This window comes from Drosophila albomicans, chromosome X, assembly GCF_009650485.2.
Source record: "Drosophila albomicans strain 15112-1751.03 chromosome X, ASM965048v2, whole genome shotgun sequence".
Classification (NCBI taxonomy): domain Eukaryota; kingdom Metazoa; phylum Arthropoda; class Insecta; order Diptera; family Drosophilidae; genus Drosophila; species Drosophila albomicans.
Window position 1 is genome coordinate 3682229 of NC_047627.2, and position 53441 is coordinate 3735669.

The 53441-nt window shown below is 35.0% G+C and overlaps 8 protein-coding genes across 9 annotated transcripts; 4 read left to right on the forward strand and 4 right to left on the reverse strand.

The window, feature by feature from the left end:
* The first annotated feature begins 3700 nt into the window (after window positions 1-3700).
* LOC117577809 (nucleic acid dioxygenase ALKBH1) lies at window positions 3701-5283 on the forward strand. Its single transcript, XM_034262740.2, has 3 exons — window positions 3701-3887; window positions 4011-4576; window positions 4642-5283. Exons 1-3 carry the CDS (start codon window positions 3771-3773, stop codon window positions 5012-5014), a joined length of 1056 nt encoding a protein of 351 aa, XP_034118631.1. The 5' UTR covers window positions 3701-3770; the 3' UTR covers window positions 5015-5283.
* A 1007-nt stretch (window positions 5284-6290) lies between these two features.
* LOC117572852 (myb protein) lies at window positions 6291-9948 on the forward strand. Its single transcript, XM_034255921.2, has 2 exons — window positions 6291-8482; window positions 8651-9948. The coding sequence occupies exons 1-2, from the start codon at window positions 7024-7026 to the stop codon at window positions 9286-9288; spliced, it is 2097 nt and encodes a 698-aa protein (XP_034111812.1). The 5' UTR covers window positions 6291-7023; the 3' UTR covers window positions 9289-9948.
* A 298-nt stretch (window positions 9949-10246) lies between these two features.
* Window positions 10247-16690, reverse strand: LOC117573317 (ran-binding protein 16). The gene is made up of 17 exons (XM_034256428.2): window positions 16495-16690; window positions 15334-15729; window positions 15033-15262; window positions 14437-14536; window positions 14157-14372; window positions 13856-14002; window positions 13106-13785; window positions 12679-12971; window positions 12466-12619; window positions 11989-12394; window positions 11779-11917; window positions 11627-11704; window positions 11510-11571; window positions 10979-11118; window positions 10792-10911; window positions 10508-10578; window positions 10247-10405 (listed from the first exon to the last, which is right to left on the reverse strand). The coding sequence occupies exons 1-17, from the start codon at window positions 16495-16497 to the stop codon at window positions 10356-10358; spliced, it is 3285 nt and encodes a 1094-aa protein (XP_034112319.1). The 5' UTR covers window positions 16498-16690; the 3' UTR covers window positions 10247-10355.
* Window positions 16691-18091: 1401 nt separating this feature from the next.
* Window positions 18092-20624, forward strand: LOC117575904 (probable arginine--tRNA ligase, cytoplasmic). Its single transcript, XM_034260353.2, has 5 exons — window positions 18092-18208; window positions 18277-18420; window positions 18498-18841; window positions 18902-19231; window positions 19418-20624. Exons 1-5 carry the CDS (start codon window positions 18164-18166, stop codon window positions 20565-20567), a joined length of 2013 nt encoding a protein of 670 aa, XP_034116244.1. The 5' UTR covers window positions 18092-18163; the 3' UTR covers window positions 20568-20624.
* A 951-nt stretch (window positions 20625-21575) lies between these two features.
* LOC117573887 (autophagy-related protein 101) lies at window positions 21576-25364 on the forward strand. Its single transcript, XM_034257377.2, has 3 exons — window positions 21576-21707; window positions 21788-22135; window positions 23690-25364. The coding sequence occupies exon 3, from the start codon at window positions 24010-24012 to the stop codon at window positions 24664-24666; it is 657 nt and encodes a 218-aa protein (XP_034113268.1). The 5' UTR covers window positions 21576-21707; window positions 21788-22135; window positions 23690-24009; the 3' UTR covers window positions 24667-25364.
* Window positions 25365-25718: 354 nt separating this feature from the next.
* Window positions 25719-26911, reverse strand: LOC117573889 (uncharacterized). The gene is made up of 2 exons (XM_034257391.2): window positions 26823-26911; window positions 25719-26705 (listed from the first exon to the last, which is right to left on the reverse strand). The coding sequence occupies exon 2, from the start codon at window positions 26702-26704 to the stop codon at window positions 26102-26104; it is 603 nt and encodes a 200-aa protein (XP_034113282.1). The 5' UTR covers window position 26705; window positions 26823-26911; the 3' UTR covers window positions 25719-26101.
* Window positions 26912-28114: 1203 nt separating this feature from the next.
* On the reverse strand, window positions 28115-31843 carry LOC117577566 (G1/S-specific cyclin-D2). Of its 2 annotated transcripts, none has more exons than XM_034262403.2 (6): window positions 31665-31843; window positions 30553-31308; window positions 29888-30109; window positions 29376-29550; window positions 29127-29272; window positions 28115-29063 (listed from the first exon to the last, which is right to left on the reverse strand). In XM_034262403.2, exons 2-6 carry the CDS (start codon window positions 31219-31221, stop codon window positions 28836-28838), a joined length of 1440 nt encoding a protein of 479 aa, XP_034118294.1. In that variant the 5' UTR covers window positions 31222-31308; window positions 31665-31843; the 3' UTR covers window positions 28115-28835. The 2 variants fall into 2 exon arrangements, with proteins under 2 accessions (XP_034118294.1, XP_034118295.1); XM_034262404.2 differs by having other exon boundaries at window positions 28117-29063; window positions 30553-31067.
* Window positions 31844-33332: 1489 nt separating this feature from the next.
* On the reverse strand, window positions 33333-40852 carry LOC117574590 (trithorax group protein osa). Its single transcript, XM_034258476.2, has 4 exons — window positions 40608-40852; window positions 36269-36777; window positions 35520-36171; window positions 33333-35299 (listed from the first exon to the last, which is right to left on the reverse strand). The coding sequence occupies exons 1-4, from the start codon at window positions 40608-40610 to the stop codon at window positions 33677-33679; spliced, it is 2787 nt and encodes a 928-aa protein (XP_034114367.1). The 5' UTR covers window positions 40611-40852; the 3' UTR covers window positions 33333-33676.
* Between the last annotated feature and the right edge of the window lie 12589 nt (window positions 40853-53441).

Below are 53441 nucleotides of genomic sequence, written 5' to 3' on the forward strand. Positions count from 1 at the left end.
TTTATCACTATTAACTTATCAACGATATTCCGGCACTGTTACTGATTTGTTAAAACTTAATGATATATTATTATTATACTTACATAGTTTCATTGTTGATGATTTTCTAGAATTGTTCTACGACAAGCGTAGAATCCTTATAATTAACAAAATATTGCGTTATCCATATAGGGAATTGAGAGGACCTTGAGTGATCATAAATGTGATTGGAGTTCGGAATGTTTCGGGTATACCACTGCAAATAAACACAAGTAAGTCAAATAACTATTGAATCACAATAAGGACATAAACAGACTTACATAGGAAGATCTACTGATTTTTATTAATGATATTGAAATCTATCACAAAGGTTCATGAATTGTGGAAATTTGAATAATAATTGCGGATTGGACTATTGTTTTTTAATGCCTAAGAAACACTACATAGTGTTAATTATGGAGGTCTTATATGCAAGAAGAGAATCTTTGCTTATCTGAAGCTATTTGATCATCCTTCAATTTTTTTGATTCGGTTGATTGTGATCCATTCATTAAATTCAAATGATTGAAATTTAGCTCATCAAAAGATGATTGTCTGATCTTTAGTCAAACTAATCATAAGGAAGGAGCATCAATATCTGAATATCATAATATGCATATATTATGAACCTGATCTCAGCAGATCTGTATAGAAGTTAGCGGCAGTCGATTGATAAGAGTATGAAAACAATAACTCTTTCGTTTATAAGATCCTAATAAATGCTCTTCCGATTAACATCCGATCCGAAACTGTACTTAAATATTATGTATAATATAGTTTTGAATGTGTTCACCGGAAATAAACACTACCTAGAAAGAAGCAGTTTCTTTTTTTAATCTTCGGATAAATTCTACTCCAAACTTGACTTGACTAAAATGTATAATCTCTCAATATAAATCCGATGCAACTCTTTAATAAAAATAAAAATAAAAATAAAGTGCAAACATAAAAACCAAATAATGATTCACTTTCATATCCGTGAAATCATAATAATGCATCTCACATAATAAACAAACCGAGTTAAATTACATAATTTAGAAACACAAATTGTACCGCTTGGAACAGAAGGTGATCTACAAATGGTACAAATGGTACAAAATGCTATAAGTACCGATGTGTGGAGCAGTATCGCCGACAGCTGCGTAGCTTGGAACGACCTTGTACCCTCGTCGTATCTATTCGCTTATAGATGTATGCACACACACAAACATAGGCATGGAGGTATGTATACATACGTATACGTATTAATGCACACACACACACACACACACACACACATACTAATGAGGGATAATACGTGCGTGTTTAGGGCATCTCGAAGCTGGTAAATCGTTGTCGAGTACTCTCGACAGACCGTTTTTGTATTTCTCATCCTATTCATTATTTTTCTATGTATATGTATGTACATACAAACATGCATACGTATGTATGCACAACAACTGCACAAATGTTTACGATAGTGTAAACATACATTTTTACGTATGCATCACAAAAAAAAAAAATTACAGCTGAACTTATGTAAATGCACATAGCTTGGGAATCCAGGCTCACATATTGTTTTGCACATATAATTCACATAATATGTATATAGATATGTATATTTGAAATACATACAGACATCCTTAAGAGCATAGAGAAGTCAATATACAAATGTACGTAGGCTTGAAGTATTGAATGACGACCTTGTCGTTACAAATGAACAACAATTAATTACAATAACAATATGAACTTGAAAAAGCAAAGAATGCTTTGTGCGCTTAATGTAAATAAACATGCACATACATTTGCCTGTGTGTGTGTGACCATATGCATGTAAATATATATGTGTATACACATACATTTGCATGTGTGTGTGTGTGCAGAATGAACCACATAATATAGATACATACATATAAGTATGTATGTACATATGCATATTCACAGATACGTTTAGTTAAGATAAATAACTTGAACAATGTTCGTTCATAAAAACATATGCGCATTTATGTACATACATACATACATCGACATACACTATTTGCGTATACATACATACATATGTATGTATGTCAACATATATGACAGAAAGGCGGCGCAACAAAGCTACATACATACACAACACCCATAGATATCGTGTTATTTATGAAAGACGATTGAAATTGCAAAAACGGCATAGAAGCATAAAATATGTACTTTTATTTTTGTTTGTGTGTGTGTGTGTGTGTGTGTGTGTGTGTATATTAGCACCTAACAATAATACAGCACTGTCACATGCATCACACACTCACATGGACACTCACACTTGCACGCACACAGACACATTCGCAGACATTTTTCATTACCTTGCAACCTGCTTCGATTCCATAATACTGCCCTCTGTATTGGGCTACAAACTTTTTCTATTTTTTCGTTTTTCCGATTTTCGTTTCAATTTTTTCTTTGATTTTTTTCGCACACAATATTGTTGTAAGTAACAAATAAATCACATACAAAAAACAGACAAATATTCGCTCTTATTATTATTGTTAAGCAATATGTATTACATTTATATGTATGTATGTTTTATAGACGATCCAATTGGATATACAACTAAAATATATTTTTCCTATTGGAATTCTTGGAGCGCTTCTTTTGCAGTCGAGAGAAATTGTGATATAATTTTTGTGTAATTGTACGATTTGGTTTTTGCTTCTCCTGTCGACTTTCGACGACGACGACGACGACGACGACGCACGTCAAGAGACACAAAGGACACTCGCACGATTAGAGGACATCCGACGCACTCGGCACTCTGAGCCTGTGTCCGCCCGCCTGTGGCTAACAAAAATGTGGAAAATGAATTTTTTCGGTGCTCTGTGGCGCGCGCTGCTTTTGCTGCGCAGCGCAATTACAAGGAGTGCAAGATTAAAAAGAGAGAGATATACATTCATGCCTACATACGTATGTATGTACAGACCTACATACATACACGTATACAACGTATACAGTATAAAATGAAAGTAAGAGAATAATTGAGAGGAAAAGCAAGTGTACGCCGAACATTTTTGGTACATTTCGGTACATTTTTTTGTGGTACACACAATGATACACCAGACTGTCTAATAAGAATACAGCGTTGAGTGCGACCAGCTGTTTTTATGCTCGTTAGATGAATGAATTCTCATATTGTTATTGTTGGTTGTTTGGTCGGTTGGTATTTTGCAGGGGATCTTTGCGTCACACACACAAAAGGACTTTTGGGTTCCATTAGAAATATCATATGTGCCCATTCAATATTACAAAACAATTTGAAGAATTTGATACAAGACTATTGTCCGTTTTCATAGCATCCAGAATTTAAACATATATTCAACAAAATTCATGGAAATTTATTTATAGATTATTCCTTTAAATTTATTTGTTATTTTGTTTGTTACAAAACCATAATTTGAAATTTTATTTAGCAGTTAAATTTCTTGTAAAGAAAAAACATTTAGAGATGAAAATATATTTTTTGCAGCGACATAAATAAAATATAAAATATTTTCTTTTCGAAGAAAAATAAATTTATTAAATTAAATTAAAATTATTAAATTTCCCAAAGCTGTTTTACTTGCCAGAGTGTAACCATCAATCAATATTTAAAAAATGTACATTTCAACACAGTTGGAATATACCAAAAACGCCGAAAAGTCCGATTAAGAATCGATAGCAATCACACGCTCTCACAGCTGGTAGAACTAGCTACTCAGAGATATGAGAGTTTATTGTGATTACAAAAAAAGATTTGCAAAATGTTCAAACAAGCGTTCCAGCAATATAAAAAGAAAAATCCCCCGCCCGACCTACAAGATGTGATTGACGTTGACTTGTACGAAGAAAATAAAATTACATCTCACAGTTGGCATAATGTAAGTACATAAATACAATACAGAGTATGTTCTAAACATGTGGGAAGCAAACTGATGAGTTGCATATGCACATGTATGTGTGTGTGTGTGTGTGTTCGCACACATATGTACATACATATGTAGTTGGTGAAACCTGTGCATATCTCTGAATCTGCATTCATTCAAAGTGAGGCAAGACTGCGGCAGGCTGTTGGACTGCAGCCGGAGCATTTGTGGCGATGTTACCAACTGTCAAATCATCCTGGACTACTGCTCATTCGGAATCCGTTTACATTGAGCGGTCAACGCTATTGGATAGCACGCGGTCTTCGAGACTATTCACAACCGCCATACGTCTCTAACTTGGATGCCACAAAGTTTTCACCTGCTGCTCTATCCAACTGGTGGCAAGAGCTGCAAAACTGCAGCAACAATGGTGATGTTAAGCTGGCCAGCCGCCTTAAGGTTGCAATGCGCTGGACAACGTTAGGATATCATCACAATTGGGACACCAAAGTCTACGATGAAGCAATGCACTCAACGTTTCCTTCAGATTTGGCAAGTTTATGCGAAGCATTTTGTGTGACACTTGGATACACCAACTTTGTGCCACAAGCTGCCATCGTCAATTATTATCCCATCGGCACTTGTTTATCAGGACACACGGATCATTCGGAGCTAAATCATTCGGCACCATTGTTCTCATATAGGTACATAATAATAATTATGAATTAGTATGCAAGATATTTTATTTTATTCCGTTATATATTTACAGTTTCGGACAATCTGCGATATTCCTTATAGGTGGCACGACATTAAATGAGAAACCTTCGGCGATATATCTTCGTAGCGGCGATGTACTAGTAATGTCGGAAGCATCCCGCCTTTGTTATCATGCTGTTCCACGTGTTATGACAACTGATCAGGAGCCATGGAATATTGTCGAATCAAAAGCTAATACCTCTAAAGAAAACGATGACGTTGGGAACATGGATACAAATCTTAATAATGCATTGGACTCCAAATTATTCGAAAAAGTGAAGGATGAATTATTCTGGCAACCGTTTAATGAGTTCATTCGCGAATCGCGCATTAATATGAATGTACGTCAAGTTTTGCCAATGGGTATGCATCAAATCCCGACCTGATTTTATTATGTACATATATTTAAAACTTTACGTGTGTGTTTTACATTGTAAGAACAAAGACGTTGTAATTTATTGTACATTTAAATTAACTGAATATTATCATAATATGTTGATAATTTCTATTCATGAGGATACATTTAACAACCCATACAATTTTTGTGATACAAGTAATTTCCTACAATAAATGAAAAGAATGTACCTCAAATGTGAATGACTAATAATCTGGAACTAACTTTTTTTTTAACTATGATCATCGTGAGTTTTTTATCTTTATAGGTGGAAGCTGAGTAATATTTCTACATTTCACTTTAAGACCTATAGTAAAATTTAAAATTCAACGAAATACGTGTATAATAGTTAAAAATATAAACTTGTTGAGGAAAGCAATGAGCAATATAATTTAATACGACAATAATGAAATTGGGAGGTCTGTAAGATCAACACTTTGCAACCTTCTCTGAGTCCTTAGTTCCTGAATATTTTTTCAACTGAGAAGCCTGAATTCTTTTAATTGGATAACGAATTTTCCTCAAAAATTTGCAAAATATATTTATGTCTAATGAATAATCTATTTTTGTTCTAACTGGCTGAACCAATTAAGCACAACCGAAATGGTAATAGCTAAAAGGCTCAATTTTAAGACTTATCATTATATTGGCAAAGGCCTAAAGGGTAGAATGATAGATTATCAGAGTGTGGGGTTTAAGTCTGACAAGCAAAACACCTATCGAAGCTTAGATTGCAAATAAAATATAATGTTCGCTGGTAATCGCGCTATCGACTCGGGTTCGCGTATGGTCGACAGACGTCGTGACAAATTTAAGAGAAATAATTTACAATAAAGCTGTAGTTTGGCAATGCATTTTTACTTACAGTTACGATTGTTGGCTAAATGTTATAAAACACTAATTATAAAAAAAATTAAATAAATAGAATAAAAACAAGTGCTTAACAACGAATATATCGGCATTATATTCTCCAAATTTTAACACAGAACAATACAAATAATAAATAAGTATAATAAAATATCGATATTTGTAATTTTAAATATTTATTTTAAACGTTTCGCGTTGTTATTCTTGCTATTATGCTTGTTTGATAACATTTTCCTAAGTCACATAAATATAACGAACATGAAAAATTGTCAATCGATAACTGAATAAACAATTCCCAATTTTTTGTTCCAATTCCACGTTTCGGATTGATTAGATGCTATCTTGCTCAATGATATCGTTTTGGTTCCGTTTCATGAAACTCGTGGTTCGATAACAAACTGTAATCGACGCCGTCGAGTAAATTCAATGCTTTTGTGACAGAATTAATTAAATTGTTTATTACTTGCAAGTGGACTATTAAAAGTCGTAATCGAATAAATAACTGTCAAATGTTAACAAAACTACGAGTTCGGTTCTAGTATGAAAATAACTAAAGTTACGTCGTAGCCGGATAAATTGAAATCACGGATGTGGATAAACGCAATATTTACAATAAACTACATGCTATTTAAAAAATCTACAGTTGGAGGAGACGTCAGTTAAGGCGTATCGACATTGTGATTGAAATTATACATATATGCAGATATTAATTTTGATGTGTTGGATTGTGAATATTTAGGATTGCAAGAAAACACAATTGTACACAAGTCGTTTATTTTCTATTTTTTTTTTTAAATGCTTAATGTTATCTTCGGTTGCAAGTACAACTGACCTCAGCCGATCTGAAAGTGATGCAACGCATCCATTATTGTCTGGAGATCAGCGACATCCGGTCAATGTGATACAGTGCCTCAGCTGTAAAGAACGAATACCCAGTAGCACATTCAGTGATATTTGCGAACATTATTTACACCATCCGCATCCGCCTCCGCCTCCGCATGCCAGTGCTATAAAGTGTTTGTACTGTCGCGGACACGTTCATTTTTACACTAGAAACTGCGGCGACAGCACGTTGCGCACTGAAATCTTTCATTTCTGCTCACCACGAAAGTCGTAAGCAGACACTCACACAGCATGGCAGACAGTGTGTGCAACGCCAATCTTGGCGATGAGAATTTGGAATTTCTTTCGGAGGACTCTGAAGCATCTGAATATAGCGACCATGAAAATGATGGCCACGAAGTAGCTGCTGCTACAGCCGATCATTTAAAAAATAAAGAAGCAAAATTGGAGGCAGACTTTGCTGCCGATGATGACGATACTCACGGTGATGGAGATGGGGATGGCGATGATGATGATGATGATGACGATAATGATGGACAATTGGCGAGGGGTAAAACAATTCACCTTCAGCTGCAGACACAGACATCGACATCAAAGATTGCGACGACTGGACATCCAAACTATGGTTTTGGCAAGCGTTGGTCGAAGTCCGAAGATGTTTTGCTCAAATCGTTGGTGGAGAAACACGGTGAAAGCTGGGACATTATTGGCACACACTTTAAGGATCGGCTTGAGCAACAAGTCCAGCAGCGTTGGGCCAAAGTCCTTAATCCGGAGCTCATCAAAGGCCCGTGGACCCGCGATGAGGATGAGAAAGTTATTGAATTGGTGCGACGTTTTGGGCCCAAGAAGTGGACACTAATTGCGCGATATTTGAATGGTCGCATTGGCAAACAGTGTCGGGAACGTTGGCACAATCACCTTAATCCCAATATCAAGAAGACCGCTTGGACCGAGGAGGAGGATAAGATCATTTACAATGCTCACATCAAGCTGGGAAATCAGTGGGCAAAGATTGCAAAACTTTTGCCAGGACGCACAGATAATGCGATTAAAAATCATTGGAACTCAACAATGCGTCGCAAATATGATGCTGAGCGACGATCGGTGAATACGCTAACAACGGGCGATTTGAAAAGCTCTCGCACGCATCTCATCACTTTGATCAAATCCGGTGGCATAGGCGGCATTGGTGCCAAGCCACCACAACAGCAGCAGCAACAACAACAGGCTGGCCATGGCAAGATAAACGAATTAAATGGTGATTCGAATATGGCCACAAGTGACTCTTGCAATGAGGAGAATATTGCCAAGAAGGATGTCAAGGCAAACAATGCAACAGCAGCTGCCGGGGGCGGAGCCGATGGACTTGGCAAACTAGTATCGATATCAGCTTCGGCGCAATCGCTTTTGCAATACACGGATCTAAAGCTGGGCCACAGACCAACACCCAATATCTTGAAGCGATCCCGCAAGCAAAATGCTGCTGTCGACAATGGACAGGCAACAACACAACATCCGTATGTTGAACTCAAGAGCGAATATAAAAACAAGCTGCCCGAATCGCCAGTTATAACGCCAATCAAATCATTACCCTTTTCGCCGAGTCAATTCCTTAGATCACCCTGTCTGACCACATTCGAGGATATGAACTTGCGAGCTAGCACGCCCGTGACTAAAGTCTATAATCGCGTTGGCATGGAAATTAAGAAGGAATTGGAATCGTCATCAATTGAAACACCACATAAAAGTGAGTACAGTCATAATGATAATCTATAAAACAATTAAATATCCAATTGAATTAATGCTAAAGGCAGACAGATTGTAGAATAGCTTAAGAATCATATTCTTTAAAATTCTATATATTTTATTCACTGTACACTCTTAAAAATGTATCCCTCTTGCTTTCCCTCCGCAGGTATTGTTGGGCTGCGGACGCCAACTCCGTTTAAGAATGCTCTCGCTGCCATTGGTAAACGCGAGAAGCGTGATGGACGCTCCTATATTCCCTCAAGCCCGTCGAGTCTGGTTGAGGATTTGGCCGAAATTATCAACGAGGAGCAGATGAATGATTCAGACCTTAACAACAGTAGCAAAGGTGTCGGCGAAAACACTGAACGCGACGATCGCTCAGATCTTGAGTGTTCCAATTCACTTGCATACAGAAGCGTACATTCCCCAGCGCCAAAGCGTACGAGAAAATCATTGCTTCCTAGTTGGGGCTATAACATACAATATGGAAAGAAGACGTTACCATTCGAAACCGAAACACCAAGTAAATTTTTATCATCGGAGCAATCGCCTGCACATTTTTCGCCAAGCAACATTATGAAAGATTCGCTATGCGGCGGTCAGGATCTGCTTTTCGATGAGGGCAAAAAAGAGAATCGGCCATATTATCATCGGCTTCGTGGCTCAACGAGCGATCATCTGTTAGATCCAAAATGGGCTCGTGTTGCTTGCGGAAAAACCAAAGATCAAATTTTCATGGAACAGCAGGCGCATGCATGTCTCGCCTTAATGCCGCGATCGTTAAATTTTGAGAAGCAAAAATGAGTTCTTAATCAATGTAGATCATGTAAAAAGAAACTATTAAATCGAACTTTCCCAACTACATCGAAAATTCATTTAATTGCTATTACACTTTACTTCAATTTGCGCTCTTTAACAGGGATGGGCACAAGATTGTTAATATTTTTTTTTCAAATGTAGTTAACTTTTGAATGAGAATTAATAAAAGCGGTAGAATGACAACAAATAAACGTATAAACACCACGAGAGCAAAATGCATTTTCATAAAGGTTTTATATCATATTTATGATAGTAATTAATATACATATTATTGGTAGAATATGCATTAGGTCATCCATATATTTCTAAGCGATTACTCCTAGGATTTCGTTCGAAATGGCAAATATAAGAAAGTCAATTTACTTATTTTTTATTTTTTTACTCTCTCTCTCTTTTACCCAGTGATAACTTGTATCCATTAGACCAAAGTCATTCGTAAACAACAATCTCTATAAATTTGTTAAGGCTACCATTGTTCACATTTGACCATAACTGTTTGCAATAAATTGTATAAAAGCCAAAAAACAAAAATTATTCCCAGATTTGGTATAATAATGCGAATATTGGGGAAACTAATTGAAAACTCTGAACCATTAATGTATAAATGCGCAAAACAACAAATAAAAATTGTGTGACCTGAAACAAGTTTTTAAATGTTTTTTAATTTCACCATTAAAATTTGAAAATTCAAGTAAGGAACCGGACTACAATTTGTACTCCCAAACTGGTAAATTACAAGAACAAGCTGGATTTGTTATACCATAAAATAAATATGTAAAGAATATTCCGATAGGAATGAGATTGTGGTTTTGTGGGAATGCTGGCTCAATATTTTATCGTTTTATGTTATATTAATAAAACTAATCATTTATTTTGATTGACATTATCAATTGTATAATTTTATCAAGAATTATTTCTTAATTTAAATTAGTTTGTTTTATAAATGAGTTACTTATATACAAATACAAGATAATGTTAATAAAATTGTGTTATGACAGCTTGTTGACAGGTAACACCAGTAGATGTAAGCAAACAAAATCCAAATCCAACAGTTATACCGATATTGAGTAGTTTGTTTCAGTATACACCTGGTATGAATTCTCTGCAAAAATAAATTAATAGAATTCGGTTTTTATTAACGCTGATGCATACTCATATACTATTCTATTGTGAATAGGAAATATGTATATAAAGTAAACAATACCTGTAGAGTACGTCGTCGATTTTGGTAGATTAACGACATCTCGCCGAAACGTTGATAAATTCTGCGTAAACCTAAAGAAAAATAGAAGGAAATATTCACATAAATTACTTGTAACTTTATAAACTGAAACTCTTTAAAATATTAATGATTTCCTACTTTTAAATTTGTATGCCTTTGTGTTTACCAAAAGTGTTTTTTAAAGTTTTGCAATCTCTTGATCTCACATATTCAACAATTTAATTTACTTAATTATTGTAATACAAACAATGTGGTTTTATCCTTACTTTTCCTTATTTTTACTGGACACATTACGCTCTATGCCAAGCATTAGGTCCTCAAACCACTGAGCCATTGTTTGCTGTTTCTCTACAGGCTGTGTTCGTATTATTGTTTCTTTTAATGATCTAGATAAAAAACAAAAGTTACTTTTCATTTGCATTTTTGTTGTTAATCATTTTAAAGGATAATTACCGGTAATAGTCCTCATAAAGCAGAATAAGTACCAAAAGTGGACGAGACATGGACCATTGGTTTCTACCATCTTCAGCGAGTACATTGTTTAACAAAGATGACATCATACTTTGTAACAACTCCGAGTTCAATTCAACCACCTAAAAATATTGACGTAGAAAGTTTACTTAGTGAGAATATTCATATTATCATAATGCCTAACATATAATAAGATAATTCTTGAATAATTTACATTATTTAAATGAAGGAATTTCCGACTTGAAATTTCAGAAAGCGAGAACTCACTTTCTTTACATTCAAACCAGTTTGTTCTATGTTGGGTACACTGTACTTTGTTTATAATTGTAGTGTGATTCGTCTGATTGGTTTCCAATCCAAGTGCAGACACCAAATAGAAAGAGAGGGACGACACACAACAAAGTAAAATGCTTATGAACGGAATTGTTTGAAGATTGAAAGTTGAATTTTTTAAAGTCAAAAATGTAACTTATGAGATATTTTATAAATAATTGTGAAGTGTCACATACTTACCTTAAGAAACTGTGAATTTTCACGTGTCAATCTACGTAGCTTCTTATTGGGGAATGTTGAAACTAGAAAAATAAAGATTATAATATGTTTTAAAAACAAAATATCGGAATAAATTACTTTTCAATTGCAGTTGCTTGAAGATATACGAAACGATGCTATCCAAAATGGTGCAGCAGCTGATGTAAATTGCTGAATCTAAAATTTAATAAAAATTAGAACATTAATTTCAAGCATTGAAAGGGGGGCAACAAATAAATGAAAATACCCACCTAAGGCAGCAAGTCCCTTCGTCAAACTTTCAAGAATGTAGACAAACGCACGAGGTTCAAAAGCAGCAAGATATGTGACATGATCTTGAGATAGGCAGTTCAATAAATTGTAATATGCTGACGCCAGTTTTGGATATTCCTGTTGATTGTAAATGTGTATTTTAGATATGTGTGAATATTTACTTCGTGGTTACCAGTTATTTAACTTACCAACAAATCGCTTTGGCGAATAGATAGAATTAGCTGAGCGATGATGTCAAGAACATTGTGTAATGTGTCGTCTCCATATAATTTAAATACCCCACAGTTAACATAATTACCCCCAAGTGCATTTTTTAATATTAGAAAGCATATGGATATCCCTTTCAGTTTCATCGGATATAGTTGATCGTTTGACACTTCAAGGTGCAGAATACGATTGCCGTAAATACAGATCAGTTTTGATGCCTCTCGAAACAATAAAATGCCCATTGGGCTAGACACATTGCCAGCCAAACGTTGAGTGCGACAATGCACCAATTCGGCAAACAGCTTTAACACAGGTGTTGTGATGGCAGGTTCATGCGCCCAAAGCTCAACAGCACGAAGAAGTATTGGTAAATAATCAGTGTAGTAACTGCAATTAGTGTACCATCAATAGGAAATCAAGTGGGAATGAGTATCGAGGGCGAATCGACGAATACTTACAGCCACTCAAATAGCATGGTGTATTGAATGCGAGCATTAAGAGGTAATGCCAGACCACGTAAATCTCGCGATAGACCAATAATCGCCTTCTTCACTTCATCATTGGGAAAGCATTTGGTGTCCATTAACACATTGCCAAGTGATTCAAATTGATCTGAGAGCAAACTGTATAAAATATATATGTATAATTTAAACTTAGCTCATGCGACTTACTTGTGAGTGGTGTTAAGAAATTGTAGAAACGCTCTTCGTCCTCGCCCAAATCAAACATTAATAAGCGACTGAGCGAAGTGTAAAACATTGTGCGACAACGCATTTCGTTCAATGACGAACTCGTACCAAGGAAGGGAAAATGTTCGCTTGTGTGATGTGTTAACATGAATTGGACTTCTTCTAAACGTGCCAATTTACGCACTGAATTAAAGTGCACCGAAAGGTCCGACAATAACATTAATGTTTTTGTTATTATTTGCTCAGAGCGACCCCAGAATTTAAGGTTAGTTATACTGCAAAGACAGAAATATAAAAAAGACGTGACTTACAGAAAGAAAAGTTATGGAGAAAAGGTCGATTTAAGTTTCCTTAATACCTTCGAACATTTAATGCATTAAGTTCTGTACTGATTACAGATAACACTTACATTTTACGATTGATGAAACTGAGTAACATTTGTTCATCATTCAATCCAAATACTTCGCTTAGTCGCTTATATACAGTTGCTTTCTGAGCTTGGTCACTGCTGTGCATCTTGCGAACCTGATCTAAGAAACTTAGAATTGCCAACTCTAGCTTCTCACATCCGGTCTGCGGTAGACGGGAGTCAGTTAAACTCATTAATTGCAATACACGAATCACAAGCTCGGCATCCATATTGTCATGTTCGTCGCTGGTTGTTACTGAAAGTCTGCCAACAATGGCCGAGCCAATTATATAGACCAACCACGTTAACTGCAGCTCATGTACAGTGATATCTGTGGGGTTGGCATTTGGCATTTGTATTAGATTTTCGTATTCTCGTGCTTTTTGATCAAAGTGCTGCACTAGAAAATTGCACGTCTTGTTGTACTCGCAACGTTCAATAACCGACAACTGCTCGAGTTGTTGCTGCACCATGCAAAGATCATCTAATGGATCCTCCATATTATCACGAACAATTAAAGGCACAGCATCCAGGCGAGACTCAATGTACGCCTTAACCACTTCCGGAGTGTATGTGCCAAGTAAATGCGGATCCGGCGATTTAACATATGGCACTGACGCAACCATACGCTGCCAAAGCGTAAGCAAATAGTGGACACTGTTTGGAGCAAAGAGCCACATCTGATAAAGCAAATAAATCAGTACTTATTACAAATTCGATAAAAAAAATAAAAAAGAAGTACAAACTTACATGTAACGACTGTACTGTGAATTTTGCAATCAGTTCTATGGCTTCGGGATAACAAGGAACAGCAATAAGTTCACCCAGTTGATAGTTGGACTTGAGACGGGCAAGCAGACGACAGAACTCATGATAATTATCAGGATCACTAAGTCCCTGTAAAAGATACATTTAAACTGTGATTAGATAACTAAGAAGTAAAGTGTTGTTTTATCTGGAAATGTTATTCATTCATTCTTTGAGCATCATTCATAATAAACATTTTTCTTTTGATCTATCTTTTTCAATGGCAATACAAATTGATACTTACATGTAAATTGGTGAGTATATTTTTGACACCCTCAACTAAATGGGTCAAAAATTTTGTTCGCTCCGAGTTACTAAATAGAGATCTTCGAACCGATGTCATTTGCACTAGGCATGATAGTGAGTAACTCGCTAAACCATTCGGTAATATTTGATATAAATCGAAGAACAATTTTAATGTGTTGGAATCAAGAAAAGCCGGACGCCATGCTGTCGGTATCTGTGGGTAAAAAGAATTAAATTAACCATTCATCGTTTTACCATTTATTATATTAATCACAAACCTGCACATTGTTCATATCATCAGCTGATTCATCTGTAGAGCTGCCAATAAAGTCAAAGCTCAAGCAATTCTTTGTAAGACGTAACACTTGTGATATTAAACTGAACAGATTAATAAAAAAGAAAAATCAACCGTTAGACCGTTGTTTTATATACACGAAATTAATTATTATTAAAACTTATTCTATTTAAAACATTAATTGTAATGTTCACAAAATGCAAACTTCAAGAGGCTAAGTTAAGAAAAATTTGATTCTTTCATTCTGCAAACGAAAACATTTACATACGAACTTTACGTCGCAATTTTATATTGAAATTCACTCCTTTACACTTATAGTTCGATCTTTGAGAAGTTTATAGAATCAATATAAAAAGCCAATATGCTGATTTCGTGGTTGTAACTGTATTATTAAGAAGTCGAGTAGAAATACCAAAATTCTAAATTTAGCTCGTGCAGAATAGTCCCGTGTCTCTTATGGCTTATTACTGTTGAAATATCGTGGGTCATAAGCTAGGTTATCTTTGGTGATATGCAATGCCGCATTTTTTAATATAGACAAATCGAAAAAATAGATGGATAAGTTAAATGTTAACTCACGCTTGTTGTGATTCGTCCATAAAATTCAAGTTCTTGCTATTGTCGCGCGCTGTATCCAACAGCGAGCAGGAGAGTAGGAAAGTGTCGAACAGCTGTTGATCTCGATAGGATGTGGCAATCTTTCGATTTTTGGAAAATGATAGATGTGCATCCAACTCGACAATTGAATTCATTTCGGACACCAGCTGTGAGAGAATCTGTACACCAATTGTACAATGCTCAACCGATCCCTTAACGAATCGAATAAATAAATAAATAACTATTAAATACGAAGTACACATATCGTATATGCATTGCATACCTGTAAGAACCTTTTGACATCTTCAAGCAGGTTCTGAAAGATCAATTCACCTTTGTATGAATCGAACCAACCATACTTTGTGATCTTCGCTAGCAGCGTGACCAGTGCTTGAACCACAAAGTGCTGCAAATTTGGTCTGGTTGCCAAGTAGTTAAGAGCATAGCTGCGAATATCAATGCGCTGTGTCAAAGTGATACCCTGTATTAGTTTAGTTAGGGTTGATGCAGCAAGCAGTTGGGCGTAGCTTGAATCAGCTCGATCCAACAGCAGCTGGCACTTTGGTAAGGCATCCTGGCTATTCACAAAGGATACGAGACTTTTCTCAGCATCAGCTCGAATGGTGGCGTCTGTGGCTTCATACAGTTGCTTGCACAATATTTCCAATTGTTGGATATCCTATAAAAATATATAATATGATTATTATTATGATATTTGCAGATATTCTATTCAATAAAATAAATGGATGTGCATGTTTAGGACATTCAAATTTTATAACACACAATGGGGAAGACTTAGGAGGCTGCAATTTTTAGTTATCTTGTAGCTTTACGCTTGTGTTTGCACTTAATTGTAATTTAGACAATAATTTAAGAACTGTGGCTACAGTTTTATGTTTTACTACATTGCAATGAAATCTTCCGATGCAAACATTTCTATTAGCCGGTCAGTTTGCTTCATGTACACTTTTCCTAACACATTTACTATAGTTTGAAAAACAATCACTAGAAGCCTTCTAGACCGTTCCACAGAGCGAGTCTTTACTGTATTGTCAAATACCTTTAACCTATACAAGAGCTAACCTTTAATTGCAATATAGTACGACAAAAATAAAAAAGCACTTAAGCAGCGGTACATTAGGGAAATCCGCATTTAGTTAATGATAAGTTGGCTGAAGTAAATCACAATTTCACAAGAACTACACGCAATTCTGCAAAATGAATAATGTTAGACCAATCACGAGTCGCATTGCAATTTACAATCATTTTCATTTCTATTTGCCTGCACTGACGTGTGCATTGAATTGGTTTTGTTGTATAAATATTTAATGCACTTATAACAGACCGCTTCAATATAAATGTTCCATTTATCTATATTAAAATTATTAATCAAATCTACTAAATAACAAATCGTACAAAAATACGAACATGTCGGAAGACGTACCATAATGCTGTTTTGATGACAAAGTACAAGCAATGTCTTTATTGTATTTCGTTAGACCATTAACGATTGCGCTCAAAGAGCTGTGATTTCTGTAAATTAGCACAGTTTTCCAGAAAAAGAACTATTTCAATTTTTTAGTAAAGAAAACGATGTCAAATTTCTATAACTGCAATAACAAAGCAATTTATGCAGCGAATAGAGATGTAAGATGCATCGATATATTTAGGAGTCTACAATATTGTTATCGATTTCTAAATGCTTCTTTGATTGAGATGCACGTTTAAATCATCGAATGCTTATAGCCTCTTTCCACCTGTCGGTTTTCTTTGGTTTTATTTGGTTTTTTCACGTTCAGGCCGAATGTTACGTTCGCCCCATGTAAAATCCCATAAGAAAAAAACGTCGGTTTTTCTACGTTCGCGAGCTACGTAGAAATAGCGAACGCACTTTTTGGGTAATTATGCGATATTTTGATCGATATGACAACGAAAAAGAGCTCACCACTAACAAAACAGCTGACATTAAAGTGCGCCAAGGTATGAAAATAGAAAAATAAAAATTTGATTTTGCTTTTTAAAACAAATTGTTTATATTTTAGATGAGCAAAAAAACTCGCAAGCCGTCAATATCGAGGAGTGGCATCCACGAGGCTATGTTGTTCGAGTTATGGGAGGAGAAATGTAGTGCCTTTTTTGGCCAATCCACAAAGGCGCTCCACAAGGATGCCAAACTCCTCCCCATTAATTCGAAAATTATCTTCAAAAAATGATTCGTTGTTTCCAGGAACATCGCGCTCCTAAAAACACCCATGCCGTTGCTAAAAAGTAAATGTATTTATGTAAATATTACATTGCTGCCAGCAATGGCCTATACTACTCTATACTTCGCTAATTTTCCCTCCACTTCGTTAAAATCCTCATAAAAATTCTGCAATTTAATAAAATTTTCCATTTTCAAATGCGCGTGCTGTTTTTTGAAATGTTCGCCAACTCGTGTTTACATTTGAACAGCTGATATTTCAGAGCGGCCATATTGAGAAATTTACCGTTGCCCATATTTTTCGGTTCGTGCAGATGGAAACCCCGAAACGGGACTTTAAAAAACGTAGAAAAACTGAGTGAGGTGGAAAGAGGCTATTAGATTACACTTATTATTTTTAAAATAATTTAAATATTTGGACCAAGTATGCCTAAGTAGTATTTTTATTTATTTTACTTTAAAACTATTGCAAACAATTCTTACAAATTTCATAAATAGTTTTCCCAATCCTTAAATTTGAAAATAAATCTATAAATTTAAATTAGATGATTTAATATAAACTTCATTTTAACATTATACAACTTTGAACCTTTAAAACAGTGCTTGATAATTTACACGTGTTTTTCCAATCATAGCCCAAAAGAGTTTATGTTTATGGTGATTTTTAAATTTTATCTTTGTATTTTTATGTATTTTGGAATTACTTAACCTGTTCAACCCACTTGCATATGTTTTGTAGTATTCAGTGTCAGCATTTGCTTGACACGGATATGTTATCGAGTAAAAATACAACGCTATTTCCTCCTTTAACTTGTTTATAATATCGATAGTATCGATAGAGCTATTGTACATCAACTACTTTTGTTCAGAATTGTAACGTGGTCAGATCTAAGTAAATAACAACTGCGGTATGTCTACTGGGCTAATAACAGAGTTAAACAAGCTGAATAGTTTGGTATGTTCATAATGGGAAAATTAGAATTTTTTTCACTATTTACAAACTATATTTAATCCGTTCAATAGGAACGTGTAGCGAAAGAATTGCACACGAAAGTCCAATACTCGACACGAAAAGAATTGTCGCCATATGTAGAGGGTGATGACACCGTGGTTAAGCTGTTGAATGAGAATGCGAAACTTAAGCATCGTCTTGCCATAATTAATCAAGTATGTAATTTGTCTTATATATCTATATATCTGACCAATGACTTTTATATCTGTTGCTCAATATTGTGTTACAACAGGCAATAGCCGATGAGAAGAAGAATATGTCGCCAGAAACTGATTCGGATAATACTCTCTTGATAATGGATCATTTGGAGAAGATCTTTTCGGCAGCAATTGCAGAAGCTTATCCTCTATACAGTAAAACTCCAGTTATTATTGCAGCTGTGAATAATGTGTCCGCCAAATTCGGTGATTACCAATGCAATAATGCCATGGGATTAGCGAAGAAAATGAAAGAAGCCGGCATTAGCATATCACCGCGTGATATTGCCACTGAGATCAAGAGATGTTGCCCGGCTTCACCATTAATTGATAAAATCGAAGTTGCTGGTGCTGGCTTCGTGAACGTTTTCCTCAGCAAGTAAGTTTACTACTTGTTCCTCCACATATATATATATATATATTTCTTTTTTCTTTGCAGGCAACATGCTGTAAGTGCCTTGACCACTATGTTGCGTGATGGTATCAGTCCACCGAATGTGCCCAAGAAACGCATTCTCGTTGACTTTTCATCGCCAAACATTGCCAAGCAAATGCATGTTGGTCACTTGCGATCAACGATTATTGGCGAATCGATTTGCCGCCTTCTTGAGTTTTTGCAACATGATGTGCTTCGCATTAATCACCTGGGCGATTGGGGTACACAGTTCGGTATGCTCATTGCCCATTTGGAAGATCGGTTTCCCAACTTCATTAATGAGAGTCCACCAATTGGAGATTTACAAGCATTTTACAAAGAGTCCAAAAAGCGGTAAGTATTGAGTGTTAGTACATTTAATGTAATGTTGTCTTGGTTTATGTCTTCTTAAATTATTATTAAGAAAACATAGTGAAAGTCTCGTTCGCAGTCTAATTTGAAATTGTGTAACAGTTGTAGGAAACCCTTTTTTATTTGTGTAAAGCTAAATTATTGGTGTATTGTCTTTTTCACTTACAGATTTGACGATGATGAGCACTTCAAAAAGCGGGCTTACCAGCACGTTGTCACTCTCCAAGCAGGTGATCCAAAATCAATAAAGGCCTGGCAACTCATATGTGACGTTTCGCGACAGGAGTTCCAAAAGATTTACAATCGACTAGACGTCACGATTGAGGAACGTGGCGAATCATTTTATCAATCGCGCATGTTGTCTGTTGTCGAGTTTTTGCGAAGCAAGAATCTCTTGGAGCACGACGATGGCCGTGAAATTATGTGGCCGAATGTTAATAAAACTGGCATACCGCTAACAATAGTGAAATCGGATGGAGGATTCACATATGATACATCAGATATGGCTGCAATTAGACACCGCATAGAAGAAGAATGTGTTAACTGGATCATCTATGTTGTGGATTCTGGACAAAGCACGCACTTTAATTCCATATTTGAAGCTGCTCAGCGTTGCGGCATTGCTAATCCGAACGAACATCGTATCGATCATGTGCAATTCGGCGTTGTGTTGGGTGAAGATGGCAAAAAATTCAAGACTCGCTCTGGCGATACCGTTAAATTGTCTGATTTACTCGACGAGGGAATGAAATGTTCTTTGAAACAGTTGCAGGACAGAGGTCGTGATCAAATACTAACACCACAGGAGTTGAGCGATGCTCAAGAATCAGTGGCATATGGTTGTATCAAATACGCTGATCTTTGTCACAATCGTATTAGTGATTATGTGTTTTCATTTGAGAAAATGCTGGATGATAGAGGAAATACTGCCGTATATTTACTGTACACATACTCTCGTATTTGTTCAATTGCTCGCAGCTCTGGCGAAGATTTCAGTAATCCAGCAAAGATATTGGACGCATTTAACATTGTATTGGATCATGAAAAGGAGTGGAAGCTTGCGAAAACATTGCTCAAATTCTTTGACATCATTATCAAATGTTCCAGTGGCTTGTATCTTCACTTCCTCTGCGAATTTTGTTATGAAGTCTGCACTGCTTTCACCGAATTCTATGACAGTTGCTACTGCATTGAAAAAGACAAGACAGGCAAAATTGTTAAAGTTAATCATAGCCGCATTTTACTATGCGAAGCAACCGCCGCTGTTTTGCGACAATGTTTTAAAATTTTAGGCTTGAAGCCAGTTGCTAAAATTTAATCAGAACTTCAAAAGAATGAAATTGTCAAACCAGTAATTGAAAATAATAAATATATAAATTACATATTATAAATTCAATTTTTATAATATAAAAAATAGTGTGTTCATTTATTTATATAAATATTGTGAAAAATATTTCAAAGGTCGGATTCGATTTTTCTTCAAATTTATTGTTATTTATTTATTTACGTGTTTAATTATTATACAAAATAATATAATAACTAAAATAGGGGAGTGCTAGCTACTAAGGCCATCGACACGACAGTTAACTTATATTATGTTGACGTCTAAGAATGTTATTAGTAGTTTTACATTATTGTAAGTAAGGTAAGAACAGAAGTAGGTTGCATCTGGCCAAAATAGCTTAAAAACATTAGATTCAAATTTTTGTTTCTATTTTCTACAACAATTTAATCCTTAATGGTGCTGGTTTGAATTGATTGGATTAAATTTCAATTACATAACAGCTGACTGGACCGAATTTCAACAAATTACATGTTTCTTGTAATTTTAAATTTCTAAAATAAAAACCGATATTTAAAAAACATTTAACTAATGAGATTTGAATTGGCGCTCAAATAAAACTCGATAGCAATCGATGAAAGTTACAAAAAGTTGTCAACCTTAAAAAAAAATGGTTTAAAGCCCGCGAAGGTTCCACCTGTAACTTCTACTTCATATTATTATATGATCAACCTATTATTAATAATAAAAATCACACGTTTTTATGTAAGTTCAAGTAATAAAGTATTTTAATTTCAGAAAATTGATTTCGGAAAACAAATATGCGATATAATAGTGTTTGGCTTCGGAAAAACGATCTTTTGATATTGTATAGTAGTCAATTATGTATATCTTTCATATAAATTCAATATCGAAAATTAAAAATTGTCTCCAAAACTAAAAATCAAACATATGAACATACGTGAGTTGCACAATAAAATATATCGATGCTCGCAATAATATCGATTCTGAAAAACATGTAAACATATCGATATTAATGAGCGTATGTTAATCCACCTCTACTCCGTGTGTTTGCTGCATCGCAGAATAAATATTAAATACGAAGTTTCACAAAATAAAGATTTGTATAGTATATAAAACGAAATTGCTTCAATATTCCACTACAAGATCGTAAAGGTACTTGAATACATTTGACATTTTAGTGAAACACTGATTACTAAACTGTTTTTTTTTTGTTTTTGTGTTTTGTATAAAAGCAACAACAGTGTGAGCAAAAACAAACAACTATTAATGGCAACAACGTGCATGAAAGTATGGAAATAAAGTATAAACGCCTGCGCTTCAATTTTCTTATCTATTGAGCGAGACTATACAGCGAGGAGTGACACATTGAACGAGGTACAATTCGTAAAGTCATCAAGCAAGCAACACCACAAAAAAACAATCAAAAGCATTTTGGCTGCGGCGGTTGCAGCTGCAAAAACTGTTACGCAGAGCCACCGCAGCCCACCCAACCCCCACAACAAAAACAACAACAAACACATCAGCATTTATTAGCTGGTGTAATCACATTGATATCAAATCACTCGATGCAGCAGCAGCAGGTATGTAATCATAAATCGTACAAAGTAAATTCACACAACGTGCTTATACACAAACACAAATACATGCATATGTACATACATGCTTATATATGTAAGTGTTCAGGGGCATGCATAAATACAATGCGCATCTCTTTTAGTATGGTGGTGTCGAATGTCTCCAACTATCTACTTTGTGTACAGCTAAGGACTATAGTTTTGGTAATGCGTGCTTACCACACATGCTTCCATACTGCGGTAAATGAGGGGCAGTCTAAATCGTGGCTAGTGGATTGGCGTGGAACTAGGGTACATAGAACATATAGAAAAATGCACTAAATCCTTGCATTGCCTTGACCATAATTGCGTATTTGTATGTAACAGATGTAACACGTTTTATTGCGTTTTCTGCAATAAATGACGATGAGAAAAGCGCCAACTACAATGCCAAGCGATAAGACTTTAGTTAGAGTAATCATATTCCTTTGGATAGAAGGGTATTACGTACTTGTTCCAAATGCAACTGTTGCTTGATTTTATACCAATAATAATGGGTTACAAGTCAGTTATTCGAAGCAATATTAATCGTCAGCTGCAACTTACATACATTGTATGTACATATTTTCATCTTTCACTTTAAGATCGTTAGCATAAAATTTTCCATATTTTTGGCTTTCCACGAATTTAGTTATTTGTGTGTATCTCAGGAATATGGCGGTTGGGTTAAACCATCCGATTTATGAGTATTCAGGTAGGTTCTACTAGTTTGACACAAAACGTATATGGACATGTACATGTGACGTATGTACATATACATATATATATATTCGTCATTAGCTTCAACAGTTTAGATCTTGTGCATGTGTAAGTACAGGTAGATCTCAAAGACTACATATGTATGTGCATATAAAAGATTTGAGCTAACCCAGTGCTGTCAGAATTTCCTAAGCAAAAACATTGACAATAAAAGGAAAAATATCGTATTCTCCTTAAGAACGTTGAATATATCTTCAAAGACGACATCGGTAGTAGATTTTTCGTTTCCCGATTTTTTTGTGATATGTTTATATGATACAGTATACAATTTTTGATAAATTCTATATTAGGCAATTTTAAACTTGATTATATATGAGAAGAAATGGTTATCTGCATCATTATTATTTTATTATTCAGTATAATGTGCAAACTTAGGAGAAGACTCCTAAGTTTATGATTCGGTCCTTTTTGTTCAATGTGATACTGAAGGATTTGACTGTTGCAAAACACGAGTTAGACAGAGACAGCGTTATTTTCAGACGAGTTAGAGAGTATGATATATTTTTACTTTTCCTTATGATTTTTTATTTTTGTTTAATTTCGGAAAATGGAAAACATATTGGTCTTATATTGGTTAGAATGAAAAAGTTGTGTACTGAAAAAACCCACGATTTGCATTTCTCAGTTTGATATATTTTCTGTAGATAATACCAATGATGTATACTGTGTGATACATGAGAGCCTTATCAATAATGGTTATACTGATACTTGTAAACTGATATATTCTATTTATTCTTAATTCCGTTGTTCTCTTATCTTCAGAATTGCCGCATATCGCTGATCAGTTCACGCCAGGACGCCATCAGGAAAGTCGAAGCAGAGTTATATTTATGGAACAGTAAGATTCATTTGGGTACGATCTTAAGTTAATCATATAAATTGTAATTACGTAGCTATAGAAGTAAACAGCCACAAGGTAGCTTAAAAAGGGAAATTATAATCAAATTCAAAGTATTCACTTACGCTTAAACCACTTCGACCAATTTGAGACACTATAATATATAAAATAAGCACATTATACTGAAAAATCAAATTCAATCTAAGCCGTATTTATAAAGTCAAGTAAAAAACAGCGTGTAAAAATGAATGCAAGGTCTCAGGTATTCGACCTCACAATGGAGGGTCGGCAGGTTGACGAGGCGGTTGCAAGCATTTTTCATACAGTGCTTTTCCATCGCTGCTTAGGCAAATATATGTATACGGGTGATGCTCAATACTCAATTGGCACTGTGGGATATTCGGATGTGGACTGTGACTTTATCGACTTCACCTACGTATGTTGCACATCCGATAGCTTGACGCAGCGGGTGAAGCGTGCCATTAATTTGTTTAGCGAAAAGCTACGCTCAAACGAAAGCTGCGGGTCGGGCCAAATAAGTTTGGAGTTCTTTCAAAAAAAGAAAAATCGCTGGTTATTTCCACAAGAGTCGATTCCCTGGGAGGTTTGGACTGTTCATTTGGACTTAATTAAGCATGAGAACGAAGATGAGCGTCAGCTTTGTCGCGAAAATGTTTCCGACATGCTCACTGAGAAGGTTATCTACATAACGGAACTAATGAATCGACACGACTATGTGCCAAAGACACCCAGTCAAAGTGAGCTGGATCTGATCTTTGACACTTCGTTTCCCGACGTCCAGCCATATTTGTTTAAATTTGATTATTCCACGACGGGTTCGACAGTTCCGTCAATGGGAAATGCTATGAAGAAAATTATCAAAGAAACGCTTGCAATGTGACTGACTGGGCAGAGCGACTTGGGTGTTTACTCAACTGGGCCACCATAACATCTATGTACTCTTTATAAACATTTCTGTTCTCGTAAAAAATTTAACTTGCTTCTGATATAAGGGATTTGAAGGCTGGTCGATACGCTGTACCTTTTAAAAAATGGACGTAAAAGGGCAAACTAAGAAACATATTTAGCCCAATTAAGTATATTCGTATAAATTCTTTTTTGATCGAAAGATTTGCGTCCATATAATAGAATAAGAGTGTGAACCACGATTCAGCTTAGTACAAAATCGTGTAATATGGTCGACAAACAATATATATTATACATTTACACGTGAAAAGATTAATTCGGAAATACAAATCTTGTGAAATTTATACTATTTTTTTTTGGTCAATGAAAACACTATTTTATGTTAAAAATATAAGAACAAAAACTAAAAAAAAAAAAACAAAAAAAAAAAAAATCAAGGCAAAAATTATTATATTACATTGATCTGTATCTATAATCGCGTTAATTTAACCCTGCCGGTCTGTCCGTATGCTGATCTCACCTGCATGGGATCAAAGCAATACAAAAACACATTTTAATTATAACGATCACGAATTTCTGGCCACTATGAAATAATTGAAACCCGAACAATTGTATTGATCAGTGGAGAGCGTCGTCGAAAGCGCGTTCGCCAATGTGTGTATGTTTATATAAATGAGTAGACCTGGGAACAGAATATCTTCTAGTCGGGAATTCATAGCTTAAGCCTTGGAGTCTTGCATGAGAGAAAATTGAAGGTAGGAAGGGAATGGAAGGAAGGAGGAGATAAGCATAAATATTCAAATTATTGTGATTGTTCTTGCAGTGGTATGAAGATTTGGTTAATTACAGCTGATCTAAATATGTAGTGCATCAAGTATAATACAATTATTTATTTGTATGTCTACACTGTAACTGTATATTATGTAATTAAATGTAAATTTGAATTTAAATATTGTTGTAATGCTTGAAATAAGCGAAGAAATAAATTTTAACAATTGAAAACTATGAGCATTCATTTTTTCTTTAATCAGGCTAAAAAAACATGGAGTTGGTAAGATAAAATCAAATGTTATATTAATTCTGAAGACCATGAAGCTTCATGTCGTTAGTTTCAACTTTAGAAACTGATGTCAATTAAGACACAATAGATTGTTAAGCATATTATAAATTACTTTATTGTACTATTAAAAAATAGCTGAGGTTATTCACTATAACCTGTTTAACATCAATAAGAAAAAAAAAATGTATTTAGTAATCTAAAAACTGTGTTTGTTGCGGGACGCTAAAAGCTGATATAATCCTTAAAAATAGTATAACGTTTAATGTTAATGCCTAATGGTTGGATCGTTACCCTATTATCTAACGTTTTTTAATTAAAAAGATTATTTGGTTTTATGCAAACCGTTGTCTTAAGCAGCTGATTTGTCCAGCGTCACTTTCGGCTCCATTGAAGATACGTTTGTAGGCGGAGTAGTTAACTCTTGAATCCTCTCTAAATCGGCGATGGGGTTGTTCTCGGACAACTTATTGTCATGAATCTTGTCGATGATAGATTGAATATCCATTGTGGGCGAAAGCGTAGTATATTCTGATTCTGATTCAGATTGAACTGTCACTGGGGTGTTGCTTTCGGTTTCGCTTTTGACAACGTCAATTTCAGATGTCTGTTTTTCTTGGTTAATATTAGGTAGTTCCTTATGTGTGGCCACTGTTAATGTGGTTTGTTTCTCAATGTCGGGAATTGAATGCATTTGAGGGTGTATTGCTTTTGACGGAACTTCATTTCGCGAAATTGAAACAAAGATGTCGTTCTTGTCGGTCGTCTTGCCTTTGGTTTCCACTAATTTGCCTGCGGGTTGCTCAATCGAAATAAAATTGCCAGCTTTGTCAATCAATACCGTTTGATTATCCGACGAAAAACTTCGTGCTACTTCCTCGTCGGGAACAGGCAGCGGAAGGGATGCGATGCTCGCCAAGCATCCTGTCAATATTAGAAATATCGGAAACTTCATCCTGTAAGTAATAATAATAATAACAAAAATAACAATAATAATTTTTTATTTTAATAACATTTGGTATACGGGACTTTAAGTACAATTAAATCAATAAATCAGGTAAAAAATAACTTACCTAATAATATTATTTTCAATCCAAAAAATTGGTATTCAGATGAAGGTACTTGTTCTGTTACAATCTACGTTTTGAGTGGTTGCTTCCGCATGCGATGCTTTTATACACAGGATGGAATGATTTGCGCAATTCAATCTGTTTTGCGAGAGATGTATTTATGCACAGTGATGTATTTTTTTCAGTGATTTAATAAACACTAAAAAACACTCTAATGTAGATCCATCTTTATTGCAATTAAAGTTCAACATAAATATAAATTAGTACTAAAGATTTAATTTTTTTTTTAATTTGATCATATTTAATACCACACATGATTATATGATCAACAACGTAAAAATCATGCACCATGTCTATATAATTTTTAAATTCAATCCCAAGCCCCAACTTAGTGAATAGGTAATAATGGATATATCTTCATGAGTAGAGAGAGCTCATATATTCATAGGCATAGTATACATAATACTAATTTAAATCTTAAAATTTCATAATTCCTATCAATTCAATTCATGTCAAAATGATAGTAATCATCATCAAAATTCGTTAAATCGCGATCTCTTACTATGGACATATATCGAATCCGAACTGCTATAATAATAACATGCCAAATGCAATATAATTCAATAGCAATTAAACGGATCATTTAAATATACACCATTATGAAGCAGCTTTTAATTTGGTTCTACACAGTCGCTATAATCTAATAAGCGCAAATTGTTACCACCAAAAATATTTGTGATGGGGAAAAATGCCATCTCCGATCTATTAAATACGAATGTTATACACATGCAAATGCACATTTTCGTACATCTATTTGAAAAGAAATAGCTCGAGCAGAGATAGTAACAAATTTTAAGTTAGACGCAATTCAAGTTTTTTTGAATGAGGAAAAGAGGATGTTATTTTTAAATGATCAGTCGTAGAATTTGTGTTTTCTGAACCCTCATCGAATGTTTGCGCTCGTTAACTCAAAGTTGCCCAAGCCCTGAGACTTAGAAGGCTGTAATTTTCAAATAATTATCGTACTTAAATCTTATCCAATGCACAAACAAGTTTTCACCTTTGAATAAATTCGTTTTGGAATAAAAAAAGCATATACAAAAGTGCATAATATCTCACTATGATATCAGGTATAAAAATCAGATATTGAATCATATGCAAATATTTCATATAATACATTTTGTGGCTTAATGTACTTACCAATTGTCAATACCTTTCGCTTTCATAAAAACTATTAATAAAAAAATGTTTTAACTTTAAGATATTAAAATTATATTTATATTATTGAACATTGAACATTTATTCGTATTAATAATGTTTGCGAAAATTAATCAAATTGTTTATATCTTTAAACAAAAAAGTACCAACTCTGTTTCTGTTCGTAGACATAATTAAATGTATTTATTGTGTATAATAACACGCACAACGCAGGGTGTACCCAGCGATAAAAGTATTTATATTTAATTGGTAACGTAAATGCTATATATTAAACAACTATCGAATATATTTTACTCATTTTTAATATAGTTCGTAAATTATACATACATAAGTGATTTCTTTTGTTTCACAATCAGTCTGTTTTCTTTTTTTTTCCTCCGTTTTTTTCATTATTAAATTTGTAGCTTCAATATACATAATTCATAAAATTATAGTTTCAGATATATTCATAAATCTGTACAAGTTCAAAATATATAAAAGTAAAGCGTTATGTGTAAGCCCATGGAGAAACAAAAAAAAAAAATTAAAATTATCTTGTGGAAGTGTGTTAAATAAAAAATAACTAGTGAATACAGTGTTTGTCTTATTTATTTATAGTATAGAATGGCAGCTAGCTGGCGTGCCTGTATACGATCCTGTTTAAAATATAACTTGTACACATTTACAAATGTATGAGTCATATATGTTAAATTATGTTAATATTAAGGCGGTTCAGTCAGCAAAAATTTGTTTAACAGCTTCTAGCATATGCGATGTGACTGCATATTAATTTCCAAATTATCAAATTTAACCAAATTTTCAAAACTCAATTTCGTGTAGCTCCTTTGCTCCTTGAGCCTGCATTTTGCACGTCTGCAAGACTGGCATCACGGACTTTTGATACTGATGATACTGCTGATGTGAATATTGATTATAATATCCTTTTAACGCTGGAGGATTCTCAACGGTCACAAAATATGGTTGCAAATTATGACTGTGCTCCTTAAATATGTCCTCCATTTGCATCATGCATTGTTGAAGTTGATCCTGTCGATATAGAATGTAAATTAATGAAACTAAGAATTTAAGTGCCTTCATTAATGATCTCACCTGTCCCACACTAGTTAGATCAGTAAGCAGGCTTAATAGAAAATGGATATTGTGACCAGTGCTCAGATCCCATTTGAGACCACAAATCGATGCAGCAATGCTGGATGCCGCAATTGTGCTAGCCGTATATGTAGCAAACTTGTGTTCTATAATATTTTACGCAAGAAATAATTGGAATTAATTAAGATTCTTAATTCTCAGTGATTTAAACTTCAATTTTATGACATGAAATATTAAAATGTTTCTTACCTTTGGCAGCTAATGATATGAATGTCTGAGCGTGCTGGCGTACTTGCTCAATGTTCAAGCCCGAAAAGTTTTTATTCTTGACGGGCAGACGTATGATCAAGAGCTCTAGGAAATCTAAGGGCGTCACCGATGAAAGATCCCAGCCCAGACGGCTTAACACGAATAATTCCCATTTCTATTAAAAAAAAACATAAAATTATTATAATTATTTATGGTTTTTGAATTCAATTACTTTTGAATGTTAAAAAACTGTCAACACGATCGTTTGATATTTAAAGAAAGATAATAAGACTTATTAAAACATAAATTATTATTTGTTTTAGTTATTTTTAGTTGTTATCTATAATGTATTAAATAATTCACTTGATGAAAGGTTCCAAGAAACTCTTTCTTAAATCCATTTAATTAAGTTGCTTGTAATGACCATCGAGACATGGACAAATTCCCACGAGAAAGCGGTAAAGTTATTTTATAAAGCACTTAAAATACAAGAAATTGTTTGTTAAACTTACTATTAAATCATCTTTGTTTATGCTATTATCCGTGTAGAAAACTAAGAGCTCCGCGGATAGTGCATAACAATGAGGTTCGCGTAGTTTAGAAGCGAGCAGTAAGCAGGCGGCGGCTAAAATTTGTAGATGTGTTTTTCGAACCGATTTAGAAAATAGAAAACGATCCATATAGCCTAGCGCCAATAAAACAACCTCCTCTTGACATTTCTCCTCGATGCACACCTGAAATACATACGAAAAGTAAAAAATGTTATGAAAATGTTTTTTTTTAGGAAATATTACAGTAGTAGTAGTAATGCCGAAGTGATATTTTAAAAATTTTAAATATTTTATTTTTTCTGCTGTATGTTATCTTTTAGTATGTTTAATTTTTCATTTGAAAAAAAATTTTGTTTGTTAAAAATATAAAATATAACATGAACGTGCAGAAGATCGCCAATATTCGTATCGTTACTATTTATATGTGGTTTTATTAAATCTTTAAACTAAAAAATAAAAATAAAATCACTTTATCCAACCATTTCAATTCATGATAAATCAAGCTACATATGGTACTTCTATATAGAAGTAGTAGTCAAAATAGTATGTTGTGATTGCCCTACTTTCATAATCTTAAATGCTATTTGCTATTAAAATAAAAGTTAATTCATATAAAATGTACTTACTTCCATCATCCATTCAGCAACAATTTTGCGCATAGGAGGCGTTATATCTTTTTGAATCGTTTGGAAATATGTTTTGGTAATTTGCTGTTGATGTTTCTCTTCAGTTTTGAGCGCATTTTCTAAGCAGCGATCAGTTTTGAATGTGGGATCATTAACAACCAAATGTGCATTCGCATGTTTATTATGAATGTCTGGATCGGGATCAGCGGCATTCGTATTTATTGTTGTTAATGATCGATTTATTGTTTTTGTGTTTGGAGAATTATGCGTAGGTGGCGGCGGCTGCTGATTAGTGGCTTGATAACCGATTGACTGCGTATTTTGTTGTGGACTGTTTGATGTAGCTGTTGTTGTTGTTGTTGATTCACCAGTGGAAGGAGAGGACGCGACAGAAGTGAATACATAAACGAGCTTACTCATATTGCAAGCAACAACGGGCGAATCTTTAATTAAATCACTCTTGTCGGCGGCGGCGGAAGTCTTCTTCTTAACGTTGCTCGATCGATAATCGCAGCCTAAAGAGCAATGCGGAGAGTTGCCATTAATATTAATATGTTGTTGTTTTGAAGTTCTTTCAGCAACTGCGGTGGACTTCGATTGGTTTTGAATCACAACGTTTAAGGCCTGCTCGGAATCAGTTTGTAAACTCTCCGAACATAGTAGATCCATGTCGTTTGTGCTCTATGTTCGTTTTATTTTTTTGTTTTTTTTTTACGATTCACGTTTTATCAATAACTATATTTTAAAACATACCAACTAAAAAAAAATTAAATATATTATATATACATAAGTATTATCAATATATGCATAATATACAATTTATAAAAAAAATGGACCGATGCAATGTTGAGTTTCCTTTGTTATTTTTTTTATTACTTCTTAACTCATCACAAATATTTTCATATAAAAAAACTTTGCACTTTTAGGGATAACACAAAACACACGATCTGCGGCAACTCGGAAGCATTTCTTTTGAACAAAGCAGACAATATTTTGAATCTTACACTACAAATACACGTGTTCTCATCATTTTCTTCTCGCACAAATATTTTCATATACTCTCACATTGGGTATTTCCTCAATACTTATTTATATTTGGTATACAAACATACGTATGTACAATTGCTATCTGAGCACACAAGCTTATTCAACTTAGTCGCAGTATACCGCTAGTGTCTTAATTAGGTAAAACGACTTGGTTTTATTTAACTTTTATCCGTTCCACACTTATTTTTTGTTTGTAATTAACAAATAAATTATAAAAACATTTTTCTTATGCCGACGAAAAATAGAGTTGTAACAAATTATCGATTATCAAATCATCGATTTGCATATTGTTTTAAGCTGTGGATTCCACGATCAAATATCGAATATATTCCATGCATTCTTATGCGTTAACGCCGACGCGAAAAAATTAAATGAGTTTCTACTATTCCGCGTCCGATAATTAATCGAAAGAAAATTTATTTTTCGAAGCCTAATTCCAGATTCAATTCAACAATAAATTGTTATATTAATGAGTTCAGCCACTCGTAATTCATTCAATTATTTATAGTTTGGTTGCTTTTAATTGGTCTGAAAACATATCGATACTTTAAAATTAATGTGGACCTCATATCTACTGATCTTAAAAAACAAAATAAATTCAAAAACCAAAAATTCATGTTTTTAAAGATATAAACGCAATTAAATAAATCACTTTAGTAGGAAAAAATAAATTCGGGGACTACAAAAATAAAAATTAAATATAATACAAAATTAAAAAAAAAGAATAATAATTAAAAAAATTAGCCAAGTAAATTTTATTTGTTTTTAATGAACAAAAAAAAATATATATAAGCAATAATTATATAAACATAAAAAAGTTTTGGTTTTTTTTTTCGATTAGTTTTAATTCACGTGTTAATATTGCAAATGCTTCATAGCATTCGTGTTTTCAACACGCGAATTCGTGTACCTAAATGCTTACTGCTATGAAATAATTCGAGAAAATCAGTCAGCTTTTTACAGAGAACTCTGCTATAGACGACGACTGTTAATCTTTAGTGTAATTCATAAAATATAATAATAATAATTAATTAAAATAATAAATAACATTTTCCAATAGTTATGTATGTCAGTTAATTTTATTTTATATTTTGCTTAATTTTCTTTATACAGTCAGTGCTGAAAAAAATTGGATTCTTTCCTTTTCAGCCTCCTGCTCTTACGCTAACTATTTCTACCCGTTACTCATAGCGTAAAAGGGTATTACAGCAGGAAAAGTATGTAACAGGTAAAAGGATGCTCTCCGGTCCCATGAAGTATATATATTCTTGATCAGCGTCAACATCCTAGACGATATAAACATGTCTGTCCGTCTGTCTGTCCGTATTTACACCTAAGATATCTCAGACTATAAGAAATATAATTTTTCGCCAATTTGTTATTTTTGCACGCAGACTATTTAAGAAATAAATTGTATCGCTAAAAGCACATACTGCAATTGGCTCTTAGCGGCTTTCGCTGACATCCTGGAATATTTTGTATGCCGTACTATATTAATATACCAAATATAACCTTCGGTATATTTTAGAATGTTTGAGGTGTATAAATTTCGTATATATTTTGAATAATACCGCACTGTTTTGTTTTTCACTGTAGTTATCTTACATGTTTTTGATTGGCGACCCACCAATAATCGGTCACTCCATTGACATCATTGAGGACTTGAGGGGCGGCTCTTTTAAAATGTAAAATGTTTTCTCAAAGACGTGTTGTATGTACAATAAATAAATTTGTTTATTTAATATAGTTTTAAACAATTAGCTTAAATAAGACATTTTGTTTTATTTTCGTTTTTTATCTGTATCCCCATCGATCGACTCAGTGGTTCTTTCCACAAGGATTGATTTCTAAAATCAGTTTCCGTCCCATGTCTGTGACACTTATTAATGGCTTGTTGTCCAACAAGGGAGTTCAGGAAAATTAAATGATAAATACAAAACGCAAAATATAAGAGTACTATATGGGTGTGATAAAGATAATGATGCAATAAATAAAGAATTAAAGCGAATCGATAATGTGGGACATGAACTCTATCGTTATGGATTGACACGTACTAGTAAGTAATTAATGACTCGATTTAATTCTTGGCTTCTTCCTGAACATCAGCTGCTACAATAGGTTCAATCTCCTTAACTTTGGCATGGAGTTCCTCATCATTCTCGTCGTGCAATTCATCGTGCTTGGAATCGTGATGATGCAGGTCTTTATCCTCATCAGCATCATCTAATGGCTCATCGGAACGACTTTGGGCCCTATGGTTCTGTGGACCTGCTGACGACGATTGAGGTTGTTCAATTGCCGTAAGTATGGACTGCAGTAGACCCTGGGACAAAATCTCCTCATGATTAACACCATGTTCGTCGAGGTTTGTGGGGTTAGCAATGTTAGCATTACCGTTACCGCTACCAGCTGCATTATTCAATGAAGTGCCAAATTGAATTTCAAAGTTCTGCGCCGATTTCTCAGCACCAGCATTAAGTTGGATACTTTGCGATTTCTGCGCTGAAATCACATCTAAGCCATTCAGACCAGGCAATTGATTAGGATCTGTGCCATCGGGCAAAGCGGCAACTGCGGACTTTTGAGAAGCGTAACCGGAATGATCAAAATCAATATCGTTGCCCGACGGTGGAGGACCATAACTATCAGAAGGGCCACCACTAAGGAACTCAGTGTGCTGCTCAACTAGGGGAATGCTTTGTGCAATGGCATTATAGCCAACATTCGAAGCCGTCGAAATGCTGCCAAATTGTTGTTGCTGTTGGTGCTGCTGCTGCTGTTGTTGTTGCTGAACGGCGTAGCCAGTGCTGCTGACAAGATTGGGTCCGTGGCCGCAGTTGTGCACGGTCACTGGGGGCTGAAGGTGAAGGGTGTTTTGTCGTGGATCCAAGTCAAAACGTTGTGATTGTTGGGCCAAAGGAAGTCCCTGCGAATTGATGTATTGCTGCGTGTACTGCGATGCACTGTAGCTATTTTCGGCGTGATGTTGCTGTTGTTGATGATGCTGCTGCTGTTGCACGAAGATTGGCGGCGGAGGCAAGTACTGTTGCTGAATCGCTGGTGGTTGCAGTAGTCCTTGTGCGAAATGACCATTTGGAGGTGGTGGTGGTCGGGCAGCTGGGTTGTAGGGTTGCACAGCGATAAGTTTTGGTGGTCCAAAGACTTGTCCGGGTTGCGCTTGTGGCAACTGTTGCTGTGAAATGATCTGTTGTGGTGGTGGAGGCAGCTGGTTGATTGGTGCTCCGTATAGAGCTTGTGGGGCAGGTGGTGGACCTGATGGACCACTCAAAGCAATTTCATTGGTCGCGGGTGGAATGTAGTTGGGTGACTGTTGAGGCGGCTTAACACCGAATTGATCCAAATGTTGCACTGTAGCGCCAATGGACTCTAACAGTCCAGCGGGAACTGGTGGCCTATAAGCAACTGGCTTATTGGGTGGACCAACGTTGTACTGTGGTAGTGGCAGTAGATTGTCTGAGGGAGGTCCATACTGGATGTTGACGTTTGATTGTGAGTGCGAATGCGAATGGGATTGGCTTGAAGACTGCGCATGGCTGCTGGTTTGAGCTGCGAACTGTGGTGGAGGAGCTGGCGGCGGAGGTCCATACTGAGGTCCAGGAATTGGGCCATTACCTGTGGGCTGATAGTTGGGACCACCTGCAGCAAATATTTCGGTTGGCTTCGAGTTTTCAACGGTGATCTAGATAGATAAATAAAGATCGGTAAACAATTAAGGGTTCTTGACTCTGAAATGAAGCTCAAGGTGGAGAACTATTTCAGCCTTATTCTGCTAACAAAAGTCATTAAGGTCGTAAACGTGAGACTCATCATTGGTTTGGCGAAAACAATCGATGACTATTGATGTCAACGACCCGATCGATAGCTATCCACCTCTTAACTGAATGCTGTGATCTACGTACCTGCAAAGCATCAGAGTCAATGCTATTGAGATGAGCATCGCCACCTGACGGACCTGTAATGACGTTGTTGACATCGCCTTGAAGAGCGACAGCCACCAACTGTTCGTCGGTAAGGCCGTCAACAATGCTGCTTGACCCTCCGGTAGCACCAGCACCACCCAAATTGTATTGAGTGACAATCTGCTGGCCCTGGGTGTTGACCTGGCTGTGACCCTGGTTGATGTTTGCACCACTGTAGCCCTGGCTTTCAATGTGATGCTGCTCAATGTTGGCGCCGACAGGTGCTGGAATTGGTTTCCAGCCATCGCAGGCAGTATGGAATGGCACTTGGGAGCCGCTCACACTGTGTGTGTGTCCAGAGGCATCAATTTGAATGCGCACTTGCTGCAATGGGCCTCCAGAAGACTGGGGCACACTGTGGAAGTTCGGTGATTGTGGTCCAGGCAAGCTAATGGGAAGTGGTGGAGGTCCATAGTTTGGTGGAGGTTCGTACACTGGTTTAGGTGGCAAATTCAATGGGCCAGAGGCGGGTGGTCCATAAGATGTCGCTGGCTGATGGGCTGGCTTAAACAATGGCGCCGGATGAGGTGCAGGCAATGGCTGAGGGCCGCCGAACTGTATCTTCGATGGTGGTGGTGGAGGAGGACCATACCTGTGGTGGGATCAAGATAAATGCAGATTAGTAATCGACTCCACCCTATTAAGGTTACCAGATATGTGGTTACGGTGGTTACTCTTCGCCTTTGTACCTTTGCTTTGGTGGACCATATTGGGGTGACGGAGGGGGACCGTATTGTGGCGACGGCTGTGGTGGAGGTGGGCCATACTGTGCTTGCGGTGGTCCATACACTGGGCTTGGTGGTGGAGGTGGTCCATATTGGGGTCCAGGCTTCTTCTGAATATGTGGTGGACCATAGAAGGGCACCGGTACGCCAAAGTGCGTCTTGACCTGCTCATGCAAGGAACCTGATGATGAAGAGGATGATGATGAGGAGCCACCGCCCAAGAAGTTCAGCTTTGGAGGTCCATATTTCAACGCTGGTGGACCGTATTCCCTGAAGGGTATTTGCTGGGGCACGCCGTATTCGCGATGTGGTATATGTTGTTGCTGTGGCGGTGGTGGTCCGTACTGTGGTGCCGGTCTTGGTGGTGGTCCGTATCTATCAAAACCTGCTTGACGTTTCGCTTCCTTGCCGCTTAGAACTGCGTGAGCGGCACAAAAGCAGCACGCCGTCACAATTGTCAGCCATAACAGCCTCTGTAGGAGATTAGCATTGGATGAGCAAGAGAGAGGAAGAAGTCAGATTAGAGGTGAAGAAACTTTGGAAAACAATTAAATTGTAGAGTTAAAAAGATAACAAATAAATATTTATGCCTTATGCTTTATATGTACCAATAATAATACAATAATACAATAAATATAAATAAATCTGTTTGTTCTAAATTAAATCAAAGTAGTCCCCACATTCAAAATGTTTTTGAATTTTAGAAATATGCGAAAAAGTCTTCCTTTTACTACTTCGGAGGTTTTCCTCAAATGATTAAGTGGTAATATTATGCAATACACTAGGCAAACTAATTAAAAAATATAACAAAAATATTCTGTAAAATGTTTTCGCTATGCAACAAATGGAAAAAGTAGATTTTTTTTAAAATAATTTATCGCGACCATAATTTTAAGCGAATATTTTGAGATTTATCGCGTGCGAAGTGGATCTAAAGAAATGAATGAATTAAAGTGTGAACTTGAATTAATTCCAGTGCATTTATTAAGCTAATGAATTCAAAGTGGGAATATGGAATTTTCTCAACAAAATTATATACTTAAGTCTTTCATTCAGAAACAACCGACACCATTGAAATGATCTTATTTAATCAGAGACTCAGTCAGTCAAGTATTAGAAGTGTCTAGATATCTGCCAATATCTGTCGATATCTTATGTCTACAATAATATATAAATAATGTTTCAGCTAGGATCTTTCGACTGTATAACATAACTACTGTTTGGCTAAATATAGTACATATAGTATATATATGTTATATATCAAGTTTTCAAGTGTTGCTTGGGTCGTTCGTATTTCCACACAATTGTGAATCTCAGTATCTCAGCATCCCACAGTTTATGCTGTGCAATAATAGTTGAGTCAGTGAGTCAGTCGGTCAAGTAGGGTATTTAATTGTCGGTACGTCGAGGAAACCTGTTTCGGTTTTCGGTGCCATCATCCTGTTACTGAGAGGGGCAACTGGTCAAGTGGCTGGCTGGCTTGTGAAGTAATAACTAGATGCCCTTTCACCAATTATAATCATGAAAATTGCGTAAGCGGCCGGCGCACACTGTTTAATCAACAACTCAACATAGTTCGATGATCATTGTGGTGCGTTGCGTTGTGCAGCAATAATGAGCTCGTTGTACGCACAGCGAGCAGCAAAAGCAACAACGATATTGGGGGATTTTGGACAAAATGTCATAAGCTCCCAGTGGCCTCAAGCGAAGAAGAAACGAACGAGCGAACGAATGAAAAATGCCAAAAACCAAAAAGAAATGCCGCGTCCGAGGTGAAAACTTTCACTTCCCGTTAGTCGAAAAAAAAACAACAAAACAAAACAAAAGGCAAGGTAGCAAGCAACATCAGCGATCAGCGGGCTGCCAAGTGCTGTCTCTGTCTCAGTCTCTGTCTGTCTATCTCTGTCGCGCTCTTAAGTGAAGATGAGTACTCGTAGGTGTTACAAATGCAGGCGGTGAAATTACGCGGTCCATAATGAAAATATGTTATACAAGAAATGGCAAACAATTAAAAATGTACCAAGCCATCGAAAAACAGAGAGAATGATTAACATAAAATGCGAAGGGGAAAAGAAAAGGGGGGAGGGAATGTGGTTGGTGATAGTGCAACAGATGATGTTTATGTACGTACATTTGTGAAAAGTTGAAATGACCCGCACAATGCCACCAACAACAACATTTAATATGCAGTTAAGCTTTGGCACTCCGTATTTACAGTGCACACCCGTTACAGTTGACAGGAATGTGCACGCTAACGAGTTAAATGAATTAAGGTATGCGTTATTAAAGTGTTGTGATCTCTTTGAATGATTTTTATAGTTATACTGAGTCTTTTGTAATAGTACTTTGCTTTGGGGGAAGACCACACTCACTTTTTAGCGGAACCAAATTTGATGTTTACTCTTAAGAAAGTTCACATAATCGAATGTTCACACTTAAGAGCGTGCACTGTATGTTGATTGAATAACAGAAAATGCAAAATGAATGAGTGCCTGAACAGCTAACGGCCTGAAGACTCTTCAGCTTCGGTTTCGGCTTCGACTTCAGCTTCAGCTGCGTCGCAGTCTCAGTCGCAGTCGCAGTCGCAGTCGCTGCTGGCGCACAGTTTTAGCTTTCGTTTGGTTTCTGCTCATTAGCATAGCCTACAAATATTTGTTATTGATGCTAAGCAATTGACAAAAAAACAACAACTTCTACGGCGGCGACGGTAAAAATAACAACATCGACAACAATAGCAGATCAAATAAATGAGACGCGAGCCGCAAAAACAAAAAAAAACAAAATAACAAAAAATAAGCGCCAAGCTTTCACTCTCGTTGAGAAAACGATAATTTAGTTGGCAGATGAACGAATGAGCCAAACAAACAACAACAACCTTAACTTTATGTACATATGTATGCATGCAGTACCCATACATACATACATATATGTAAATGATGACCAATAAATATGAATGGGAATGGAGACAGCGACTGAGATTGAGATTTTGAGATCACCAAAAATAACAACATTATTAATGGAATGATAATGTGATTACAACTCTTTAGGTCAGCTATCTGAAGGTTCATTCAAGTTCTTTCTCTTGCACCAACTGAGAACGACTTCAAGCTACCCTGCAACAACAACACAGTTTCACATTGCATATATTTTAACACACACACATACATACATACGTATGTCACATACATGCTTACAACGATGCACACGCTATGCACGTTGTGACGTTTATGCTCTTTCTTTCTTTCTCTTACTTTTTATCTGACAGTGGAATGTGGGTCACATCAACACCAGGGAATACCCATACTATTGGAGTGTTCAACTACTTAATATGCATGTACGTGTACGTGTGCGTGTTCGCTTAAGATTACTCTTGAAATATGGAAGACAAAGCTACAGGGCCAATGCATCGTTGTGCATCATACTTGTATAAAGGGGTTTTCAATAATTAAAAAACTGATTGCATTGTAATCCGCACAAATATTTGGGAGTGTTGTTCTCATTTAGTTAATTTTAAAACAAGTTACACCAATGAAAAGTTGATTTTTTATTTTTTAGAAAATAAACATGATTGGCATTTACTTCTGTATAATTATATTTAAAAAACTTTTTTTTAAGGGAATGTTTAGATGCTATGTAGAAGGATAGCGGATATAAAACATCATACTATTTGATATTATCAAAAAGTGTTGACTTTGAAAGCATCTGTGTCATATTTATAGAACAAAATATATAATCTTCAATGCTATAACTTGATACTGTTGTATAAAGTTATACAAATTATCGCTGTTCTTGATTTTTAATGCAATACTAACAATAATATATCCCTCTATAACGCTACTTTACACTTCCTTAGCAATTATTACAAACCAATCAAATAAAATAAATCCTTTGACCTGTTCACGACTTTTAATGATGCGTTTCGCATAAAAAGCGTGAATTCCTGTTTGGTACTTTTTGTGAAAGGGATTTCCTGTTTAATATTTAAACAGGTGTGAGAGACTTGAAGCATGAATTTCTTACAGAAGAAACTCTTTCTCAGAAATATAAATATTTTAAACTAGACCTACGTCCTTTTTCGCTATTATTATATATAATATTTAGATCCGTTCTTCAAGTTGTGTCATTGAATAAGCTAGGAATCAATGTAGAGTATTTCCTAATCGGGTTCGCGTAAAAGAATATTATACGGAAGATGGATGTTGAGTGGATGGAGGAGCGATAATCACCACACAAAATGTTCATATTTTCTTAAACAAATTCAATGTCCTCCCGTTATAGGGACATAAACAATTCACAAATTTACCATGGCTATGATAACGCAGCAACTCGATGGATTTTATTGGTAACTTGTTGTTTCGAGCCAAACTTTTGACTTGGCAAAAATAATCACTCAAAAAAAAATTAGAAAAGTAACCAAAATGATGATTCGATGGCACTGTGTTTCACGAAGGAACCGAACAATAAAAAAAATTCCAACTTTGCACCGTTATATTTCGATACTGCGAATCCGCGAATTGACAACTGCGAGATAACACAAGGTATTCGGTGGTCGGTGGTCGGTACGGTTCCGGTCCGGCGTCCGCTACTTATCACACTCGAATTGAAAATGCTGCGGCATGGATGATAACGCCAGTTCATATAGAGGTAATACTCAACGCTGTCGTCGGCGGCTGCGCAGCCGCCGATGTAAAGACGAATGCTGGAAATCGAAAGTGAATTCATTTTTGTGAAGGTAAAAAAAAAAACAAATACAAAATAAACAGACAAGTTAAGCCAAGCCAAGCCAAGTCGACTGCGCGTCTGACTCAACACAATATGCTCGCCAAAGGGACCGCCTTCATAGAATTAACTTGTCTCCGAAGAGTGAGAGACAATTTCAGAGACACACACACAGAGAGAGAGAGAGAGAGAGAGAGAGGGCAAAAGAAAGAGAGAGTCTTTCGGACGCGACCAGTTTTGCAACATTTTCACATGGCACAGCGCTTGCCACATGCTGAATGTTGAATGCTGAATGCCAATTGGCTGCAACCAAGAGACTTTTTCGAGGGTACCAAATTCATTGTTGACTCCAATTTGTATGAGTACTTGAAGACAGACACTCACAGCATCTGATGTAATCCGGCATAACCCGGAGTGCGGAGTGCGTAAAGCTTTAAAGTACTCGGGTCAACTTAGTCTGAACTAAGCTCAGCTTCGACCTGTTTAGCAGGTGAATCTGAAACTAAAACATAACAAATAATAACATAACATAATGATTCCAATTTACATGTTGTTTGTGATTCTCAGGTTACTATTAATGTTAATTAATGCGATCAATACGAAATTTATGCTATGCATAGAAAGTCTCTCAACTTATGTAACTAACAAAAATTCAATCATTATGAATGTGTTTTTTTTTTTTTTGCCTTTTAATTTGTCGTCTGCAACAGAAGGTGTGTCAAATCGCTATGAAAATTTTGATCTGTGGGCCCTATAATGGGTTTATTTTTAGCAGTTTAACTTTTAAATACTCTAACCAATAGATAGTTTATATAATATTATATAGTAGTATTGTATATATAGTAATAGTAATATAGTAATTTGATATACTACATATATCATATTATATAGCATAATAGAAGATAAGTTGGTGTTTCTTCTTCTAAAATTTAATATTCATATCATAACAACCAAGTACGCATTTATAGGGTCGAAGATACATTCTTGGGCCTAATGCAACAATTTTTGGATAACGAGGTGACAATACTTAAAAACCAATAAAAATATGCTTATTTTAAAACGATTTTAGTAGGGTCGAGGTAAAGTTTCAGAAATAAATAACTTTATAAACATGTCGGGCGAGGCCATGTCGTTGTCAAGAGTGTAAGATACAATTTCAAGTTGCGTTTACTTTGGCTTTCACACTTATGTACAACCAACAAATATTTGTGTGAGTGTGTGGCAAAATAAGAACAAATATTGATTTAAACGAGCAGCTTACTTGCAAATTATCAAATATGTTTTTTAATCTCGCAATCGTTGCAAAAAGTTTTCAATCGAGTTAATCGCTTACCCATGTAACTAGTTGCTCGACCATTCAACTTCTTCGCCCAGCTTGTCGTAAATAAAGATTATGCCAACATCCAACATCCAACATCGTTGGCAAGCAAGTTTTGCAGCAGATGACTTCATGGATGCTGTTTTAGATAACACTCTGTTGCTTTGACCAAGTGAAAAGACTTCCTGGTGCAGTGCATTCAGTAGGCCACTCGGCCATCAAGTGATCGACCGCCTCGCTCAAGGAAAGTTACTCTTCATTCATTCTCAAGATACTTTTTATATCCGGATTCCCATTGGGGAGAAGGGTATTATAATTTTGTGCCTGTAGGGAATATATATCATTTCTGATACCATAAAGAATATATATTCTTAGTCTGTTTGTCTGTCCAATTGCCCGTTTGAATGACTGCATCTTAGAGGCTATAAGAGATGTAGCTATAATTTTTGGTTGTATTGATATTTAAGTTATTTTAAGATAAGTTTAAGTTATTTAAGAAATCATTTTATAGAACAAAAACGGCTTTTGCAGTCGAAGTTATGTTGCCATGACTGACAAAATGGCATATTTTGTACTCTGGTACATTTTGAATTTATAGTATATTGATATACTAAATATAATCATTGGTAAATCTTAGTTTTTTGCGGTGTATTAATTTGGTATATTTGAAGAACAAATACTGCACTGTTTTGGTATTATTCTAAATGGGTAGCGAGTAATCAAACAGTTTCGACTTTAGCTTCCTTACTTATTATTTACTTGTGTCAACCTGCGAGAAATATGAAAAATTGGAACGGGCAAGAATCACTTCCTTCAGTTTCAAGTATTTTATTTGCATAATTGTTGCCTAATGTGCTTACACATTACTTGGCAAATGAGAGTGTCTGCTGCTAATAGTTTCTAATGGGAATATGCATAAATAATATGGGATTTTCGCTTTGCAAAAAGTAATTGTTGAAATCGAATCGTTTCCAGCTGTTTTCTAGATGCACCCTTCCCCTTAGATATGGTAGAAACAAAGTTTGTAAACTCGTAAATAACTTCGATGGCTATAAATATTTTATAGAGCCAAAGTTAATTGGTGTTGTGTGTGCAACATTGACTCGCACAATGCTATAGACTATACTGAGTGTATGAGTGTCTGTGTGTGTGTGTGTGTGTAATCGTCGTCACTTGCATGACTTCCAAAAGATCTGTATATTAAAGGTATTTGCCTTTTTTCTTGGTGAAACTTGGGCAATCCAAGGTGATATAAGTGAAAGTTTAATTCATTTCCAGCTATGTATTTGGCCCATATAAAACTTAGTCAATATTTTAGACAGACGCGTGGACAAAGCCGCATAATACCTGCTAGTAACTAACGTACATTCAAGTATGTACACAAGTACGTACATTCGTACATACATACGTATGTATGTATGTATGTATGTATATATGACGACGGCTTGGCATCTCCCTGCCAAAAAGTTGATTAATACTACTCTAAAGCATTGGCAACGTGAAGGCGAAACGCACAACAATTGAAAAAATATTTAAAGAAGAGAAATTGCATTCCAACGTTGTGAGACTGAAACGTAACGCAGTCGTTGTCGTTGTCGTTGTCGCCGTCTTCATCTTCGCTTCAAATCTGGCTGCTGCGCGTAGGCCTCACCCACATTTCGGTTTACGAGTATTTCGGTTCCAGGTTTCGGCTGTATCTGTATCCGCAATTATGCCGGTCGAACTGAAGCTACACCGAGCGAAAAGCTGCCTACTAAATGTGGAAGTCAAATGAAATTCTTGAGGTGCATTTTTCGTACTTTAAAATATAATATCTTAATTCGCAAAAAAAATATTAATATACACCTGCGAAATTACCACTGTCATATGTTCTATTGACTTGAATTGGCTTCAAAACTTTTGCGGACTTTTTTTAAGAGGAATTGCCCTTATTATCAATGTACTAAATGAGGCATCTCCGACCCTATAAAATATATATATTCTTGATCAGCGTCAACAGCCGAGACGATCTAGCCATGTCCGTCTGTCCGTCTGTGTGTCTGTGTGTCTGTCCGTCTGTCCGTATGAACACCTAGATCTCAGAGACTATAAGAGATAGAGCTATAATTTCGACAGCATTTGTTATGTTTGCGCGCAGATCAAGTTTGTTTCAAATTTTATAGTAGTTATGATTCCTGAAAATTTGGTTGCGATCAGATAAAAATTGTCGAAGTTATTAAAGAAATACTTTTGTATGGGCAAAAACGCCTACTTACTAGGGGTCTGAGTTGCTTTGGCCGACAATCTGGCACATTGTGCCGTTTATGGTATATTTTGAATATACCATTTGGTATATTTTTAGTATTTTTTAAAATATTTTCGGTATATTTTGAAAATAATACCGCAATATTTTGCCTTTATTAAAAATGGGTAGCGGGTATCTCACAGTAGATCACACTCGACTGTAACTTTCTTATTTGTTTAGTGTAACCTTAGTTTTATTCAGTATAATATACTTCCTCTTCTACTACTGTGTAATAACAAGTAATAAAAAACACTCGAAAGTGATCGACTGTAAGATACTCGCTACGCAGTCATGTAATATTCTTAAAAAATACCAAACAATATACCGAAAACATACTAAAACATACTGAAGGTCATATTTGGTATATCGTTGAAGTGTTACATTCCAAATATACCATAGAAGTCAAAATATACCATATTGTTAGCTAAAGTAGAAATAAAAATTGATGCTCTTTTAAATTTCGTTTATGCTTAAAGAAGCTCTTAAAATTTAAAATATCATAAATTTGAATTTTAGTCAACACGTACATAAGATGATGCTATGCATTTGCTATAGTTGTATAACATCATCAATTCCCAAGCAATGCTCTTATCATTGACATCTGCTTTTTTTCTCTCTGTGTACGTGTTTGGGGCACTTGTGGTGACTGCATTTTTTTCTCCTTTTCCTTTTCCTTCTGGTTTCTGGCCCCTAGTCTGTATTCCATTGCTCAGCTCAGCTCTGCGCAGCTCTTCGCTGCTCTGCTCTGCTCTGCGACGGTCTGCGTCGTCTCGCTTAATGCGATGACGCAAATATTGCGCAATCCGCTTTCTTTTTGTCGTCTCTCTCATTCTCTGGTCATCGTTTCTATGACACTTGACGTTGCCGCTGCTTCGGCTGCTGCGACTGCGGCTGCGGCTCGTGGTGTTGATGGTGACGGTGACGGTGACGGTAGCGGTGGCGGTGGCTCTGCATCCGCATCTGGGACTGTCTCTTGGCGAGGGCAAAACACAACAATTTGAGATTTGTCATGCTGAGAGTACTACGAATATGCTACGATGTATAATAACCATTTGCTAATCAATGAAAGATACGAATACGAATACGAATACGAATATCTTCTGCATTTTTCAAGGTAGCTTTCTCTGGTTGTAATTGGATAAACAACACACACTATTTTGTATTTGCATGTCATGGGCATTGCTAATAAATCGTTAATTATAATTAGTGAGTCCATGAAATTTAACATAATCAGTTTCCAGCATCAGCTTAATTAACTACATATTAACCATGGTTTCCATTTTCGGTACCTTCGGGCTAATTAAGTAATCTTATATAGTCTTATATAGTCGATAAATTCTATTCCCCAAATTTGACATCATTGTAATGTTTAGTAATGTTCATTACCTTCGATTTTCGCAAGTTTTTATTTGTATTTACATTGACAGACATCGCTTGCAATTTGTTTTGATTACTCATTGACACAGTAAGCGAAAAATAACAAATAATAATATATGTAATTTGCTGAATAATACAAATTGCCAATGATTGCGACAATTTGTATTTGCAAATTAAATACAATATGAATAGTTGTATTACTCGTATTCAAAAATATGGGTCAATTGCATTTAATTATTTAGTTGTATCTGTAATAAACTTTAATTAAATAAATAAAACCAATTTGCGATCCAAAAATAAATTCCGCAATTCCAAATTTAAATGCTTTGCCTACATTTATTATCGATGTCGCCTATATTATTCATTATATAATAATATGTTAATTAAATGCATATTCCTTCATGCGAACCTTCACACACAAATCTATTAAGAAATTTAAATGAATACTATAGTAGACTATTCACTATTGGCTACCTGTTGTATGCCAACATCAACAAGCTGTGCCAATGCTTAATGGAATTCAATAAAAACTTTCTTTCCTTATTATGTCTGCTATTTATGGCCCATTCGTTATGAAACTAGCAGAATCATGAGATAACTCACCAAAGCGTAGACGCTATAATAACTTTGGGTCTACGGAAAATTACAGCGATAGATTGAAGGATGTATTTTCGACCCCATAAAGTGCAATTAGGAAATATATGTAGCTGAAATATAAATACATTGACTGCAGAGACTATAAGGCAATGGTATTACTTCTCTTTTTGAGTTTCCGCATCAACAAATAGAAACAAATCATTAAGATTCGATTTTAAGTGTTAGGCCTTTGCGATAAACTTCAGAAAATAATAAGGGAAATGATAATCCGTAAGGATAGAGAGGTATTTTAATATTGTGCTAAGAAGAGAAGACATTTCCGTCTCTATAAAGCATATATTGGATCTGTAAAAGCTTGAAGAACTTCGATTAAAGTGAGGATTGCCAATATTGAGTGAAGAACTTTTCAATCTTGAAAATATCTTGAAACAAAAATTTCAAATTGAAAATTTCTTTAAGCGAAATTTCGTTCTTCAATCATTGCTTTGAGATTAAAATTCTTTTGAAGAATTTATTACTGGATTGAAGGACTTTGATTTAAAAGAGGATTGCCAATTTTGAGTGAAAAACTTTTCAGTCTTGAAAATATCTTGATACAAAAATTCCAGAATCTTTAAGAAAGATTTCGTTCTTCAATCTTTTTTTTCAGATTAAATCACTTTTCTCAAGATCGAAAATGTCTCAAACTAAAGAATTATCTTATTGTTTTCGTCTTTCTTGATTTTAGCTCGTTTTTTCTGTGTACCTCGGTTCTTCTTATATCTCAATAGACTAGTTATATCAAATTAAAACTTTTGCCTAATAATCCCCATCTATAATCAATACGATCGTGTAAAAAACTGAAAATTATTGATTAAATAATGTGAGGGGCTTTTTGCTGGTGTTTTCATTAATTATGTTAGATTTACAATGGCACTGTTTACTATATAACTTACATATTATTGTGTCATTCAAATAAAATTGTATATTTTAATACTAATTATGGTTTATATCGTCGTTACATTTTATTTTAGCGCTCAAGTCACATCACTTTGTCAGCGAAAATGTATTTTGCATTCCGAATGGTTAACGGGTATTTCACAGTCGACAGTAGCTTTCGCACTTGTAATTAATACTGTTATAAGCTGATAATTAAAAAATAATACAAAAGTTTATTGACGATAAAGCTGTAAATAGCTGTTATTGTTTGAAAAATTGATCAGAAAGTCAAATTTAATGCGCATAGCGTTATTGCAGCTTACATAGTTTAGTTGAGTGTTGCTCTTTAAGATTTGATTTTTAAATACTATAAAATTGCGCCATATTGTTGTATATGAAAGTATTTTCTGTTGATTTACGCCAGTAAACGAAAGAAGGAAAGACTCAACTATTTGTTGAGATGCGTAAATAGAACATACTTATTTATATGTACATTTTAATGATAATTACAATTTCTACAAACAAATCCATAAACTTAAAATATTTTATTATTTATTTTAGATTGTAACTATTTATATTAAATGATGTTATAAGAGCATTAGCTTAATGTGTCGTGTTGAATACATGAAAGACATGAATTACGAATGAACAGTTCATGGAAAATAAAATTAAATTAAATTTGTCATATAGTATGTTATAATGACAAAATGAAATGAGATATTCCCGACGCCATAAATAATATAAATCCCTATTAATATTACCTATCATACGTAAAAGAGCGGAAATGAGGAGACATGATTGTAGCTTGGATCATAGAAGTTCGCTAACGATTTCTGCACAGCTACTACTTCACTTAATTGCCATTTATTTTAAACATGACCAAACTATAGCTGAGTGTTAGGGTAGCAACAAATAATAATATTAACAGTTAAATAAAAAACAGAAACAAAAAAACTTCAAAGCAATCTCTCTTGAAAATGCCAAGTAATCCATTATATGCGCTACAGAGGATTTGTGATACAGTTTCTGCAATTTGCACATTTTTCCTATGAAAATAGCTTATTTTAATACACACTATGTATCTATAAAAGGAAATTATAACTTTTAGCATTTAATGTATTTGAAAATAATTTAGGTCTAAATCATGTCGTTTCCTAAATAAAATAAAATACAAAATACTTGCTGCTTACTTGGTGGTGGTGAATCAGCTGCAGATGAAGCCGAGTATTCTATGGTTGATAAGATGAGTTTGCATTTTTTACGGCCAGTTTCCTTAAAGAGGATTTGTGACACAGTTTCTCAAATGTGCACATTTTTCCTATGGAAATGTGTGGGACATTTTAGTACAGATTTTTTATATGCACAGATATGAAATATCAATTACTGCTGGTATTTTGCTGTGCGCGGGGCTAATCTTCTTGTCGCTTTGCCATTTTCGCCTTATGCTTCACATTATTTACATGTTTTTTCCAAAGAATTGAAGGTATCTGACCAAGATTGCCATTGTTGTAGTATATATTGTAGTGGTCGTTATTGTTGTAGTTTTTAGCCAATCGAAGACACGACAAACAAGTGTTAGATCATCAGGTGAAATACCAGGCGAACATAAGTGACCAGCAAGCAGAAATACGGGAAGTCACTTGCTTACTTAGTAGCGCTATCTATGGGTTCGTTTCTTAATGTCGGTTTATATTGGTACAGCCTGAAAGTATACTAAAAAATATTTTTTTTTAAAAAATGATTTATTTTAAAGACAGTGATCCAAGTAATCCATGATTTCTATTTTAGAGGATTTTAGACAAGGCTTTACATTTTTACTTTGTTCATATATAGAGAAAATTCCATTATAGCTTGATGAATTAATATATTTCAAAACAATTTTCTGAATAACGTCGGTTATGGTTTGTTTGGTCTCAGAAAATTTCTTAAATAATATAAACTACACAACTGCTGCTGCAGAAATACTTTTTGTAGCATACTTTGAGGCTGCAACAATTTCAGACACTTTTGCGTCACTCTCTAATCAAGTGACTTGCTGCATTTCTGCTTGCTTCTCACTTATGTTCGCCTGGTATTCCACATACTAGTTTGTCTGCTTTTAACATTTCATGGTGACTTGAACTTGACAACTACATCCGCTTACCGTAACTTAATACCAGGTACACGAGACAGTTTAAGCCTGATAGCTATACCTTGTAAGCTGTTTTGTGGATGGTACTGGCGGGTAGTAAATGCAGAAATTGGTTAGTCATCCCAACATGACGATGGTGGGTGGAGCTACTACAGATGGTGTCAAGAATTCCATGATTGATAGGATAGGTTTGCATTTTTTCTATGGCCAATTTCCCTAAAGAGGATTTGTGACACAGTTTCTCAAATGCGTACATTTTTCCTATGGAAATATATCATTGGTTTGTAAATATACATTTCTCATATGCAGAGATACGAAATGTCAATTACAGCTTCTCTTTTGCTGTGTGCGGGGTTAATCCACTTGCTACTTTACAATGATCGCTTAATGTTAATTGTTGTTGCAGTATTTATTGTAGTGGTTGTTGTTGTTGGCCACTTGGAAGACACCACGAACGACTATAAAGAGTCGAATCATCAGGTGAAAGACCGGGTGAACATAAGTGAGCAGTAAGCAGATACATATACGGAAAGTCACGTAGTGGCGCCATCTATGGTATGGTGTTGCAATTACGGCAAAAATGGGTAAAACCTGAAAGTATGCTACATAAAATATGAATTACGCATTGTTGGCCTTATTCTTACTCATTTTGAGCATCCGATTCCTCGGATCAAAATTCATCGATTATTATCATCTCTGAATCCAAAATTTATTAATTTTTCCTTCCACGTACTCCAGAGATATAGCTAGTTTTTGAAATTGGTTTATCTCGGTCGTTTGGAGGACCTTTAAGAATATCCATCGGTTTGGATAAGAATATCCATCGATTTAAGAATATTAAATCGTTCCCAAAAAATGTGATATTTTATGTGGCGAAGCAGATAGTATTATGTGGATGGTAAGGTATTCTGAAAATTGTGAAGCAAGGCGTCAACTTAAATAAAAGACTGTATTAAAAAACTGAACGTCGGGAACATATTTATTTACACAATCACGTAAAATATAACAACAATACATAATTACATTCAGGACATTAACTTTATATTAAAAAGTTCCTAACTATCATTTGTATACCCTTTATCTAAGAAGTATAAGGGTCTATTAAGTTTGTCGAAATGTGCTTAAAGTAGTTACACACCAAACTATTGGTCTAGGCTCTGCAGCTCAAAATAATTTTGGTATTTTACAATCTTTGGTTCACTTACGAGTATAGCAACAACAACGCCAAACATATGAAATCCTTCATTGTCGACAAAATTCTGCTTATGATTTTAAGATATTTCAAAATAAAGCAAAAATTAATAAGAAATACAAGAAAAACATAAACTGTTAAACTTGGTAAGCTTAGTTCTGTAATCGTTTGCTTAGAATATATTCATGAAATAAAATCATGGCTGGTGAAATGTGTGAAAAATAAAAGGATTTCTTGCAGAATAATTTTGGACCGATCGTTTCATGTTAGCTTTTGTTAGATATTGATCTAATTGCATTTGAAAGATGTTATAAACAAACAGACGGGCAGAGGATTGCGGAAATAAAGAATGTATCTGGTTTAAAACTTTGCCACGCCTTCGATAAAACTATCTGCGGTATGCCGCAGATCGGGATATGAAATTGGAATTAGCTTCTCTAGCCACACATTGCTATGACATGCTGTGCTTTAGTTAGTAATTCTTAGTTTAACCTTTTGGCTTCGATTAATGTATTCGGCTCACATTCAATTAATCATATAAGTCTTATAGTTATATACATATGGACTTATCTAGCCAATGTAATATACTCGATATATAGTTATGAATATGTGTGATCACATAGAATAAACGAACTGGGTATCATCCATACGACATCAGTGTTATGTACATATGCCTGTTATAATATTTATATGTTAGAGATTTATTACTTGAGATGTAAATTTGCCAAAGTTGAATGTGAACTGTATGTCTGAGAAGATGAAATGAATGGAAAATGTGAATTAATTTTCATACTCGCTACTTTGATGTACAGAAATGTCCTCAACATTGGCGTAGAAGGTATCTCTGACCCGATATAGCCTCGCCCGTCTGTCTGCATAATCACCTAGATTTCAAAGTCAGTTATTGTGTTTAATCGAAGAAGGAAATTGATGGCATGACCGAAGTTGGCAGTTAGCTTATTTAAATACTATGCTCAAATATCAATGGCATGCAATGACATTCTTTTCATCAGATATTCATCAACAGCTTCAATTTGGTTTTAATAATTTGTTTTTATTTACAAATAAATTTAATTATATACATAGTACGTCAACTCCTTACATTTCAAATACATGGCTTTAATGTAAAGTACACACGTTGAGTAGTTCGATAAGCGGGACACGTTTAAATCTGATCATCTGGTGTACCCCAACGTTGTCCATTTAGTATCAGAGTTTTCCTTAGTTTTATCATATTTAAAAATCGGTTTTGTTTTTTTTCTTGTGTTTTTTTTTTGTGTTTTTAGTTTTTCATTTGGAACGAAATGTTTACATTCATACTAATGAAGCAAATGTGTGCATTTGACAACAGATTTAATGTGTGGAAAATCGGTGTGATGTTACTGGAAAAAGGCTATTCTGATTTACAATAACGGTTAGAGTCTTTTTGAATTTTTGCATATTTCAATTGTGTATTGGACATTAATTGAACGGAAGCTTAGAATTTGCAGTTATTTGCAGTTTGAAAATAATATTGCATTACATGTAAACAGAAAATAGAAAAACATTTATACTACACTTAAAATTTGTTTACTATGGCACAGAAGTGTATCTAAGCATAAAGTAATTCATCACCAAAAACAGACTTGTGCTTTTTAAAATGGCTTTTTAGCAACAATATGATCAACATCAACATTTCAAAAGATACTTATACGTATTGCCCGACAAACTAAAAGATGCTTAAACTTATTGCCAGTCAAAAGAAATGACAAAATTATAGAAAAGGCAATTTGAATGTTTGTTACATGTTAAATGTGCGCAATTTGTAATTTATAAAATTTGCATTTCAATTGCAAAGTTGAGACTGTATTTTTTTTTCTTTAGTATGTTTCTCGATATATATATATATGTAATTTTTGTTTCTTTTTTTGTTCGTATTATCTTATTATCTTATCAATTTTGGTTGCATTTTCTCAAAACAGGAACTGACTTATTCCGTCATTGCCACATTACCGAACCGAACTTATAGCCTGTAACTGTCTAAGTAAATGCAAAAAAAAAACACGCATTTCATTTTAACCTAAAGAGCACCATTCTAACTATATATGTACGTTTTATATATATACTTAACAAATTAAGTCCAATAATATATGTTTTTTTTTTCAAAAAAGTGGCACCACTGATTTCCAGACGAAAGAATTGTTTGCTAAACAATTTAAACATACAGTTACACATATTTGTTCGTATTCAAGCCTTACTCAAATGATATAGTGCAGAGATGCCTTGTTGGTGGTGTTTATTGAGTAACAAGGTACAACATGAAATATACATTCCTTTTCTAAAATAAGGATGTGTATGGAAACAAAAATATGAGACAGCTGCTCCAAAGTTTCGTGAATATGGCAAAAATATAAAGTAATCAAATAAATATATGAAATTATTAATAAATTAACAATTCATTTTTAACATAGTTTATTAAAAACTTGAATCGCGGGTTTCGGACTTAAAAATGGTGATGGATAATTTTTGTTGCATACTTTTCAGAGTCACAGATCACAGAAAATGTATGGACAATTTTTGTTGCATACTTTTCAGAGTCACAAATCATGTTTTCATGTTTAA

Bases quoted from the DNA above. Each gene is read 5' to 3' on its own strand.
- LOC117577809 (XM_034262740.2), top strand. From the start codon at position 3,771: ATGTTCAAACAAGCGTTCCAGCAATATAAAAAGAAAAATCCCCCGCCC. The intron at 3,888-4,010 runs GTAAGTACATAA...ATACATATGTAG, and splicing joins CATCTCACAGTTGGCATAAT to TTGGTGAAACCTGTGCATAT. The intron at 4,577-4,641 runs GTACATAATAAT...ATATATTTACAG, and splicing joins GCACCATTGTTCTCATATAG to TTTCGGACAATCTGCGATAT.
- LOC117572852 (XM_034255921.2), top strand. From the start codon at position 7,024: ATGGCAGACAGTGTGTGCAACGCCAATCTTGGCGATGAGAATTTGGAA. The intron at 8,483-8,650 runs GTGAGTACAGTC...TTCCCTCCGCAG, and splicing joins AATTGAAACACCACATAAAA to GTATTGTTGGGCTGCGGACG.
- LOC117573317 (XM_034256428.2), bottom strand. The intron at 13,786-13,855 runs GTAAGTTTGTAC...TTGCTTTATCAG, and splicing joins TCACAGTACAGTCGTTACAT to ATGTGGCTCTTTGCTCCAAA. The intron at 10,912-10,978 runs GTAATTATCCTT...TTTTTTATCTAG, and splicing joins CTTTATGAGGACTATTACCG to ATCATTAAAAGAAACAATAA.
- LOC117575904 (XM_034260353.2), top strand. From the start codon at position 18,164: ATGTCTACTGGGCTAATAACAGAGTTAAACAAGCTGAATAGTTTG. The intron at 18,842-18,901 runs GTAAGTTTACTA...TTTTCTTTGCAG, and splicing joins GTGAACGTTTTCCTCAGCAA to GCAACATGCTGTAAGTGCCT. The intron at 19,232-19,417 runs GTAAGTATTGAG...TTTCACTTACAG, and splicing joins TACAAAGAGTCCAAAAAGCG to ATTTGACGATGATGAGCACT.
- LOC117573887 (XM_034257377.2), top strand. From the start codon at position 24,010: ATGAATGCAAGGTCTCAGGTATTCGACCTCACAATGGAGGGTCGGCAG.
- LOC117573889 (XM_034257391.2), bottom strand. From the start codon at position 26,704: ATGAAGTTTCCGATATTTCTAATATTGACAGGATGCTTGGCGAGCATC.
- LOC117577566 (XM_034262403.2), bottom strand. From the start codon at position 31,221: ATGGATCTACTATGTTCGGAGAGTTTACAAACTGATTCCGAGCAGGCC. The intron at 29,551-29,887 runs GTAAGTTTAACA...TTTTTTTAATAG, and splicing joins TAAACAAAGATGATTTAATA to AAATGGGAATTATTCGTGTT. The intron at 29,064-29,126 runs GTGAGATCATTA...CTATATCGACAG, and splicing joins ATCTAACTAGTGTGGGACAG to GATCAACTTCAACAATGCAT.
- LOC117574590 (XM_034258476.2), bottom strand. The intron at 36,172-36,268 runs GTACAAAGGCGA...ATCCCACCACAG, and splicing joins TATGGTCCACCAAAGCAAAG to GTATGGTCCTCCTCCACCAC. The intron at 35,300-35,519 runs GTACGTAGATCA...TTATCTATCTAG, and splicing joins TTGACTCTGATGCTTTGCAG to ATCACCGTTGAAAACTCGAA.